This window comes from Chamaea fasciata, unplaced genomic scaffold, assembly GCF_029207755.1.
Source record: "Chamaea fasciata isolate MVZ Bird 193981 ecotype frontalis unplaced genomic scaffold, bChaFas1.0.hap1 SCAF_12, whole genome shotgun sequence".
In the NCBI taxonomy this organism is placed as follows: domain Eukaryota; kingdom Metazoa; phylum Chordata; class Aves; order Passeriformes; family Sylviidae; genus Chamaea; species Chamaea fasciata.
The window spans coordinates 6,202,964-6,263,911 of NW_027094097.1; the positions used below are offsets into that span (position 1 = coordinate 6,202,964).

The 60,948-nt window shown below is 35.1% G+C and overlaps 1 protein-coding gene across 1 annotated transcript; it reads right to left on the reverse strand.

Annotated features, from left to right (window-relative positions):
* Positions 1 to 13,863: 13,863 nt before the first annotated feature.
* Positions 13,864 to 59,970, reverse strand: RPGRIP1L (RPGRIP1 like). The gene is given in 21 exon segments (XM_066194879.1): positions 13,864 to 13,964; positions 17,399 to 17,458; positions 17,461 to 17,534; positions 22,122 to 22,197; positions 26,885 to 27,063; positions 28,285 to 28,289; positions 35,632 to 35,747; positions 36,850 to 37,024; positions 37,106 to 37,182; positions 39,899 to 40,038; positions 42,194 to 42,200; positions 43,816 to 43,884; positions 45,058 to 45,114; positions 45,117 to 45,199; positions 47,876 to 47,983; positions 49,750 to 49,844; positions 53,657 to 53,874; positions 53,877 to 53,956; positions 56,515 to 56,659; positions 57,444 to 57,530; positions 59,967 to 59,970. Coding segments are annotated over 21 exon segments (1,956 nt in total).
* Positions 59,971 to 60,948: the final 978 nt, after the last annotated feature.

Genomic DNA, 60,948 nt, shown 5'->3' on the forward strand with positions numbered 1-60,948 from the left:
TAACATCCATATGCAGGCCTTGCATCTGCCACACACATCCATGCATTAACTCCAGGGCCTCTATTGTTCTGGACAATATACATTTATGTGTTAAAGAATTTACTTCATCAAAATGTGCCTTAAATACACTGGTTTCATCTATTCAGGAGCATTTGATTTCTTCTGGAAAGCTAAATTTAAATAAATTTAATTTCATAATAGAACAAGATATGATCTGTGAACAGCATATTTTTTTACCATTTAAGGGAGAAGAACCTTTCTCAAGCAGCTGATAGGTGTCAATATTCCATCTAAAAAGTACATCCTGAGCATATGGACCTACAGTTATATCTCTCAGACACCAGGTAAAGAAATACCATAGGATTAATCTCATCTGAATTCAAGGATGGCCCATTTAGAATAACTTTCTTTTGGAGATGTCATCTTATAAAAGATTGCAGTGTAATATGTGGCTGCAGTTTAGTGGTAAAGGCCTTTCCTCCACAAATATTTTGTTTCACAATTTTATTTTACTCTCCACTCTTACTCTGTCTGTGGCTTTATTTTTCACCCCTCAGCAGGCCAACAAAGCCCTTTTTTTGCTCAGCCTGTATCTGTATCTTTTTGCAATCTTCCAAAGTCAATAAGCAAGCTAAATGAAGGCAAAATTCAAGGCTCTGAAACAATCTTTGTTCCAATACAGGAAGATTTGGCAAGAAAAGGACCCTTCCTATGGAAGCTCCTTAGAAGACAAGTCACAGCCAAACATTCTAAGTGGTGTCTGAAGGATTTGAGATTTTTATGCCCAGTCAATATTTGCTATCTATTGGAGCAGCTAAAAGAAAAGAAATAAACTTTCATTTTCTTGCTTCAGCTCTCCGTATTTGGTCATGAACTCTCTAGAGAGGCCTGGCTTACCTTGCACATGGGCCAGCTGGTCTCTGAGGGCAACCCCACATGCGTGACAGAGCCTAGGACAGAATATGAATGTTACCTTTATAATCTAAGGACACCCAATTGCCATTTGAGCATAGCTCACAGCTACTGAGCACTAGAAAAACTGTAGGAGTTGGCAGATTTAACTCTAAAAAACGCAACAACAAGAACAACAAAGACATCCCCAAACAACCCCAAAAAGTTTGTGTGTACAACTTCATTAAGAAATTGAATTCACTCAGAGTGAGCAAGCATCAGATTTTAGACCCCTGGACACAGAATAGATGATTTCATGTGGTTTTTTGTATCAAAACACACTTCTTTTAGACAATTGACAAACTCAGGTCAAAAAATATCCTAAAACTAGATTTTCAAAAAAATTGAGGCAAAGAGCATCTTAAACAAGCAAAAATTTGAAAATACAAAAAGTATTTTAAAGTGGTGCACTTGGTCTTGCTTTTGAAGTGAAGTGCACAATATGAACACAACATGACATATTCCTCGTCAAAGCAATGCAAGTTTTGATTGCATGAGCATTACTTCAAGTCCTAAGTCTCTTCAATGTAACTAAGAAACTTTATAGGAAGAAGCAGGGGAAATTCCAATCAAGCATTATTCTAATCATCCACACCCGGTGTGCTGTAATAGGTAAAGAGTGAGGAAGCTGTTAGAGGCCAAATGTTTACAATCTTATTAATAACAGGTCATTCAATATATCCAGCTAATTAATACAGCTGCCTCATCTATTTTGCATTCTCTCCAACACTAACAACATCCCAAAGTCAATAAGTTCAAAAACAATAACAGAAGCAGCAAACAGGGACACATGTAATGTTTGAAGATTTCCTGAATTCACCAGGAAACTTGAATTCCTTTTAGATCAAGATGAGATTCACTATTGTCCTATAACTTAAGACTAGTAGTTCCTACATCAAGCATTTATCTCCACAGAGAGAAACAATAACTACTAATACTATTCGCTCATTGTTCTAAAAATGAATTATTGACAGGAATACTATCTCAGTACAAATGCTGATGCTATTTCAGGTTGATAAATGAAGATAATTGCTGCCCCTTTATTTTACCTCCAAAGCACCAGTGTAAAGGTGAGGAATCATCTGATTTAATGTAGAAGATAATGAAATAGTAGAACAACAGATGAGTAATCAAAACTGACAGGTTTTGTATGTGTTTGAAGTAAAGGATTTTTTTTTTTTTTTCCCAGTAGAAATGCTGTTTGAATTGTTTCCCCTTATTTCATTTTAAATTTCAAAACAACATTCTTTTCTAAGTAGACAATAGGAACCAAAGCAAGAAACTGCATTAAATAAATCTCTAAAAATCTAACAGGCTTCAGGCTATGCTGTACTTTTTCTTTCACATATTTCCATGTAAAATCAGATGTTAACTCTCTGAGTGAACCCATGTGCAAACTCTTTATTCATCAGATTAATGGCTGTGGAGCAACAGGCAACTGAACACATTTGCACACACATAAGGTATTCATGACTTTCCAGAAAACTTCACATTATTGCAACTACTTTTCAGTTAAATATGTTGCATCTAGTGAAGAAGAAAATAAATTGCAACAAGGCTTAATGAGAAACTATGGTAAATGTATTGACACTATTAGAAATTTGTTTCTTTGAACAGGACCTTGTTATTACGCTGATAGATGGATTTTTGTCTTTCCATACATTCGAAAAAGAAAAGAAAAACCAGCCTTTTCTCTGAGACACTTCAGATTGCCCAGTGCAATATCTCTCTCTGTTGTTGGTTTTATTCTGATCCAAGGCACAATCCATAGAAGAATTTAGTCAGCCTCTGTAGTATAGCAGCTAAGGTACGTGTTCAGGACAGAAATACAGAAGTCAATTTTCTATTTCACATTGACATTATACAGCATATTAGTAAATGCCTCTAAATTTAGACAACTTATCATCTCAAATACACAGAGCAATGTACAATACTAATGGTAAGGTTCCACTTTGAGCAGCAGGAACGCGGTACATAAACACAGGATAAAACATGCTGGTGTCACAAGGAGAGCAATGAACTCAATAACACTTGATGCAAAGGTGACAATATAAAAGCAAAATTAAAGAGTGACTCAACATTTGCCCATGTAATGAAAGTGAACCAAAATAGAAAGGGTCAAGAAGCAAACCCTGGGAAATTCGGAAAAAAACTCCTCTTCAAATATCTGGTCAACCTCCCCTTAAGTTTCTAGGATTAAAGTACTTATTTTTATTGTTCTTTCTCTGAGAAAGACATCTGCAGTACTGCAGGATGCTTGTTTTTTAGGTTGATCAATCTACATTCTTTCAGAAATACTGAATCAGATCTGTTACTTGGTGTGACCCTGTTTGTGGATCCTTATAAATATGATTGTTACGTTGTTCTTTTTGTTTTAAAATTTAACACAGAAAAAATTAGAGTCTGTTGGGATACAGGGAAACCTTGCTAAACTGAACATTTTGGGGCCGCACTAGTTTGGATGAGAGGAAGTTCCAACTTGTGCAACAGTGGTTGCTTGTTCAAGTATGTATTTTTGCATATAAAAACTTCAAAGCATACGCAGTAAACATGAAATTCTTGAAATTATAACAGTGGCTAAAGAACAGCGAGAGTGGCAAGTCTGAAAACCACTGAGTGATAATTTGATTACTGGGTTACAGAACAGTTAAGTCCCACTGTGACCCCAAACTGAAAACTGTGTACAGTTCATGACCTATGGATTGCAAGGAATTCAAGAACAAAGAACCTGAGCTTTTAGAATACATGACCTGTATCGTGCTTCAGCATTCCTAATGTCAGTTGCTAATTTCTTTTTGCTCTTTTTCCAGTTTAAAAGTCTCTGCTGTACTGCTGTCCCAAGCAGGACTATGCAGAATGCAGTATATGCCATTGAAAAGCTCTTTTGAGCAATGAAGTAAGAAGCATAACAACCAGGACAAGGCTTAATTTCATGTTCTGATATGATGAAGTCACTAAGAGTGCCTAAATAACAACAGCAGGGAAAGAATATGTAACACATCCTCGTAACATTCTCTCACCCTATACCCTTTTTCAGCTAGGGGCATTTCTGAGCTACAAGTGCCTTCTAATACTTCTAAGCATTTAGTAAGCCTCCATGGATTTCTGTTCCTTAAGCTTCTCCTGTTGTCCCCTGTAGGCATACAAAGCTTAACATTTAGTGCAACATCCAAGCAGAAGCTGCCTCCTGCTTGACATCTCCCTGACAGCACCAATAAATCCTCCAAAAGAGAAACGGGTTTTCTACAGAAGTTACAGGAGCAACAGGTACTGGGACTGAGAGAAAAGAGTGTGTGCCTCAAAAATAGACCATTAACTCTGCAATCTCAGTCCTTGCACGGTTGTGTTGCCACTTTGCCATTGACAGATCCTCAACTCTCACCAAGTGCCTCGAGGAAGGTTTTTTTTTTCCTGTTTCTCTGTTCAAAGTAATTTCAATGTGCTACACGGTTTGTAAAATGCTTTAAGGATTCCTTGATGAAAATGGCAATCCAAAGATTGTATTTGAAAAAAAACCCCTGTATTTCAGTATCCAACAAAAATGTTATCTAAAACTTACTCACAATGTAAAAAAAAAAGTTAATAATATCAATGTGATACCAGTCATCATCTGCTGCAAAGTTATGTTTGGCATTTGTTACTGAATCAGTTAAGATCTGTACATGCAAGTTGTTCTGCCAGACATAATTCGAAAGCATAAACATTGGCAATTTTGTTACCACTGTAGCTGTTTTCAAGTACCATTTGTGCAGTGTAAGTAGGGGCACATTGTAACTGGGATAATGCTTTACAAACTTCCCAGAGGTTTGGCTATTGTGACTAATTTCTTCTCAGTCCTTAAATTATTTATGTGTGTAAGGATTTTGACCTGCTAATTTGCACTGCTGACAAATTTTCAGAAAGTCTGCATAGATAGTGAAACTGTACTAACTACTACTATTTAAGGGAATTTGCAGTATCCAGGAAAGATTTTTTTAAAACCTTAAAAGTTTGTATATTTGTTTCTTAATGTCCACAACTATTTGAACAGAAAATATTTCTCAGATTAACCATGTGCAGTCCGTACATTATGGAAGGATATTCTAATTACTGCATAATTGAAATAAGAGCTCACAAAGGGGGACTCTTCAGCAACTAAATAGACCCTGAAATTTTATATTTTAAACAAATTTGCTTTAAAGGTGCATAATACTATTAAGGACAGAGATTCCCTCAAAAATACAAATGAAACACCAATAATTATCTCAATAAATGTTTGTTAGCAAATGCTAGGACCAGGCTTTTACTAGAGCAGTCTTTCAGTGCATTTTCTTCCTGTAATATCTGATCTTCTATGCACCCTATGTCCATATGAAATTCTAAAATTTAGAACTAAAACATGTTCTTTAAAGAAACAGTAGGGAAATTAACCTCAAAAGTTGTGAATAACAATTCTGTATGCAAATGTCACATCAGACAGTAGGGGGCAACTTTCATCCACAAGTGGTACTTTGTTCATTCTGATCTGTAATATCATGACACGAAGTGAGTACTTTCAGCACTTACCTAAGTTTACTGTGTGGTCTATATCAATTATTTAAAATGGAGGGTTTAATTTTGAATTCCCTTTTTTTTTTCTCCAGGCAGTGTGCTGAGGAAGTACCTGCTGTACATACTAGAAAAATGTTGCAAGATAAAAAAACAAACTACAGTCTCAAAGTCCTTGAGAAATGAAAGAGAAGGACAATTATATTCCTCTAGTTTGCTGTCAAAGGATTTCTGAGAGACCAATCTCAAAAAGATTTTTTTTCCACACTTACATTTTGATAAATAATTCTTCCCTGAATAAAAAAAAAATTAAAAGCAATAATTTAACACCATAAAACTCAGAACATGGAGTTCTGAGTATATTGAAGTTGACATTAACAGCAAAATATTTATTAGAGATTTTAGCATGCATAATGGGATTGTGTTTAACAATGAATTCATACGTAAGAATGAAGTGGTGTTCTATATTGTGTATCAAGTTGGAATCAGCTGAAAAATGAAAGTTTTGCCATATATTTCCTCTGACAGCACATGCTAAAATGAGGCATGCCAACAAAGCAAAAAAAGTCAGGCATAAAATAGTATTTTCCAAATGTGCCTCACTATATTATGCAAAAATAATTTTTAATTAAAATGCTATATAATTTATATCATTTAATATGCAACAAACTGATTTACCTTTCAAATTTACGTTTAATTTTTTAAATTATGAGATTGGTGAAAGTAAAGAAGTAGAATAGCACTGAAAATATTTTTATAGCAAACTTTGTCAAGTAGAGCAATAACACTTGTAATAAACCCCCAAAACCAGGGCTAGTCTTGTTGTGAGGTTCACACAATGAAGTGGTCAGACCTCAGGGGAGTTTTGACCAAATTTGGGTAGAACCATGATTTCAAGTGAAGGATGTCAAATAATGGGAACCAAATCAGACAAACCGTCATGCTCCATTTAAGCTTCAAGCTTGAGAGTAAAACACACTGGATGTCAAACTGCAGTAACAAAGTGAGAAAGTGACTGCAGACCTTCCTCCTGAAGTGGCCTGAGATCCTTCAGTAATTCAGACAGGTAACTAAATTCACGAGCCTTTGTTAGGGAGTCAGAATAATTCCTAATGAATGTCTTGTCTGGCTTTAAACCCAAAGAAAATGAACTATATATTTGCTTTGCTCAGTGATGCAGCTAACAATTATTTCTCTAAACATAACCCCACCTTAAAACATAAATCTCCCATTTCACTTAGTGCACTTAAACTATTTTACTTGATAGACAGAGCGTAACGTAAACAAGGCTTACAAGATGTGAATAACATCCACCCTCCAGCAGTTCCCAAAATGAACTTATATTTTCATGTTAATACTCAGAGACCATGTGTGTAACTTGTATCAACAGCACTACTTTACAAGAAAAATTAATCATAAAAAGCATAGTGAAAAAAAAAGCAGACCAGACATTTTACCACAAGAGATTACCTCATGATCCCATAATTTCTGATGCTTTACAAATTACTGGGTGGGGTTTTTTGGGTTTTGTTGTGTTTCTGGTTGGTTTGTTATTTTCTTTTTGCCCTTTTTTTTTGGTATTTTGTTGGGGATTTTTTGTCTTTTAACTAAGTCTGAGAAGCATCATGCCGTCTTAACGTGTTTTGACAGGACTGAATTCCAGGTGAAATCAAACAGCTGCTTTGCGGCACCCTCTTTGATTCCCCCTAATGTTTTTCTGTCTGTGTGACCTTTCATGAGCTGTGTGCCAGGATTCAACTTCAGTTCATTTGCACTTGTATCCAGAGTTTGATTTCACATGGACAGTGGATGATGTGGCTGAGGAGAGCCATCCTGGAAGGACAACCAAACAGACTGAGTTCAGTTGTGTCCTGCATCTTCCCTTTGTACAAAATAACCTCTATGTGACAGACCTGCTTGTAAATAGCAAGTATGCTTCCAAGGCAAAAACCCTACAGAATTCTAAGACAGGCAAATGAGAAAAGACAAAGTCTTATTCACACCATCCCCCCACACCCCTCCAGGATCCCCACCTGGGCCATCCCTCCCCTTTGCATCCAAACCCAGGCCTGTTACAGATGCTGAGGAGAAGCTCAGAGGCAAAACTCGCTTTGGATAGGACACCCACTTCTTTACAGTGTTAACTTCCCTCTCAATTTTCCTTGTTATTTCCTCGTCTTACTTTTTCTAGTTCCTTTTCTCCCAGGATATCTCCTATATAAATTCCTCATCCTCAGACTCACCTTTTCCCTCCCTTTCCGCACTGACATACAGCAACCCCAAGAAGGAGCCCATATCCCTTGCAGGCACTCGAGAATCATCAAATCCTTTGTAGCTATGAGTTACTCTCGGGTAGACATAGCTCTTAAATCTCTCAGGTGCCACCTCTGCTCTCTCCTCCACCAGGTGTTGCTGCAGCAGCCAGCCTGCACCCTGCTGGTCTGTGCTTACGGGGATTTTCCTCCTCAGCAGAAGTGGGAAACATTATGAAAAGATTTCCAGTCCTTTCTGCTTCCTCCCAAATGATGGGCACTGATGTGTCGGAATTAGCTTAAATACAGCAGAACAGTCACAAGTAGTTATGTTTCTTCCTTCATTAATTGTAAAACCTCATTTCTCACATGGCAAGCATAAAGATGGAGGGAAGCTTCTAGTAAATGCCCACATAATTTCAACTCTTATTTCAATAAAAGCCTTTCTCTCAGCAACATTACAGATGCTTTTATTTAGGACCTTTTCAAGGATTGTTTCTGTTAGGAGGAAACAATTCTGTTGGATTGTCAAGCCAATTTGTTGCCCTCTTAACTATAAATGAATTCTTAGAGCTTAATCTCTTTTCCCTACATCTTTCCGTGCTATTTTTTTTCTGTCACCACTGCAACTTGCCAAAGTTCAACAAAATTTACAATTAACCAAGTGCAAGAATTAAGGCTGTGGGTCCGATAGAATTTGGACTTCCCACTTAGTGCTGTACAAGTGAAACACAAAAAGTATTTTGATAGATAGCATCTAGAAGTTCTTGTCAACTTTTCCCAGAGCCCTTTTGTTGATTTTAAAACAAAACTCACCATTAGTAGAAAATCTGCCTCCCACTTCCCTGCTGTAGGGAGACTGTCCTTCAGAGAAGGATGAAAATGCAGAAACAGCCTTGGTCACACTTAGAGGCTTCATAACAGCCAAATTCTGTGCTCTACCTGAACAGGCCAGCTCAAAAAGAGAAGATACAGAGGACAGATTCACCAAAGCTCCAGCACTCAGTGCTCCCCACAACACATGCTGTTGTAGGATCCATCAACAGCTGTACAGGGCCTCTGTTATAGGCCCCTACCATGTCTGTCTGATGTTGTGGGTGGAAATATAATCCCACATAACTTTCACAAACGTCTGCAAAAAGCTCTGTTACTACAGACTTTGCGTCAATCACTGTAAATTCCATTCTAAAATAAATGACAAGTTACAAGGACTTGTTTGCCTTAACTACAGATAGGCCTTGCCAATATATATTGTTGCTGAGGTTATATCTACTGCGATACACAACTGGTTCTGTTTTATAAATAGATCCCTTTTGTGCATTTCATCTGAGATGTAAATTATACCACTGACAATACCAACTGGAAAGTTTCCTAATGGGTCTGACTTTGGTATTCTAAAATAACTGCTTATTACAGAGGAAAGGTTAAGGAATATTTTCAAAATGTGGAAAGATTTTCTGTAAAGATTTTCTGATGTTTTTTTAAGTTTGCTGCGTTCCCTTTATTGTTTGTGTACTTTCTGTTAGGAATCAAATGCTGATTGGTGTCTCCTCCTTTCATTTCTCTGGGAAAATTGCCCTGTATGGTAGAACATGTTCTGTTTTTCATTGTCATTGAAGTCAAAGACTATCAGCTACTGTAGCTATTTATACCTATGAGTAGGTAACTAAAATAATCACTGGTTGATAACAGTTCTTCAAGAAAAAGAAACTTCACTTTATTGGGCTTTTGCTATTGCTGTAGTAATAGAAAGACCTTATTTTTTCCAGTGGTTTTTCAGGAACACTTCAGTTCTTGCTGCTTGAATACGTAGGAGACAATTTTGCATCCAACAAGAATGACATTTTGTCTAACTAGGAAATGATTAATTTCCAAATCCACAAACAAATCATTGCTAGATCATGCTCAAGACATGTCTTGTACAGTTCCAGATATTGGACTACTTAAGTAAGATGTATTTTGACACCAAAAATGGTCAGATGTTGATGTTAGACCCCATTTCTCAGAGCTGTATCCAGCATGGCCTGCAAACCAGCTCACAAAAGGCCATAGAGCCAGAAATTGTTCCCTAAGCCCAGACTGGATACTCCTAACCCTGCAGGGAGGCTGGACTAGAGACCACCTGAGATCGCCCTAAGCTGAATGATCCTATCCTGACATAGTTTTGTGACAGAACTACTGATATCCATAACCATTTCTGTTCCAAGGTTTGTAATCGCTTGCTCCCACAGACAGAATATCCTCAGCTGGTACCTGATCATTTACACACAGCTCTTCTTGGAGATGAAATTTTGCTAGGACTGAGTTAGACTTTGATGCTGCCAGATTCTGAGAGCTTGAAGTATGATTCAGCAAGGACCTTAAAAATAAAAAAGCCTTTTAAAATGCTTCTAAAACCCACAGATGCATGATTCAAGTTCCTCAGAAGTTGCCTTGTCCCATTTTAAAAGATGGAAAAAGAATTAAAATTTTTCATAAATACCAAAAAGAAACAAAAAGCAAAAAAGCAGTACACGTGAGGCTTACTGTGCCAAAAGCAAATTTTTATCATGTGCATACTAACCTAAACTTATATTCTGCAATTAATTTCATACATTTCTTCCAATTCAGTGTCAGTTGCAGGACTGAGATCTAGTCCAATTGCTAAGAGCTGTAACATAAACAGTAATGTAGGTGAAGTCATATAAAAATATTTATTATTTTTTGGAATATCTCAAAAAACTGATAGATAAGTCTCTACAACACAAAAAGACCTGTCTGTAATTAAAACATGTAATACATCTCTGACTCTGAAATATGAAATACGGTTTGTAGCACAACTTTAAACCTGTATTTTAATTCATTTCTCAGTTACAACACAAAACAACAAAATTAAATTTAGCAGCTAGTATTTAGTCTTGATATGTTTGGAGACTTCTTGAACTATGATGATGTCTCACTGCCTTGAAATAAGGAAAAGAATTTAAAAACAATACTACTATTAACTTTAATATTGGTCTATGAAACAAGTAATAAATTTTGTCATGCTATATCTGCTCTTATATAATGAGATAAGTTTTGACTTACTCTACAGCAAGACTGGTTGACTTCACAGAGCTGTTACCTGGTTCATGATGTATTTACTTTTAGAACTTCCATTCCTAGGTTAAGGTTATAAAAGTTTAAAAGCAACATTTTAAACAGATAAAGTTTATTTGAGCTAAAAAAATTTCTATCTTGATCAACATTCCTGGGAACCTGGAGAACAGCAGTTATCATATCACACCAGAAGATACCAGAAAGCCATAAGCTGTAACAATAAATGGGAAAAGATATAATAACAAAACTGATCATTTGATACTGTCATTTCATCCTATGCAGAACCACTGTGGTGACCAAGTTACGGCATTGTAAAAATTCATCTGTTCCACAAAAATGAAAACTGAGTAACATTTTAAAGCTGGTAATAGCCAGCTTTAATATGGCTCCTTTGTACCTTAGCCTAGAGATTACATAGATGCAAGTTTTCTTCAAAGCTTTTCATTGCTAAAATCTAGACAAAATAGTACTAGGTTACATTTTCCACTTTCCCTGCACAATGTAGCATTTAGAATTAAGATTAAGAGCATTTTGGAAATACAGACTACTTAATGCAAGAACAAAACTTTCTGGTATGATCACATGTTTATGTTGCATAAGATAATACAATCCATCTGTTGGGAAAATCCTTGCTGAATATTATATGTGTTTTAGCAATAAACATGAATAGAAATCAGGATTATTTTTTTAAAATCCAAAACTGAGTAACAGTGAGCCTTATGAAGAAATATGTCTAGGAACCTGAGGCAAATTATACATGTTAATGTTGGAGTCACTAAGAACAGTTAACACAATGTAACCAAATGTTAACTGGAATATTTTGCAGTAACTTACTGAAGAGATCTGTGTTTAATGAATATACGAACGCTTGGTTTCTAAGTTTCCAACTTCAGATGGCGAAGATTAAGTGTTAAGGGTGTTACTGTAAATGTTTAAGTGAGATGAACATCACTGATTTTCTAATTTTACCACATGGTTTATTTCAGAAGAAAACAAGCACCAGTTAGCATAGTTCTCCTGCAAGTCAGTAAACAGTCACACACAAAAACTCAATACAATTCACTTCTTTGTTTATGTGCAGGGTATTTAGTTTGGTTTGCAAAGTATTAGAAGAATAATAAGAACCTCCTGACAGAATACCACAACTAAATTTCTAAAAAGCCACTCAGTTAATCTCAGTGTTGAATCTGGCTGTTTCAAATTATTGTAATGTATAATAACAGTCTTATTGACAATATAGATGCACAGAGCCAAAGAAAGCTAGAAATAGTGGCCAAAATGATGAACTAAGTGCCAGCCCAAATGACAACAAACATATGGCCATTAACTGAAGAATGGAGGGGTTTAGGAATGCAGCTGTCTGTGGTCTCCTAAAGTTCCAGAGGAATGAAACGCTGTGAGGACTGGCAAAGTCTGGATGAGAAGTACTACTGAAGATGGTAGGTCCTAAAATGGAGTCAACCAGCAGACCATGTTGGAATTCAGAGATTTCTGTGGTCAGAATATATTCATTCCATTGGCCTCATAATGTACATCAACAAATTAATATTGTATGGATGTCATTTCAAAGCCTACTGAAGACGAAGAGCCATTACTGAAGCCATTAGAGCACAGATGGTTCAAACTATATGCAGATATTCATACTTGCATTTCTGCATTATAGCAGGGGTTTTTTTTCTGTTGAACTGTAATGAATTGTCTCATAATCTATTCCATCTTCTTGCCATTAGCAGGCTTTGAATGTTCACAAATAGGAGCAAAGAACTCATTTTCCAGAGCTTTAATCACACAAAGAGGGAATGCCTAATTCTCTAAATGAAATGGTCTGTGATCACTGAAGCAGAGATTTAATATATCACGGCAAATTAGGTAGATTTTAATAAATTACTTATCTCTCTGAATACTTTACATATGCTTATGAAGAAACATAGCCTGTTTGCAAACAGTGGAAATCCACAGTCTATAAAATCCTTTGAAGAAAATGACAAATAAAAAAGTAAATTAAAAAATGAAATGTATTATATCCTCGTTCTCAAGAGACAATCCTTTTGCAGCATTGATTCACAGCTCCATTAAAAATATCAATTAAATCCTTCACTGAGATTGGTTAAAAGCTGTTAAATTAACTTTCCACACTAGACAGTAGTTATTCAGATACAACAATTTATTGTATATGTTTGATGTAAGTTCTAAAAGTGACAAAACCCAAATGAAAACAGTTGCCCATCCCTAAAGCCCAAGGTAGGTGAAGCAAAATCTGATACTCCATGGCTTCTTTTTGTGCTTTGACAGATGTTGGCTGCAAGTAAATCATCTACTGTACAGAAAGTGATTGCGCCTGCCCTCCCCCTACTTCAAATTATGGTAACTATAAACAGCTGATTATGTTAGTAGAGGGGTAAAAGTTATTTAAAAAAAGGTTGCAGTAATTTAATAAGTCCTGCAACTAGCCTAATTTTTTATATTTAATTGATAGGAACTGCATGCATCAAAGAAAACACATACTGAGATTTAATGTGCATAAAATGGATATTAGCATTTTAAAGAGGCAGATTAACACATTAATCCAAGTAATTTTCATATATTGCTTTTAATAAAATCTTCACAGTATAAAATTCTTAATGAGGCTAATCACAGGCATTCCATTTAGCGGGGTGATTAGGGATAACATAAAAGTATTTTTAATCAGTTTTCTAGGGCTTATGGTTTTTTTATTAAAAATTAAAATTTTGACTTGCATTTTTATTACTGTTTTATGTAGGAAAAAATCTTAAAAATGCAAATAAAGCACATCGTTCAATCATGTAGGTATTAATTATTTACAAGGCGTTGTCCATTGTGGAGATATTCTTAGCCTTAGGGGGGAAATATAAAAACAAACAGACTGAAAAGTATACAAAACTTTACAACTACAAATCAAGCGTCCTTTTCATATAAATTATACATTAAATATACTGTAGGAATTACAAAGATCTCATCTTTGATGCACTATCAAGCATGTATTTACACTGGGAGAAGGATCTTCTGTAGGCAAGCTTTCTTTCATGCCTCGTAGTCATCTTTGCATTCCCCTCTCGACTGAGGGCAGCGCATGGAGGGCTTCCACTGTTCCTTTGAGCTTTCCAATTACTGCACCAGCGTCTTGTGAATCAGAAACTAGAAAGGAAACATTACAAAACAGCATTAGCAATTTCATTTTAAGGTTTCACTTTTGTTCCAATAATCTTCCGTAGCATTTGGACAGATTAAAAGGCTCCTGGTGTATGTTTAAAAAAAAAAAAAAAAAAGAAAAAGAAGAAAGAGAGAGGTAAATAAATAATAAAGAAATTTTACTTTTCAGGTACTCAGCCTACTGGAAACTGAGCACTCTGAGCACTAGAATGTACATCAATGAAAGTATCAGGGCTGGAATTGACTCTGAAATAAAGAAAATTATTAGTATAATAATTGCCTATATAAATTAGTAATTTTCACAATGTGTAAATAAAGGTGTTCCAAGCTCTACTGGAAACATATATGCATAGTCAGAAACAATTTTAAGTAAAAAATACACCAATTAATGCATTTTCTATACTGTGTGTATGATGGCTCCAAGTCAGCCTGGACAATTACTAGTATTTAAATGGCAAGTTGTTCTTTCCAGTTTGTGCAATGCAAAATTATTTAAATTCCAAGCTTCTGTGTGTTGTAAAATAATGAAGTATGAGCAAAGCTGATAATTTCCCTAGACTAAACTAAGTACCTTCATTTTTGTGTATGTGGGTTTTAAAGTAGTATTTAAAATTTCTATGTTACAGAAATTAGCTGACATGATTTAAAATTGCACTCTTTTACAATATCTAAGTAAGCCCAGAGGGCCAGAATCTCTGCTGCTGTGATTAAAACATGCTGCTAAGTCAAAAATGAGGCTCTTTCCCACTCCTGCACAAAAAGCAGTGAGGCTGCCTAACATGACTCTAGAAGGAATTTGAATAAAAACAAATAATCTTGACAGCATATATTTTCAAAGCAAATTACACAGCTGACAAATAGCAAGGTTATGTATTTACTCTATTAATTAGGATAAGTACTCTGGGACATGCAATGGTGCATCATGTTGCAACTTCTTGGCTGCTGGGACAGCTCAGAAGAGGTTTAGAGAAGGGAAACACGGGATAAACCTTCCATCACTCACCCTGTTGAAAGACCTATTACAGGACAGACTGGATGCTATTCTTAGAGACCCAAAGCATTTTGTACACATATTCTTAAACAAATCACTCAGTGAAATGTCAGCTTCCAAAGACAGTATTGTTTTTACTGTAAGAACAGCAGGATAACTGTAATTAATGATATCAGAACATTAACTCTATTTTATCAGTTTTCAGATTTTCGTATTATCTCTGAGACTTATTGTTAGATGTCTTGACTATACAGTCTCTTTTTCATCCATCCTCTTGCTTAGTCATGCACTTAGTTGTTTCAAATTTCAAATTTCATGGAGGCCACTTCCACACAACCAGCAATGAAAGGAACAAGATATTAGATCCCTGCTTGCAGTCCTCAAATAGAGTGAATGAAGCTCATGGTATCTGAGAATAACTACATCTTCATGTGGTAGTGTCCTATGAATTTTTCTGGGTCTAAGTTTATTCTTTTTCCCTCAAACCAATATCCATCTCAGAGAATGTGTACATATTACTCAGGAATTCTATTTATCATGCCATTACATTTAATTGAAGTCAATGTCCAGATCTTGAAAACAGATCCTTTTCCAATAAATTTGTCCAAGAAAATACAGCTACATGCTCTTCTGCCATGATCTAACATATATTAATGTGAAATTCATTTCAACTCTCTGAAATTTCTAAGTTTTCATAAAATATGCAGTGTTATATGTTATGGATGCAACAGAAAAACATAACTACATTGCATCTGCAGGGAAGGGCAGAAGTGTGAATAAGTAAAAGAATAAAAGTGTTTATGTCTATTACTATCACTTTAATAGATACAATGCACATAAAGTAGAAATTAATTCAAATCTCTTATGATTAGGGGAAGAAATGCTCCTCAATATTGAAGCAGCTGTCACTGCATAATAATGATTAGCTTTAGACAGAACAATAACTAGTAACAAAAACCAGTCCTTCCTATCATAATAATTCTCTCAGATGATGATATTTACGAGTTTTGTGAAAGGTGATTTTCAAGAGTAAAAAATTATATTTGTATCACTAATAAGTTTTAGCAAATAGGAATTATGACAATTCGAATTATGGCCTTAAAATACAGAACAAAAACAATCTTCCAGTGAGAGGCTACAACATATCTTTTTGGAGGAGATGTGCTTTTGTACAACTACTACAACTACTTGGAGAAAAATTATCGGTGCAGAAAAGCTTGAGTGTTCAGCCATGAGCAGAAGTGCATCAAATCTGTGTATTATTTTTCCAGGGTATGGTGATTTGATTCTTTGCATTTTCCTTATCATGTTCCTGGAACTTTGAGTATTTATACTCTTCTTTGAGTATTTTAGCTACTGCACGGATGCACATCATGCATGATAATGGAAATGGTGAGAAAGCCTATTTCTTTCCCTCAACACTCAGCTCCCCATAGCTCAAGATATAGTAATTACCCCCAACAGCAGAAATAGCAAACTGGCCTGGCATTCCAGCAGGACTAACTGGAATTCCCGTTATGCAAAGCGCACCTTGTGTGCACTCTGTCCAGGCTTGGAGCTGGTTCATGCACCCACAGAGGGACTGCTTTATCTCAAAAATACTCTCAGCTTCTTCCCTGAGCTTCACCACAACAGGAAAGAGGATTGAAAGGAAGGAGGAGAAAAATGCACCATTGGTAACCATGACCCTGCTACCAGAGGCAACAGGAAACTAAGCAAGGAGAATATTTTCTTCACTGATTGTGAGAGGACTGAGTAACCTCGTGTCTTCTTATGAGCATTATAAAAACACTCTCCAATGGCCCAGGAAAGGGAAGATTCCACAGCTCCTACTCACCTCACCGGGCTTTGGTGAGTCACAGTGAAGGGCTGGACACAGGCTTTTTCAGAAGGCCGCTCATACTAAACTGACCCCTAACCAACCCCCTCAGTATTTCACACTGTCCCGGATACACTTTCATATGGAAAAGCTGGAGCTACTCTGGGGGTTATATAAGATAACTTTAAATAAGATACAGACATCAGCAATACAGAATTACTGACATAAATTTTAATTAAATATATATATATATACATACATACATATATATATTTTTACAGTCCTATTAAAATGAAGTATGTTGTACAAAATAGAGAATTACAGGAAGCAGACATGTCCCTAAATTTCTCAGGTTTTACAAACTAATTACTACGAGCTGGGGATGCTGTTTGGTTTTGGTTTTTTTAAACATATTTTAAGGAATGACAGTAATAGTTTCTGCAGACTTTTGCAAACAAACGTGGAAGCCGTTAGTTAATATTAAAGAATTTCTTCTTGACACAATGTCAAACAATTACTTTCACAATAAACCTTGCAGAGAAAAGTAGAAATTCAACAAATCATTTTTAAGCTACAAAAGTTCACGAGAAAGTGGCCTCTAAAACTCACCATCAATGTCTTGTTCAATGGTATTTCTTTGCTTGTGGAATATCTTTTTCAAACAGATTCAGCAAAATCAGTATCTTCACATTCAAGTTCCTGCCCATCTTCTGGGCTATCACTGAGCACTGTAAATTTTAGAGTAAACACACAAAAAATAATTGCATTCAAAAAGGATTAAAAACCACCATAAAAAAAAACAGAAAAAAGGCAATACTGCATTCTATTTTTTATTCTTCCACTGCATAAACAAGAACTCTTTATCAATTAAATTCAACATTTTCCATGACAAGAATAGTCCAAGACCCTCTCTTTTAAATCTTCCCTTCTTTATATTATTTAGCTGTACTAGCAGGACAAAGAAGTTGTAGCCATAGATCCACAGGCTTACAGAAATGTTTCATTTTTTTCCCCCCTCCCACCACCCTATGGTACAATTCTTGTTTATATGGCTACACAAACAACTACACCAAATATATGCTTTTCTTCTGTGAACTGAAATTACACCCATTGCCTCCAAGTATGGCTTTCCTTTCAAACACATAATTCCAATATTGTGTTGGAGCTGGCTTGAGTTAGTGGCTTGTGCTGGGGCCAAAAACACCAAGACTGACAAAATGACAGGAATTTAGAGCTAACATTCGGTATGTCTTGGCCTCATTGTACAAACTGTGAATGTTTGTGAGCTTTACAACCCAAAAATGTTACAATAGGCACAATTTCAAATGGGTAACATCAAGTATGTTACATCTAAGGCTACAGGAAAGGGTATCTTTCACAAAACATGAATGCATGAATAAAGCTATGGATAGCATTACTCTCCAATATTTCTCTCTGGGATCCCAGACTTTCTCTCTAGCTGATTTCCCCATTTCTTTTCTGGTAATACCAAGTATAAGTACAGACTTCTTTGCAGGAATTCCAAACTTACTGAATTGGAAGAAATTTTAACATCCTGTTAAAAAGCACCATGAGAAGATAATTGCTAGGCAGTGCAGGAAATAATAAAGAACTAAATGAAACTTGTTTGTCAAAAGAAAAGGGAAAAAACAGTGAATGCTTTAAGCTTAAAAGATGTTTTACAATGAAAGCCTGAATGATTATTTATTTCTGTTTTTAGAGCAACACTCAAAGGCATTATCACCAGCAGGTAATTTAGAGCAACTGGACAGAAGTTCTTATACAGGCAAATTTGATCCTTTTTTTTTAAAATTTATTCCAGAGATCAGAGTTTTTATGTAGCAAGTAGAAAACTTTGCACAAATTCACTGCTTTAATGTGAAGCTTAGACTGGTCTATTCTATAACATGGAGGCACAGATTTTGTTACTTTGGGAAACAATGACTTCATGTACTCTGTTCCTTGGAATAACAATCATTTCCCACCAAGAAATGATGCACCTGTCAGGATCAGCCTGGAAACCTCTTGCATAAAGCTGTTCACTCTTGTTATCACAGCAGGGTGTCTGTTAGAAGAATGGATTCCTCCATTCTTCACATATGTCTCTCCTGACACTTGTCAGAAGAGCACACACTCTACCTCCAGGTCTCAGCACTTCCACTATGGTCTGGCATGAGGAATGTGGGAAGTTTCACTACACAACTGAAATTTCTACACTCTTAAAATACTGAAAACAGTGGAAGAATAATAATAAAAAAACCCTATGGCACAGTTACAAAAAGTTAAATGGATGGTCAGAAATGTGTCCTGTTAACTGATGTAGAAACTTGAGCATATAAGTAAATAATGATGGGGTTTGGACGCTGAAATAATAATCCTGTATCCTTTTTTCTGTATGCTGTAATTCAATATATTTTTATTCCAAAGTTTTACAAATATTAGCAAGTATACCTTCCTAAAATTAATAAGGAATTTGAATCCCCATTATACAGAAAAAGAAACAAAACAAGAAGGCTGCCCATGTCACACAATACAGATATAAGAAAAGCAAATCCTCTGACAAAATCTCCATATTAATGACAGAGACAATGACAGTCTGAAAACATAAAGAAAATATGCTTGTCAAAAGAAGAGAACCATCTTTGTGGTTTGCAACAATTACTAACCCAAAAAGGATTTCAAACAGTCTTTCGAGACTGTTCTCCTACTACCTAGTGCTCATGTATTTTACATTTTATATCATTCTATTTAACAGCATATTTTTCTTGATTTTTTGATACTGATTATTTTTGCATTGTCTGCAACGAAAGCCATTAATTCAAATGCAGAACCAAAATCAACATTTCCAATAAACTTTTAAAATTATTCCATATCAATAAACGAAATTGAAAGAAGAAAAAAATTTACTTTATTTTGAAATCTTATATTCATGAACAGTGAATTCCACTCCAAACAAATTTTACATTGGATATTAAGAAAAAATTATTCACTACAAAAGTTGTCAAGCCCTGGAATAGGCTGCTCAGGGAACTCGTGGAGTCACTATCCCTGGAGGTACTTAAAAGTACAGTGCTGGATTAACAGTTGAACTTGATGACCTGAAAGTTCTTCTCCAACCTAAACAGGACTCTAAAAATTACATCTTTTCCATATAAATTCCACGCCAACTGACATTTATTTATTTTTCAGGATAAGCTAAACCGGTATAAAGCTGTGAAATGCATTTTTCAGGGCCAAATTGGTTCAGTTTCAACTACAGAATTAGCCAATAGTTGCAACTTTGGCTTAGCAATAATTTTATGTATTATAATAGTATATCTTTTTCAAGAACCATTCTTTAAAGTGATTCTTCTTTTAGAAGACAAAAATAGCATGTGATTTATCCATCTATTTATGTTCTAATATGGATCCAATCATTATGAGTATCATTTCCAGCAACATTCATTGTGACAGGAAAAAAATAAATTAATACACTATTTAATACACATAATACACTGCCTATGCTGCTATAATTTGGCCTAGCACAAACACTAATAAAGTGACAGGCTAAACCATCTGCAGGCAATTTTCAATGATATTTATATCCTTGATAATTTGGTTTCCTGAGCTTTAAAGCATTAGTTTAGTTCAGTTCCTGTTTCAGCTGAAAAAGCTCTGATACTAGTTTGTAAGGCTTGTGATAGAAAACATGTGTTGAAGATATAACTAGGCCAGGTTTAAAATGCACAGAGTTGGAAACTTTCAGTGTATGGGCACAACCTTTCCATAAATTCTGTTTCTTGGTGGTCCTCTTGCTAGGATCAAGTGGGGAACTGGACTACTGATGAACTTCCTGTCTTCCTATTTAGTCAATGCAGAACTGAAATTTCAACATGAGCCGAGCCAGACACATCAGAGACTGCAGAAAACAACCCACCTACAAACAGAGAGGACAGTACCATGGTAGCAACACGGAGAAGACGAATGCTTCTATTCAGAGAAAAAGCTCACTGCTGTAATCTTACCTTACTTTCACCTTAGGCTTGTAAAATAATTTTTAAAAATATCCAAGTATTTATAGGAGAAATCACAGCAAACCGACTAGTTATTTTCCATTGCTGATTTATCTGTTGGGAAAAAAAAAAAAAAAAAGGAGTATTTTATCCTCAGTATTGTCAAATTTTAGTAGAACATTATCCACTTTCCTATTCTATATGGTAGAGTAAATAATCTGCTTGCTTATTAAGTTAAGTATTTTTCAGTTTTTTTGTTTTGTTTTTTTTTAAATCTCCAAACCTAGTTTGGGTATTGTTTGGGTATGATATTTCTGTCCCAAGAAGTAATCATTTCATGGTGTTCCCTGCTCCATTCCAGCAAAACCTGTTTTCTGGACAAGACATGAAACTCAGGTCAAGAATTGAAATTAAGAGAGATCAGTCCTCCTTATTGTGGAGTGAATCAGTGATTTGTGAATAAATACATGTTTAAAAGATTTACAAGTAACTTCAACACTTCAAATACAATCAGCAGGTATCCTACTCTTCCACAAATCAAATGAATCTTTAAATTAGTGATTATTCCATTTTAATGATTGACCTTCAAGAGAAAATGTAATCAAAGGATGTCATTCATTCTGTATAAATAATGTAATACAATCACAATCAAAAAATGAATAAAAACAAATTTATTATTATTATGAAATTGGAAAAGAATAATTTATACTCTTTCTCATATGCATTCACATAATGGCTGCTTATCTATCTATATATCTATCTATCTATCTATCTATCTATCCATCCATCCATCCATCCATCCATCCATCCATCCATCCATCCATTCATTTCTGGAAATTCTAGGGCCAAGGAACAATTTCTACAGCTCTTAGGCTCTTAGAAGTATTCTGAATTCAGAAAGCAACAAATGTACTACACTATACTGGGCAGATATGTGCTTTTCAAATTCATTAGTGATAGAATACTTGTGATAGGTTCTCTCTTTCGTGGAACAAATTTGTTAAAAACCAACCAACCAACCAACCAACCAACCAACCAACCAACCAACCAACCAACCAACCAATCAACCTCCCAAACCAAACCCCAAACCACAGCACTAAACTAGTATTAGGTGAGGTTGCAGTATTCCATACCACATGAACCTACGCTGGGAAGAAAGAAGAGCAATTGTCCCATCAGAAAGCAGTTATCATTATTAGCTGAAACAATTTTTTTTTCTAGTTTGTTAGTTAGGTATTAACTCCTCAGTCAAACCTCCTCAGAAGAGACAAACACCACGGGGAACCACAAGCATTATTTACTAAGACGTATAACAGTTTTCCAGCACTAACATGTACCCGTCAGTGTACAGATCTGGCTTTAGAACAGACCTGAGACCTCCTTCTGCACTATTATCTGCCTTAACCACATTTATCACTGCAAAGCAAATCAGAATTACTATTAGTATCAAATATTTTTCACCTTTTAGAAGAGCATGAGGAAAAGAACAAAGAAAAATAAACATTTGTTTTTTTCTAAGGAAAAGCAACAATGCTAGAATCAAATTTGAAAGGTCATGTGACCAAGTGGTGTGTCACTGGCAGGTTTATGTGCACACTGTCAAAAAAGATACAAGCAGCATCTAAGCATGCCACATAGCTGTCACTTTCTGTTAATGGCAATAGCACTCATGATTTTAAAAGCCAGTGGTCTTTATTGCTCTGTATTTGAAGTGATTTACTGCATTTTCTTCCACTGAGGAAGCCAGTGATAATGATAATGTATGGCAGAGAGCTTGTCCTTTTTGACAGCCTCAGTAATTTAATCCTCCTTTCCTGCCACAATATTTCAAGAAGAGAAACCTCTAGACCAATGGACTGGAGAAAATCCACAGCCTGGGGAGTGTGAGTGAGTGCTCTGAAAGCTTTCCATTGTTTTAATTTAAAAGACAAACACAAGGATCAGCTTTTAATTTTTGTACTATTAATATGACCTAGAGTGAAAGTTAGCCTTGGTTTGGAAAACATACTAGAAGAATGAGAAACAGGGTTTTCAGAAATTCTTTAAGAAGTTTTTGGGCATCTTATACTAGAGAAAGTAGCTGCTTGCCTGCAAATGGTATCAGTCTGCAAATATCAGCAAGCTACTGTGAAAGATTATACAAATTGAAAAGGTGTTACAGGAATTTTTAAAAAATGCAATAAAGAAATGAAACTGAAAAGGTCTTGCTAGGACAGAACTAGAATGAATATATCCCCTAAGAATCAAACATAGCCCTTCAGAAGAGTTTTCATTTGTTTTTGAGGGGAGAAGGTGGAGCTAGAAATTTGTCTGACAGTAAACTCCAACATTTTTAATATTCACTTTCTTCTAGTTACTCTGCTATGGAGCTGAGAGTATTGGAATACAGCAATATGAGGAGATAAGAAAGCCTAAATTCCTTGTAGAGGGATTTATTGAAGGACACCTCTCTGTTAGTCCTAGGAAGCCCATTTCCCAGCGCTATTGATTTCTCAGTTTTCTCCAAAGCTGTTCCCCAGCTCTGACATGGGCAGCAGAACTTCTGTTGGGAATGGGTTACTATCACACAACAGCCAGTCCAGTTGCTGAGTTGCTGAGTCTTTCAATCAAAACAATCTGCAATTTGCCACCTTTTTCTCTGCCAACAGAAAGCAAAGCACTGGCATTCTGTCTCTGAATCCTTAGTTTCCACTCACCATTTCTTACTTTCTTAGGTTAAAAGAAGCTGTTATTGTCATCTGCTGTTCTTTTGGACATGTGGATGACTTTCCACATGTGCTACTCTCATGACCAAGTGCTCCTGAGGCCACCACAGGAAGTGATGGGGAGGCAGCAGGGAGACAGATGGACAGCCAGAGAACTTCAAAGGAAATGCCACATCAACAGATTCCTCCCTTTCCCATAAGCATCCCAAATGGAATTTCCTAAGTTTATTAATGCTGTATCTAAAACAATTTTAAATGCAAATTATTAACAAACTAAAGAGCTCAAATTCATTTCAGTCAATGGAAAAATTCAGACTAGTAAGTAAAACATTTGGCACAAGAACTTCATTCAAGTCTGGGGAAAATGATTAACCAGAGTGAAAAGATATTTTTAGATCCTGATGAATAACATGCTTTCATAGCACCCCTTAGTACTGCCTGAACTTAGAAGCACTGACATTGCTGCAAGGCATGGAACATCTCATATTTCTATCCAATTAATTGCAAAAATAATTCAAAATTAACTTGTGACACATTGCCTCTAAAATTATAATTTTAAAGTTAGTTCTAAAGAAGCATCAAAAGCTGGAGATTACAATGACTCTGGAACCTTGTTAGAAATCTCTGCAATTCAAAATATTGCTGTTCTGCTACAGTTCAATTTTTTCATAGTTCACATTCTAACAAAAGTAAACAACTACGTAATGAAGCAGATTTTCATCAAATGAAGGAAAAAATGCTCCACAGTCTTGAGCTTATTGTAGAAAAGGAATAAACACACAGAATTATAACAATGTTTCCTGATGCAAAGCCTTAACATTTGAGGAATCCACTTTTAGAATAGGGATCTGCAGAAGTTTATTTTTAATAAAAAGTACATCCCATCTTTCCCACACCTCTCCTCTCTACTTCCACTTGTACTTCAAGTTGTTCAAATAGTCACATTTACCTAAGAGAGAAAGGTTTTTGAGAAAAGAAAGCTTCCTAATTAAATTTCATATAAAACCTTTGCCAGCTTTCATAAATCTTTCTTCTATTTCTGCTGTCTGTTCTCTAGAACCACTGTATAATTTGGCAAGTTTCACTGTTCTTTGAATCCATGGGCCTGCAGTGTTTGGAAGCATTCTCAGATATTCTAATAACTCTTTTCAGTGGTAGCAAACACAACAACTCAGTCACTATGATCATCAGGAGCTACAACACATCATGAGCAATCAAGATGTTTGCACCATAATCCTGCACTGTCTAAACTTCCCCATCCAAGTTTCTATTCCAAGACTCTGGAAGAAAGAAAATGATCTTCTAACCATTCTTAGTAGAAAAAGTCATAGTTGAAAAAACCCAATTAATGCCAAGTTACATGCTTGAACCACCTGTGAAAATGGAAACTCATGGGATCTCGTATGTCTAGATCACTGCAACTCTACTATACTGTTTTTCAACAAGGTTCTGTTAATCCTCTGTATCTTACATGCCAAACAATGACAATGAAGAATGTCCAAAAGGTATGGGAAAAACTTCAAATGTTTTTTAAGCAATGAATCTCATGAAGCCTCCTGTAGCAGTTAAGATGTTTTTAAAACAGCCAATCTGTTCCAGTTATAGAGAATATAAAATGCTTTATTTATTTTAAGAATTAGTGATTTTTTTAGATTACTTATGGACTTACTCCGATTTTCTCCATGCAAAAGTCTAAAAGACTATTAGTTTCCTTCTAAGCTCAAAGTAAATTTCTTTCTACCCATGCAAATCTCATTTTTATTAAAGAAAATATTCAATTAACCTCAAACATTCAGCATACTCAAATCTAATTAGACATGAATAAGAGATGCAGCAAAGCTATAGTAAACACACATGCAGATTTCATTACTATTATCTTACTGGCTTCTCAACTGGTATTATCAAAAAGCAGACTCATTAGGTTTTCCCCCTACATGCAAAGCTAATCTTGAGTAGAAATTAGACACCCAATTACCTAAGCAAACCTCTACAAATAACAACCACATCGGTGTAATGCTGCAGAATGCAGTCCTGAAGCAATTAAGACCAAACCCCACCTTTTAATATTGATTTGTTGGGATATTTTGAAGTTCAAACAGTCTTATAATCCATACTCAAGCACTAAATAGAAAAATCAAAGTTGCAAAGCCAGGCTACGATAAACAGAAATAATAAAAACACAGCACTACTACATTGGAAAGCTTTATGAATTACGGTCTCTCCAAAGCATGATGCTATTTTCAAATATCATAGCTTGGAATGTATTGAAGTTTCAAAGCTACCTTAAAACTCTGAAATTTTATTTTGTATTCATTGTATCTTTCCTGTATTTTTAGTTAAACTTTGCAGAGAAAACACCTAAAATACAACTATGCTTAGACCATAACTAGCATACTCAGGAATCAGAATATTGTGTAAGATTTTTATACCTTCTGAATGCTTGTTATATTCAAAGCAATGAGAATTCAAAAAGCAGGAGAAATGAAAAGCTTTAAGAAGCTTTTATTGGCTTATGGTATTATTTCAACAAGTTTTGAAAAAGATATTTCATTTATGTCTGTCTAACTAGGACATCTGGAGAAGTGCCTAGAGAAGCTAACAAGATGAAATTGTCCAGCTCATAAAAAGAGTTCTTATTTATGCAATGTCTTATTTAGCATATGATGCCAGAAATCCCCTTTGTCTGAATGGAAAGAAGCCTCAGTGAATTCAGGACTTTGCAGAACTACTGTTTTTTGGTGGGTTTCTTTTTCTTTTTCTTTCCCAAGGCCTTACAAAGATCAATGTCCTTCTCGGAGTCGCAAAAGTTAACAATTACTCTCAGGTGTTCATTCATTAGAATCCAGCATTTGTAACATGCAGGATTATGTATTCTGAAGTAAACAGCAATTTATTAGTATTAAATACTGTTGAGTATATTCCCATTTTAAAAAAAAAACTCCTATTAAAGGTACACTGAGTATTCACAAGTGATTTTCAAGTCTGTTACATATTTTCTGTAAATGTAATTCAGTTGTACATGATTGGATAGAATGTTTTCCTTTCACTATATCATGTATCAATAGAAAAATTAGTTCGTCGTGCTCTTTCGAAAAAAATATTATGTAAAGCCGGGTTTTAAAATAAATGCACTACCAGCATATTTAAATATATTGCAGTTTCAATTTCTTACATAAGCCTACTTTTGTATTTTAGTTTATACTTAATAATTGCATCCCTATCTCAGTTCTTAAAAACCATCATTAGTATTTCCCAAAATAGTTGGAAGAATGACAGATACAACCAGTACAGAGATAAATGCAAATATAATGTATTAGAAATAGGCTTTGTTACAGGCATTTTCATAAGACGGAATTTTAGGAAAGGAACACACCTGCTCAGGGATAGGTCCCACTCACCAGTGCTATAGTTACAGTCACTCCTCTGACCATCTGTTGGGTTTGGGAGTGACAGTGGAGTGACCTCTGCAGGGAAATTGTTTCATCTGCATTCTATACTCAGCTGCTATATTGTTTCATCTGATGTAATTCATGACTTAGTAAAACCAAGTGTTGTAATTTTAATCCAGATTTTTCAACTTCCTATATAAAAACAGAACACAAACCAAACAAATTATTTTGTGTTTCTTGAAGTGTTAACACAAACCAAACATACATGTGAACCATTGGGTAGTTTGTAGAATTAACATTGATGGATTGATTTGACAGACACAGTGAGAACTGAAACCTCATGGTTTGCAGTTAAGAATATTGTTTGCAACAGATATTGATTGACACTTGACGCTTAAAATATTTTTGCAATAATCATAGTCCACTGGAGAAGATTAGGTTAAGATAATCTTTATGTACTAATGCTATCTGAACCACTAATTTCAGTTGTCATTATTTTTAGCTACACAGCAAAGTGATCCCGTAACTGCTGGAAACAGTTTCAGTAATATTAGGTACCGAAGTTTTCCAAATGGGAGAGAATTGTTAATGCTACTGTAGACTATAGACTATACCACACTCAATAAAAATCCACCAAGTCACAGAGTTGTTAGGCATGTTAAGTACAACTGCACTGATATGGAATTCAACTTCATATACTGAACTTGAGTAGTTAAATCAAACATACCTTTAAGAGTTAAATTTAATAATATCATAAAATTAAATACATTTGTTCTTCATCAGACCTTTTCTTATTCTCTTTTCAGTAAAATTGCATCTTTCTTTTCCTTTTAAAATTCTCTCACACTATTCAGCAAGGTCTATAGTACTGTGTACAGATACATTGTAATAAGGTTTCTGTAAGGGTGAATGTCAGACTCAACAGAAAGTCACAAGTACTTCCCTAAATAATTTGAAGAAAGAAAAGCCACTCTGGTTTCCAAAGTGGAGTATGTAGGTGAGCATTCAAAGACAACATTCTTCAAAGAGCAAACACAACACGCTGGAGTACAGAAATGTCAAAAAAAATTTCTTTTTACTTCTTTCATTTCTTTCAAGCTCATATCTTTATTAAAAGTATTTCCTCTACATGGAAATATTTTGACAATTTTTGATTTTAAACTTAAATCACTTGAAGTATTAATCATATGCAGAAGATTAGCTTTCTAGATTCAGCGTTCGAATGGCAAGTCAATATTGTAATTTATTATGGAGATAGCTTACATTTCCCCAAGCAAATTATATGATTAATCAAACTGAAAAGCAGGTGTATCCTATTGTAAAAATATCCATCATATAGAACAATTTCCATTGCTGTCAAGTCCTTTCAATATTTGATGAAGTAATTTTACCCCCTCCTTTCAAAAGACATTTCCTTTTATTATGTATCCTAAGACACTTTAACTAAAAACCCAAATCTGAATATTTCAATAAGGTTGTTTTATTATTCAGTAGATTCATGGAAATTTTACTAGGATGACAGAAAAAATTCCACACCATTCTGTCTCCACTAATACAGGTACACGGCTTCAGCTGGCAATATTACTGGGATTAGCATAGAATGATGAAATATTTAAAAGGAATTTTTTTTTCTAAAATCTAATAAATCAAATGACTGCCAAATGTCATTAAAGTGATGGTCTCTGACTTGAATATGCTTTTCATATTCAAATTTGAAAAGAAAGAGATGAAAGCCTGGAAAGGTTACTCAGTTTCAACTAATAACCTCAAGCACTCTACATTCACATGCATAAAAAATGAAATTGGCTCTATTGTCTAATTTTACTTCAGAAACAACTCTTTTCTTCTTGCACTGAACAGATGTATTAGCATCTGTATTTAAAGGGATATGCTGAGTGGTTTTGTTCGCCCCAAAGTATTTAGCAGCTATGTCAGACTAGTTTGTACACAGACAGTAGCTTATGAATCAAGTCCAAATACAATATCCTGTATTATAAAGTGTTCCTTTTACATATCTTAAAATTTGTTTGACATATTTAACACTTGTAATTGCATACAGTAGGCAAAGAATATTACACTTTTTCAAGGCTAGTGGGGTAAATCCAGGTATTCTGCTTTCTAACTTAAACCGAAGCAAATAACTGAGTCATACTATTAGAAAATTATAAGAAAAAAATTATCTTGCAGCTTAACAATCAAGATTACTTTGAGTCTCAGTTTTATTAATATTAAATGTGAATACAACATATACAAAGCAGAACACAAGCTGATTAAGAAAGATATTTACAAATAAAATTTACAGAATTGCTTAAGAACAGCACTACCTATCATGTCGTATTTCAACATTAATACAAAACCAATCATTTTATGTAGCCACGCTGAAAATATATTATAGGAATTCATTTTTAAACAACCATTTATATTTCTATGATGCAGAGTGAAGTATGTTATTTAAATCTATTCCTAAGCTGGTTTCTTTAAGCCTTGTCTTATTTATTAGGTACTGTTCAAGTGAGCAATGGATAGTTTGTCAATTACTGCTCACAAATAATTCTGTTTAATGGGAATAAAATTAGTCTTTACATTTATTATTTAAAACAAAATATAATACAAAATTTCACCGAACACAGACAATGGGCAGATATTAAAGAATATTAAATGCTTTCAAAAATGTCTCAGGGAAACTGGTTCAGTGCTTTCACTTCAGGTGAGGAAAACAAAACATGGGTAAGATACTTAGTCTATGTCAAAATGCTTTCTCTGCCATTTAATACTGACTCTTTGTAATTAATGATACCCAGAGATTTGGAAGAATCACTGGACTCCCTCAAAAAGCTTTAGCATTAGGGAAATACTAAATGCATTGGACATTACATCTGAATTTGAAATCTCAACTTTTCTCACCTTTGATTTTTGAGATAAAAACCCCTTGGTTACATCTGTAGTTAGTCTTGACTGCCATCTTCAAGCAGCTGTATATTCCATATTTTGATTTTTTTGGTCACAATAAAAGACTAACATTTTGATATGAAAAACAGAATTCCAATTGTCTCAAATGCTCAACAACAGTATCCCACAGAAGTAAGTGCTTTGAAAAATAAGTTTCTGCTTTCTGCACAGAACACCTGAGTTGAAAATACCTTGCTTATAGGACCAACGTTCCTATTTTTTACATCCACAGTTTTAACTAATATATTGCCTTGAAAAACTCAAAATAAAGGAAACTTCCAAACAGCAAGATCAACTTGAATCCTGTATCCACCAATGTTCAAAAATATGTATGCTTTACTCCTTAGCATTTTATATGTTTATTTCCAGAGTCCACTTATCCACTTCTATTTCAAGCAGAGTATGTAAGATAAACTATAGGCTATTCTCTAACAATCACAAGTAATCATCCATTTGCTATCAATATTTCAATCACTATGAATATTGATTAACAAATATATTATTGAATGAGAAATAATCCCCCCCCTCCTCTAGCCAAGTGCTGAATTCCTGTAATCATCTTATCAACAATGTCAGAACAGAGCCACAAAGGATGCTATTACAGGAACACCAATGTAATTCACGTGTACATAGACACAAACATTACTCATTAAGTAATTATGATTAACAGGGCAACACAGAATCATATACACATAAATATTGCAAAAAATTATTCTAGTCCTGTATGCAGTGACTTTTCATGTGAGGAATAATCACATATAATCTTCCCCCAGCATCACTGTTTTGTCATGAGCCAGGAGAAGAATGTGATGGCTCAACGTAAGCACCATGACAAGGTTTGATGCAACCCCTTCAGCTCTCATAGAATTAAGAACACATTGAACAAAAAGATCTATTTGTGACAGTGAAGGGAACTCTGGTTGCTGCCATTTTACCTAGTGCAGAGTCCACATGCATAATTTTTCAGACCAGCGTAAATTCACCTTTAATATCCTGAAAGGCATGAATTACTTGCTTCAGCTTGAGCCAATTCAATGAAGAGGTACTGGCCCTCTGTGCAAATCTCTGATGTACCAGCCATGAACTCTTTTTTCTTTCCCAAATGAAAATTTCTAATTCAGTATAGAGCACGAAACATTTTAGAAAATAGAAGGTTCTTGAGGGAAATGTAGCTTTCCCACCACAACCATGACAACTATACACCTGATCATGAAGTCACATTTGCACTTCGCTCATAACAGAACTTTTGATGGCTCACATGGTGCTTGTTTTCTCCCCACCTTGCCTCACACCCTTTCTGAAGAAAAACCATAAAATTGTTCAATGTTTCTCCTCAAGTGGAATTGGTTGTAAAGATTTGGTTTTGTATCTTGCATGTGGCACTGCCTGAACTAACAGATTTTAAAGATAAACTGTTTCTAGGGATGAATAAACACAAAAAATACAAATATATCTGTACTTGTTTGATTGGTGAGATACAAGTTTGCATAATTCTGAATTTTATTTTCTTCCCAAGAAGCCTGGAGAACTACATAAGCAATATTGTTCCTGTCCTGAACAAAGGTACATATACTCCTGCAGACTGTCTCAAAGAGATAACTTCACTTTTTTTTAATGTTTAACCACTCATCTTTGATTGATCCATTAGAAAAAATAAAAACCAAACACCACCTCTATCAAATCTCAATGCCAGTTAGCTACACATCTGCCAACCAGTCACACAATTAAGAAATTCAAAGGTTGTGTAAATTTACAACTCCTTTCATTTCAAAGGGAAGATATCTGCACATTTTTGGTACACTGAAGTTACAAAAATAAGATGAAATAAGTAGCAGTATTACGTAAAAACCTAGCCCAAGACAAATATAATAGGATTTCTGCCTTTGTATATACAGCTATGGATGTATTTTTCTATATGGAGATCACAGACTCATGTCTTGATTTAAGAAATAAATTAAATTTCAAATTTTTTTATTTGAAAGTTAATCTGTTTAGAAAAAAAGGACCTCAGTATGGGACAAAAGCAGAAGTATCAGTATAGCATGTTCACTTGTTAGGAGTGCATCTGTGGTAAAAAACTGTATCAAATTGCACATTTTTAATGTGGTTGTGTTTCTTATTTAGAATTTTAATAGTTAGTATTTGATGCTGTGCCCTGTCCTTGTCATTACAGAACAGTGTGAGAAGAATACAAATCTTCGAAGATGAATAGAACTTGATTCTTATAATATGCATATTGTGAAAAAATGATGCTTGATGATATTTATCAAAACTAATCAAACTCAGTTTCAAATCCCATCCTTTTCTTATAGACCTCCAGTTAGAAAAATACATTCCATTTGTAAAGTCACCATAACTTACTTCCACGTCCATAAGGTCTGATAAATAAGTCTCTCCAGTAAGCAGCTGAGGAGCTTTCTATTCATAACCTCAAAAAATTACCAGCTGGGTTGAGAATGACTCCTGCTGAAGCTTTTCCTGTAGGCTTACACATTCAGCCTAAAATTTGGCCTTCTACCTAATTTCATATTCTGACTAATTAGTTTTGTTACCCAAAAAAATAATGGGTAATGACTTAAGATTCTGTAGTTTTCAATCATTTTCAAAGCTGGTATATTATTTGGTATTATTTGTCCCTTTCCTTTCATTTTTTCTATCACAAAGAAGGACTTGCAGTACATGCTTTCAATTACAGCTCCAAGGTATATTTGACAAGGGGTAGATAGAAGTTTTAAATCCATCATTTCAGCATACTGTCTACTCAAACTTCTGTCATCTCACATTTTAACAGTTGCAAAACACAGCTTAGGTATTTCCTGGATTTTTAAACTTTCCTTTACTTTGGTTTCTGGATTATTGTGAACCCCACAGCAAACAACCACCTTAAAGATGGATAATGGCAAATGGTCCTTTTAAATCTTAGACCAATCAGTAGTCTTTGAAAGTAGTGACTACAAAGTTTAAGAAGTTACTTTTATCATACTCTGAAAAGATGGTTCTGTTTCATAGATTGTATTTCTTTTTTTATTAAATATGTTGGTGCAGCACTTTTACCTCCTCAGTTTCTTACAGAAGAAAAGCACAAAGCAAGAGAGGTTAGTTCTAGACAGGACTAGGAGAGTACAAAGGATTAGTATTTCTGGCACAGTAGAATTGAGCCAACTCAGTAACTCAGGGTAATACTAAACCCCTAAAATTTAATTCTCTAAATTCAGATTAGATATTCACAAAACAAGCCAGGTTGAGAAAAAAAAATTGAACACTCAAAAATCTCCCTGAATGTCCAAAGACATTCAAGTCTTGCAGAAAATAAGCGTAAAGAGAAATCATATCAGCCAAAATTTAAAGCTGCAATACAATATCCAAATACTTGCCTTTTTCTAATGAATACAGCTGGCACATAGGCAGAAACACACTGTTCAAGCAATTGTACCAAAAAAATCCATAATAAAAATAATAGCCTTTATTGCTTTGCTATGCATAAGCTTGAAGCTTTACAACTTCTCACCTTAGCACATGCACGTGCCCTTCACCAGGAGAACCATGAGCAATTGGCATTGCTTTTTTACTGTTTAAGAAACTTCCATGTCAAAATTAGTTACAACTTGAGATCTTAACTTACAGGTACACGTAATGGCTGCTATCAGTAAACTGCTATTTTAGAGCAAGATAATGCCCTTATGGTATCTGCAAGAAAAAAGAAAAAACTGGAACCACTACCAAACACATTGCGTTTGCCAGTAATTGTCTCACGGCACATCTTAAGACAACTTGGAAGTTGACAGCAGTAAATTTTATTGTGAAAACTGAATGCTATATAATTTCCTGTAAGGATCTGGTGTAGATGTGGGAGTGCAAAGGAGGAGGGGATGGAAGAGAAAAGACTTTCTTAATTTATTTTTTTTTTAATATAAAGACCATGCCAAAGAAAATGCAAATTCCCAGTTTTGATGTCTATTTTGAGGATCTGAAACAAGGCTTTTAATCAATGTATTATACATCAAATTGATAATGTTAACTTCTGATTATTCAAATGTATGAAATATTCATAGAGAACTGTCCAAACTTTTACATTTCTCAGACTTCTTTTCTCTATTAATTATCATGCCTGGAAGCTTTTTAGTAAAAGCAGCAGCCATCAGCCTGACTGAACCTGACAAGCTAGCAAGGCCCAATTACACTGGCACTCTGTGGCACTTTGATGTACTGGAAACGAAAAGAGATAGGGGCAAATTGTATAGCACATTATGTTAATGACTTGATTTAATCCAGCCACTAAACTTTATGTAGCCTGTTAAAAAAGATGCTAACACTAATTATGCCACTTTGGAAAGGAAAGAAGGGGACAAGCATTTCATACCGACAAAGTGAAGCTCATAAATGTTGTAAATGAAATGAAACAAAATGAAGTAATCTATGATTAATCATACATCATAGACAAGAAGAAAAGAGAAAGAAGCAAGTGGTACAGTTAAGTACTGGAAAATCTGTTAGATACCCTTTATGATCAACATATCTAAGAAATAACCATGAACTGTCTAATTTGCAACATGCAAAAAAACCTCAGTATGATCTTAAATGGCTTAAACAGTTTGGCATACAACTCAGATTTAGGGGATAATTAGCATAACGATCTCTAAAAATCACAAGTTTTATTTACAGTGTTTGATTACCAGCAGGATATTTATCTCAAAAGATAAAAGGCAGTGATTTTTAATCTTAAAAAAATACAACTTCAGTAACAATTTTGACATGCTGTATTGTATAATTAACCCAAGAATTTATATCAACCAATGCATATTTTTAAAATCCAATCTTTATCAAATACACTGTTGTCTTAATAGTTCAGAGGTTTTATTGTTTTATCTACCCTTCATGAACATGCATTTTTGTTACCATAGGAACAGATCAATGGAGAAAGGTAGAAATTGGTGAACCTGAAATGAATCTACACACAAAGTTCTTGCAAAAGTACTCTTAAATGCTCTTAAATAATTGCGATAAAAAAAATACATGATGACTAGAAAATTACAGAACAAGTGTATTATATTTTGACTTAATAGAGATGAGTAACAGTAATTACAGGAGAAAATTTTTTAACATTATAACATTATTAACATTTTAACATTATACATATAAACAGTGCAATTCCCTCTTCCAAATTACCTTCTATATCTTTCTGAAGAATATATGAGTGATAGCATTTCTAAACCTCTTCTATAGCTTAAAAAAAGAACAGCTTTATTTCTCACACAAAGAACTGCTGTTGCTTTGTAGGATGATTCACAGCCTTGAAAAGAGCATTTAAAAAACAATCAAGCTACCTCTAGGATATCACATTGCAGAACATTAAAAACCGTGAAGTCTGATAGGATCTACCAGTACAGCCCTGGTCCTTAAAAAGAAAGCTAAGACAGATCAGAAAAGTATTAACTGTTAGAAGTACCGTCATCAGTTTTAAGTACTAGTTTTATATTTTTAACATTGTTCAATCAAGGCTAGATCAAAAAGTATGAATTTTTTTTTTTTTTTTTTTACAGAATTATCCTACTTGAAATACTGTTTAAGGTAAATTTTCCTAATTTGTATTAATGTTGTCTTATATATGTCCTCATGGTAATTGATTGCTGGTTTTAAGAATAAGTAAAGAGAACATGATTAGTGCACTTGCCCACAAATAATAGAAAACGAAGTACACTGAAGTGATTTGATACTGTACATATATATCTTTACTGAAAGCTGATGTTAGATCCAGCAAAGCTACTCTTAGAGGGCATTAGGTTTAAAATATCTTTTTTTAGTCTGGCCAAATAATTGCCACAAACATTGTGACTCAGTCGTTTATTAATCGTGAATAATGGACTTGAAATAATACAGTCATTGCTGTCAGTTTTTATTGCTTCAAGAGCATCATCACCTTGATCTGAAAAAACATTAGAAGAATCACTGTGGTTAAACCCTGTTATTGCGGTCCATCTGAGTTTTGCTGAGGAACCTGACAGCAATATAGGTGCTTTACTAACAAATGAAGAGTAAGTGTCAGGCAAATCTTCTCTTCCTTTTAGAAGATTAACTCTGCAAATCAATGACCATTAGAGTCATCTAAACTGTATTTTTTTCCTGGTCTGTAAAAAAAAAAAAAAAAAAAAAGTAGTGTTTCCCAGATGAAAGTTGAAGACTGGAATGATATAAGCCCTGTCATGAATTGAGGTTAGCTTTATACAGGAGTAGGGCCTGAATTTGTGGATTTCCTGTGACTATGCATACATAAAGAATAATGTATCCTTTTTTTTTAAATAGAAAAGTAGTTCTGTATGCAGGTAGATTATTTCAGAGTATTCTGGGTTTTTTTCTTTCTCTGAAGCAAATTACTTACAAACACAACAGGGATTCAACACCATGTTTTTCCAATTTTTCCAATGTATTCTTACGCAGAACCTGCAAACAAATGAACATGAAATTTCAGCATTCTGTTCCTGCTTTTACTGTAGACTTGGTATCATGGACTTGGTCTATTTCAATGATAAACAGTTTAAGCTCAGAGGTGGAACAGGATGACCTGCCTTTTATAATCTTTAAATAAATCTGCCTCAAACAACTTTAAGTCAGGAATATGATAAGACATACTACCCCTCTGTCTGAAAGGATTTCCAATAGCAGCATTGGCTGTTATCTGCAGACAAAAGGAGCATATTCATTAAAATAGTCTTTAGAACAGCATAGTTCTAAGGAAGAATATAAAGACATTTAAAATAGAAGCCAGGTTTCCTTTAATATTTTATGAATCTAGGTCAGATACCAGATTTTTGCATTCAATTACAATACAGTTTCCATTTGGGAAGAAAATAACACCACCGTATCCACTACCCAGCTTCAGCTATAAAGTACACCAGAATATAATTTCTGTCATGGAGCTTCTCATAACGAGGCAGCTCCCACTGCTAGTAAGAAATGTATAAGAAAATGGAAAGAGACACAGATCTATTAACAAACTACAGCTACTTATTCATAAAAATGAATTCTACCTTCTGGTTCCAATTCCTCAGTTATTTCTCTCTCATTTCCAGAAGTAATTGATGTTTGGTCAGCTAACTGCTCCTCTGACAGATGTGAGAGCTTTTCTGTCTCCTGTTAAATTTCTTCAGCCATCTCCACCTTATCATCTGTTAGCCTTTCTTGCTTCACCTTATATCCCATATGCTACATAAGAAGATACACTTACAGTCTTTATAACATCCTTTGAATTGTAAAACTTACTGAAGTTCAGAACTTGAAGAGTTATGGCCCATATTCATTATGCAAAGCCTTTAAACAATGGTATTGCTTATGCAGCACAGGAAACAATGAGAAGTTGTCAACTGCAGTAACAAATAATTGATTCAGTAAAAAGAAATTCTCTAACGATGTATATTTGTGAAAACATAACTATTATAATCATTTGGTACCTGTCAACATATATACAGCCTCTTAGATTTCCAGATTCATTTATATTTCAGCTCTTTCAGTTCTACAAGACTCAGTTAAAAAAAAGGAAACAAAACTAAAAAAACCCACTCCACTACTGTCTTATTCAGTTAGCAATTTTACAACTAAATTATACAATATTTTCTGTTTCAAAAGCAAACTAATATCATATAAAAAAGAATCAGCCTTGTCACACAGTACAAACATTCTGTAAGGTAAAATACCTTTAGTACACAACTTACTCTGAGGTAATCTTACTCCCTTGGCTCCCTCTGAGTTCAGTTACATGCAACAACACCTCCTCAATGGATACAACATTGCAAGGTTATGTCCAGGATGGAAACTTAGTGACGACTTAGTGAAGTCAACCATGTTAAACCCTACAGAATTGAGGCCCCCTGCGCTCTCCTGAAGCACAGCAGCAATGCCAGCGCCTCGCTCTGCATGGGGAACCCCCCCCAGGACTCACACACCCCAAAATCTGCCACACTCAAAGGACCATCACAGACAGCAAGGCCTGGGCAGATCCCCATCCACACATTTCCAGAATCTTCCAGGTCCAAATGCTGCTTGTTGGGAAACACAAAGAGATTTGATGTGGCTTATTCCCTGAACCCATGGTAGGTACCTCTTAGGCTGACAGGTACCTGTACACACATAGAAATAGGTGCACACATCACATTTCCTGTGTATAGGAATTGATTATGGTATCAATGTTATTATTTCATATCCACAGCCAAGTCATTGTTATATTGTAGTTAACCCTATGGAATTGCTTGGTAAATGTTAAAATACTCAGTGATTAAGTGCTGCTAAACTCTTTTGCACCCTTATCTTTGCATCTGTATCTTGGCACACTTATTCCCCTTTGCATTCCTGACTTTAGTATAAATAATTCCAAATTGCTTCTAATTTGATCTTCCTTTGTATGTTTTAATCTGTGTAGTAAGTGAGCCTTGCCAACAAACTCTGTAAGGACATGTTTTCACTAAATCATATGAAACCCTGCTTTTGCCAAAACCTTTGACAGTGTTTCTTCAAGTGGCCAAACCACTTGTTCACAGTACCTATTTAGGTATATGCTGAAGCCACTCCATTTATTCATTAATTCCCTCTGCTATGTATTGGTATTTTTTAGAGGGAAGGCAAAACAAACTCCATCCAAACAAGAGCAAAATGTGCAGAGCCAGAAACTGGACTTTCATGAGTGCCTTCCAACTCAATGTGTTCTACAATTCTGTGATTCTGTGAGATGATCCCCCTATGATCCCTTCCAACCTGAAGCACTCTGTGATTCTGTGAATACTTCTGCAGTAGTAATGATAAAAAGTTGCAATCAAATCCCAGATACACAGGGCTTGAAGGGAATTAGAACATCTACACAAGCTGCAGCAACTTAATAGCAATTGAAAGTGTAGTACCCTGCCAATACAGTTGAGTACAAAAAGCTATGAAGCGCCAATCTGGGGAAGGCAAAGATTGCCACATAATTATGCCTATAGGAAGGAGAGAAGATGGAGGATGTTGCCTCATTTTCCACATTCAGCTTAACTAAATAATAGTACAGCCCATGATATTTTCATGCTCTGAATATCATTTTAAATTTAGCATTATATAATGCTAGTCAGTAACAACTGACAATATGTTGCAACTTCATGTTCATGTTGCTTAAGGTATCTTTATTTATTTTAGTATCACTTAAGGACAATTTTACAAACACTTGCTGTGGTCAAAGAAAATGTTTAAATGTTCAATTTAGTATAACATGTCTGCATCTAAAAAAAGCTACACAGAATCTTAATGGTAAGCACATGATGAACTGAAGCCATAGCCATAAGAAGATTTATTCACAACAGGTTGGTCCACTTCATTCCATTAGATCATTCACAGAAATACACTATTTTAAATATACACATTTGAAGAATCAAGTCTAAAATTTTTTAGGTTACTTCCTGTCTGTGCTCCTCTTCTGTAAATTTTATATATTGCCACAGAATATAACACAGTGTTGAGATACAAAAAAGAGATTGCAAAGTCTTATATATTCACTGAAAAGTTGTCCTACAGCATGGGAAAAACACATATGAAATAATCTCTTCAGTAGATTAGAAGAAAAATGTATTATTGTAAAGGTACACAGCTGTAAATAAAAATCAGTGTGTACTAAAAATATTAAAACTTTCTGAATTAATGAAGTTGAAAGACAATTAAACATGGCCAAGGGCCCGTATAGGCTTCACGTAACTTTGTACAGTAAATAGAATAGTGGCTTACAATTTGAGGGAGACTGTCTGATGGGCCTCTTTTCCATAAGAGCTTTCAGTGCAGAGGAGAGAAGAAACACTGAATAAAGAGTAAATATTAACCCAACAGAAGAAGAATAAACGCAGATGAAAAAATATGAGCATCATTCAGCATATAATCTGTATTTGGTCAATTTTTGTACTTAATAGCTAGTCATAACCTTAGCATATTGTACAAATGTTCACTTAAAAGGCAGCTTTGAAATCACCAGCAATAGAAACTACACTTTTCTGGGCAATATTCCTGAACTTCAACATAGGTATGACCTCACATCTTGAGAAAATATTATATTTTTTCAGAAAATACCTCTTTCTACTTTGATCTTGTCAAGGATTGCATATTTGTCTGCTAAATCAGATTTGATAGCCATCTCTAGTTTAGCAATTTGCAGTTTCATTTGCTGTTCCTTTGATTTCCATTGCTGTTCATGGGTCATACAGAAGACACTGTAATAAAACATATGGCATGTGAAAAACTTTTAGAAATCAGCTTCAACAGAAAATAATAAAGAAAAAAGCTTTTAATGGCACAGAGACCACTGTCATCATGTCTTAGGAATTAAGTAAACACATGCTGGTCTGCTGCTGTTGAAACCAAGGCGCCTTTCTCAGGCTGCGGTTAAAAAACATGAAAGAGTTTGTGGGATGAGCAAAGGAACTGGCCTTAATTTAGAGCTCCAAAGTCAAAAAGTTGGCAGCATGCAACATTTGTGGGGCTAGAAAAGGAATTCAGATGCATATCCCAGAGTAATCCACAACTCCAAACCTCAGCAACTGACAACTAACAAAACCATTCTTTCCGCATACAAAACCTCTTAATGTAGAGAACTGGGATCATCCACCTGATTCCTTTTAAATCTGTGAAACATGCAGAGCATAAAGTCAGTTGCCTGTTCAAAGGAAAATGCTGACCACAAAGTGACAACAGTTTTCTCATACTGTAAAACAACAATTCTGATACTGATTAAGAAGCACATTTAAAGTAATCTTTCTCCTACCTTAAGAAATAAAAACCAGAGGTGGGCCAAGAAATTAGAATAACTTTTTTGCCTGTAACACATTATTTACTTGTAAACTACCAATCTATGTGCAATAAGGATTGCGTGGGCACAGAACCAGAACTGCTGAAACCACAACAAAAAGTGTTACTCAGATTAAAACTAAATTAAGTACATTATATAATTTACAGTGTAATTCTCAGTAGGCAGAAAGACAAAGCTATGCAATGAGTTTTCATTTACATTAGACGGTGAGCGATATAGTCTTCATATTACTATATTTGCATTCTTATTTACTGGAAAAATGTCAATCTTCACCAAACACAAACCAGTTTATTCACTTCTGTACTCAGTGAAAAATCAGTAATTGTAGGGTTTTGTCAACAAAAGAAGTCAGTTCCTGAACTCTTTGGTGAAGTCCATTGGCTAAAAAATTTTATATTTTACCTACGTCTATCTATTAAAAATCTTCTGATATCTATTTATTTATCCACCTATGTCTTCAAGAGATTTATGTAACATGCCTTGACCACAAAACAAGAGGAGAAAGAAATGCTGCAGAAGGGACAGCCCACACAGGTTAATGGACTCTACATGCTAACTGAGAGTTCTGAGTACCTGTGAGTGCATTTATACCTCATATATTTGAAAAATGACTTTAAGATCAAAGAAATAAAATATTATAGTTGTAAACCCCAAAGTATATAGGGTTTATATCCCTGATATGTATTTTTCATTAAAAAGTTCTATATCCCTGTATTTTGCCTTTTTCTTATACTACATCCAACCCATGTACACAGTTCTCTAGGCACAGATCATTTTATAGTATGACCGTTTTCACAGCATGCATCAACTTAAGCAAAGCTTCTAAGTCCTGCAGTAATACATGCATCACTCTCCTGTAATTTTGAAGGTAATATGCAGGCAATAAGATGCACTGAACCCACAACCATTCCACAGTATTGCAAAGGTACAGAAAAGACTTTGTGCTCTAGTTGCTTAGAGTTTGATTGGCTTCCATAAGGAAAGCATAACTCTCTTCGAAACAAAAGAAGTTTGTTTGTTTGTCAGTTTTTATACTCCTGAAAATGTTTTCAATTTTGAATGACCACAACACCCAGTTGTATGTGTTTAGGTACAATTACTTCACATGAAGATGCAGCCCAGTATTAGTTCAGTTTTCTAGAAGACTGTGCTGGCAGAAAAATCATTAAGGATTATTATGGTTGGCCCTCCGGAATTGAGATGTTTAAATGAAGAACATTTTAGAAGACCAGTTTTATCTGAACCTATACAATGCTAATGTTTATGTCAGTTTGAATTGAGTCCACGTGTGTTGCTTTCTTCTTTTGAATTTTAAGATTACATTTACTTGAATTCATGTGGAATTTCTTTCATATTTACTGTATTTCACTGGAGTTGGAGCCATCTGTGTAACTATAATGGTCAACCACATCTGGCACTATTTCCTTTGGAGGGAGTTTAAGCATTGCTAGATTTGCATTACAAGGTCATATGAAAACAATTCCTCCCAACCTTTTAGACAAACGAATTGTTTTCTTGGATTCTGACTGAATAATAAGAGTCAACTGACAAATTCATACTTGTTCCCTGCAAAGGTTTCAGATCCACTTCTGCAGTCTTGGCTTTGGCAAAAATCCCATCAATGTCAAATAAATTTCCCAAAAATAACTTTAGCAAAGAATGGGTTTATGCACCTTTGCCTCCATTAAAAAAAAAATATTTAAAAAAATATTATTAATTAAGTGGCACCTGCGGACACTGGCCTAACTACTGCTGGCACAGGTAAGCTCTAGTAAAATTGCTTTGTTCAAACAGGCAACCAAAAAAGCTGGCCATTAAATGGTGGTTATATAATCCTTCTCTTTCTAATTTATTGAAACCTATACAGCAACATGAAATGCTGAAAGAGAGCATATGAAATGAGAGCATATGAAAAGACAGATCATTTTAGTAAAAGAAACACCATAGTATAGGTTACTGTGCTATAATGGAAGCTTATTTTCAATTTCTCGTGTAAAATATCTTTTTAAGTCATTCCATTATGTTTTCAAGTAGAAAATTTCAAGACAAGATTGTTAATTTCATTTATTAGTAAGAATTATTTCTCTGAATAAATGACAGAGAATAAACAAAACATCATCAGAAATATTTATGACATGATCAAATTTTGGATCCTCCAGCAATTAACTTAAATGAGAGACAAGTGACCAACTTCTCCATATGAAACTCTAAATATTGTGATTTTACAACTATTGCACCTCCTAAGTAAGAAAAAAAAGTTTTAAACCATTTGTTCTCACAGGTTTTTACTACAAAAATTTTTAAGTTCACTGTAGACCATATAAAAAGTGTATCAAACATTTTAAGAATAATATGAACAAAATTTGATATCACTTACATTATGCTTAGTCAATGGTATTCTTTTGATAGACATCACACTGACAAGCCAAACGAATTTTAAGAGAAGAAATAATCTGGATACAAGAAAAGACTTCAAGGTCTACTTTCTGCAATTATTAGCTGTAGGACATGCATCTGATTTTCCAACCTCTTCAGTGTAAAAGACAACACAGGTAGACAGTAACGGAAAAGTTTATTTGAAGGTCATGTTTTCCTTGACTCTAATTACTTCTTTTCTGTAACAGAGAATTTCTGAATCATATCTTAACAATGTGTTTTCATTTTCTTTTTGAGCACTGCTGATAAAATTTATAGATCTTATTATGTATAGGAACCTTTGTAAAAACTCATTTGAACCTATACAAAAATTGCAAGCAGAATCAGGGAAGGGCTATTAAACAACCAAACCACCCCTCAAAAATGAACACTGGAGAAGCTGTCAAATAGCAGACTTTATGTAAGTTCATTGAGACATGCTCAAATAAGAGCTTTTAGAATTTATGCTCAAAATAAAGTCACTCCTACCTACTTTTAATTACATTTTTCATGAAGTAATTTACTATTTCATGAGAATTAGAAGAAATATGGAAGCTAGTCTATTCCAACAGAGCTGATGAAATACAGCAGAGCAGCTGAAGAGTTTCTATATACACAGTCATGATGAACACCAGCATGAACATAGTTACAAGTGTGTAAAAGCACCGAATATTTACACACATACTACAGCACACAGTATATTAAGATCTACTAGAAAAGGACCAGAATCAAATTTTCTGTATCCAGAAACCCTAACTTACCTCACGCAGCTTATCACAGTTTTTCTTCAACAGTTCATTCTCTTTTTCTGGATTGTTTACTCTTTCCTGTAATTAAAATGAAGAGAGAAGTTTCAAGGAATGCATAGCACAAAAGGAAATGACAATGACTGTGCAAACAGAAATAGCAAATAATTTTTAGGCAGTGTCAGGCTATTATTTGTTCTTTTAATACAACTGTCTCTTAGAAGATTTATAAGAAGGTAAATTCACACGGATTTACATTAGGCCCAATGTCTTTTACATGCTGTTTAGATGAAGCTGAGAGTAGTACGTTGCTGTTGATCAACAGCATCTAATCACATTCTGTCTTATGCAGAACAATATAAAAACCTGGAGCATCATATTTTTGGATTCCCTTTTAGTAAGTGAGTATCACTATTATCTAGGGCATGGCTTTTGCATAGAAAATATTTTTATTGACCTTATAGAAAAAACACACATTTGCTTCCAAAGTACCCACTACGGCAGGGTATGTCTTAAAGACATGAGATACTTAAACCAAGAATATTTACTCCCCATGCATTACAACACTTTAAAGGTTTGGTGAAAACACCTATGAGGTAAACTTGGTCATGTAAAATACATTTACATGAACCAAGCAAAAAGCAGGTGGTAAAACTAAATATAAATTTCTACAAAATGCAACAGAAAAATCAAGTAAGTTTTCACTCTTTTCCTCATGCATTGAAGAAAATGGGGGAGAAATGATTTGATGTTTAGCCCTGTATCTGGACAACTTGTAAGTGATGAGTGAAGTCCCTCAGTCACTAGACAAAGAAACAGAAGTGACTGATTTGAACTGCTGAGTAAGATGTAACACTATAATTAAATCAGGTTCAAAGAATTCTAGAAACTAGCAATACATGATCAATAAACCAAGTATTATGATTTTTTTTCTATTAATAAACTACTTGTTTAGTATCAGAATTGACACAATATCTTATGCTTTAACTTCAAATATTGTCCAAACACCAGAGTTTGGACAATGTGGCACAGGGATCAGGTGTGGTTCACAATTCTATGAAATACAAACAGCATTTCGGTCAGAAGTTTTCCTTTTGAATAGGATAAAAATATATACAGTACCAGGTCAGTCTTCTAGGTATGTTTGAAAGGTCTATTCACATCCCTCCATTGAAACGTATCCCAACATTTCTATTTCCCCTTATCTGTATCCACCGCCTAAAGTAAAAGATTCATTCTAGCTTTTGCCCACAACCTCACCTCCTCTGTCCCTCTGTTTGAAATAGTTACTGATTGCAATTTGTCTTGAAGATGGAACCATTAAACTGCCCCTCTTTAAGCTGTTCATTCCGTTCATCACATTTTGCTAACAAAGCATCATGGTTGGTCTTTAAGCTCTTTAGGCTCTATGAAAAGGAATGAATATCCAGAAAAAAATAAAATAAATATCACTTAGTAGAATATTACAACATAGCATATTCCAACAGTGGGCTCCCCTGGCAGTATTTAGTGCATGTATTCTCAATGTGGTCAACAGGAGACACTCTTGATCCAAGAAACTGAACGCATGGCTGGGGGAAGGTGGCACTCTTGGTGCTCTCATGAACATTAAACCATCAGTTCAGCCATGATGAAAACAACCAAGAAATACATCTGTTCAGCAATTAAAAGATTTTGCTGTGGTTATGGTGGTTAGACATGCTGACCAAAAAACACTGCAGCAGCAAGCAAAAATGAATGTTGACCACAGTTATGGTAATTACAGAGCCTGCCACAGCTCTGTTAACCCTTAATTGTAGATATATAATTGTTTCATAATCCTCATACACTCAGTTCTATTTTCCTACTAGTAGTACTTTAAAAGGGGACTTTTCGATTTCTTTTACATTTTCATTTATTTCAATGAATGACATTAAGGCACATTTAACCAATTTTAATATTAAATGAAGAATGCCGATAGAACCTCTATTTTCAGAATATTAGTTAATACCATAGTGGCTATGTTCCACAAATGTTTTAATAAAGCTTCATTCGTTAAGAATTTCAATGTAAATCATATTCAAAGTATGACTTGAAACAACAGAGCACAGAAGCCAATCTTCTGTTTCATAAAATGAGTGTATGAAAATTTATGCCGAATACATATGTGTGTATAGGTAGTGTTTAATGATTGCAGACAGAATAAAGTTAGCTTCAGTTTCTTCAATATACTATTTCCTCCAAAGTAGTTGAAGAGAGAGGCTGAATCTGAACCCTGTACAAACTGCTTCTGTTCACTTGTGTCTGAATATACAAAAAACAAATAAAACCCCATTGAATACTAATCACCAACTTCATATTCAACCGTTCATATCTCACTTCTAAGTTAGAAAATATAACAGAAAATAAAAAATATTAGCAGTTAGTCTTAGTTCACCAAGTTAATAAAGTGCATTGTTCATCAACAATCTTTCTTCAGTGCTCTTCTTGTTCTGCCCTGTACCTGTGAACTCTATTGCAAAAGCTTCAATGAATTACACCTTAGAAATAATTTTTTACAGTCTTCGTATCTCTCCATAGTTTATTTTTTTCTTATCAAAATCACAATCCTTAAAGTCTCTAACCTTTCCAACTGTGCAAGTGAACTCATTTTTTCTTGACCATCTCTTAGCTTCAATTTTTCACCTGAAGTTCTATTCCACTTTAACACACAATATAGGAAGATAAACAAACTGACTAACTAGCCACTTTGGCAAAGCCAAGGCAAAGACAAAAATACTGAAACATGCTGTGTTATATGTGCATGTTATGTGCCATCTAAACTAGAAATTCTGGATTTCAGTTATTTACATTTAGTAAACACGTCTCAAACACCTGAATTACTTGAAATGGGAATACCATTGGATCCATTCTCTTATAACGAAAAAGAGCTACAGAAAACACTCATCGTCCAAAATGCATCTTTCACTGTGAATATTAGAAACAATGTCTTCAAATACCAGTTTGAGTCTACACACGTGTTTCCATTCAGCTGCTGCCAAGAAAGAGACAAAAGCACTCCATGTTTGTTGTAAATTACCAGAAAGTAGCACATGATTTAAAATGGAAGAGTTTACTTATCACTTTCTATTTAAGAACCCAAAAACCCATGTGAAACCTGTCTCCCCTGGAGTTTACATAGCTCACCCTGTGAAAAACTAGATTTGAGCTGCTAACAGAAAAGCTGCTTTTGCAGAAAGGATATAAGTATTGCACCAACAAGGGGAAGAAGGCAAAGCACAGCAATAGGAAGAAATGAAACAACATGGGGAAAAAAGGAATGGAACAAAAATGTAATGGCACAAGTGCAATTTGGAATGCTAAAGAGTAAGAGCAGTAGGAGTTTACAGGGATTGCTGGTGCTTGCAGCTCGTAAGGCAAGGATATTTTACAGAGTTCTACTGCAGTTAGGACTCCCCTTCTTACAGGAACTCTCCCATTTCCAAGCTGCCAATCATACAACCTCTATACGCACATGCAGCTCTCCAAATACATATGGGAAGAAGCAGGCAGGAGCTCTATAACTAAAACCTACAGAGAGTCTACCATGCAACTGAACATTCTGGTGATATTTTCATAAAACTGTTCTTTTGATAAAGAAAATTATTATTCACAGTAGCTGTCTAAAATAATTTCCAAGAAAATAAGAACACAAGTTAAAACTGAGTCTGAGAAGAAAACAGTCAAACCTCCCTAAATTTATCAAAGACTGATAAAGTGAGGAGGTCTGTCTGGTATCTCTTTTTTGGTTAATCAGTATATTTAAGTCAATATTTAAATCATCAGGAGTCTCTCTCAGTAGCCAGACAACTTGGTTAATTCTTCACAGTCTGCCTGGGATGACTTTGCAGACAAAAGCACTAAGACCTCCTAGACTCTTCTGAAAAAAACCCAAATTTAAGACTAAAAATCCTTCCTCCATTTAGAGCAGCTTGAGAGAAGTGTAATATGTGGCTCATTTTCATGTATGCAGTATTGACACAAAATCAAGAACGTATATTTTTTTTCCATTTACACTGGCTTATGTGATGAGTAGAGAAATGTACTGACCAAATTCCAAACATCTCTTGAAATTGGAGAAATTTTCCTTCCATTGCTGAAAGAGCACTGCTTTTCTCAACCAGTTGTTTACAGATCTTGATAATTTCCACACTGTCCCAAATGTTTAGTCTTCAAATTAAAAAGAAATGAGCTTAGAAATACAAAATTAATAATTATATTAGTTTTGTTTAGAAAAGTTGAACTCTTTTTACAAATCAGCTTTCTACAACAGCTTTTTCAATTCCAAAAATTTGGGAGGTTTAGTGTGTAATGCCCAAATTAATTTCTTCTTCTATAATTCACATTACAGAATATAAGTAAATAAGCATGATGATACAGCAGCTTTAAACAATGCATCAACATCTTTGATTATTGTATAAAATAAGACATGACAGAAAAACCTTCCATCCCATACTTAAAGAGATTATTTGTTCTCCACTCACTTTTCCACCATCTGAAGTATTTGGTGCCAGCAGAATACCATTTTATGGAATTCCCTCTCATAGTTTAAACATATCAAATTCTGCTAATAAAAGGGTCTTAGCAACTTGAAACACCTGAAAGCTTGTACTCAAACATGCTGCAGGTGTATCTTAACTACATGAAAATGATTTATTATTTATGTAGATATTCTTACAATTCTAAGATTACAATTACAAGATTTGAGGATAGTTTGTATTAATATAAATTATTATAAATCCAAATAAATCCTTCACATTTTAAAAGGTATTTTCTCTTCCAATATTTATCAATTTTAGACATATTGGACACACTGTCACAATGCCACGCTGGAGCAAGAGAATGGACTACAAAGCTTACACATCTGTAAACCAGCTGAATACATGAAATATTTTCCTTTTATTCTTCAAAATATCAAATGCTATAGTGTTTTGGCATTGCCCGGTGAATTGTCCTTACACAAAAGATAAACAGTGTCACAAATTGGAGATCTTCCCCAAGAAACAGGCCTAACTCAAGGCTAATACTATCATGTGTCTAAAACATGTTATCTACACAAACTAAAGTTGTGGTGAGTATAGACAGCAGCACTGTCTCATGCTAGCTATTTAAAAGCTAATGTAGTGGCACGTTTTTATTAATCTTGTTCCACACATCAAACAAAAGGGTCTGATGCCTTCAAAGGCCCTTTCTTTTCCTTTCTTTTTTAAGCAGGGGCTTTTTTTTTCTTTTTAAGTAGAAAAGGGAGCAGATGATAGTGAAATTTATGATGTACAGATGTAAACTCCATAGCTTCTGACAGTCAATATTAACTATTTTTTCAACAGTGAGTGAAACAGCATTTGATTTAAACAGGTTTTAGATACTAATATTATGGATCAAATTATTCAAATTTGGAAGTGAAAAATTACTTTCTATTTGGATGATTTCAAATTTTGCAACTGTAAGAGCTAGAGAAAACATGTGCAATTAATCGCTCATTACTGCATTACATTGATCACAATTTATTTATTTAATTAAAATATGCCTAAGAAATGTCCATAGCGTCCAGGTATATGAAAAAGAGCTTGCTGATGAACAATGAGATCTTTTCAGGTTTTGTGGGCAAGGCACAGTTAATTGAGGAAGACTCTGGTGGGAAGGATCATTTTTCTAGAAAAGAAGTCACAAACCAGTAGAATAGAAAATGAAGATCTACACAGGCTTCTCCCTCCCACGTAGGTATATTCTGCTCCCTGAGCATCTGCCCAGGTATTCTGATATTACTTAAAAGTAGGGGTTATATACAGATTTAATAGAAATTAACTAGTATTTAACAACACTGTCTTTAGTGCCCAAAAAGTTAAAAAAACCCCAAACTGCCACAGAACAGAAGTCAGAAAAAGAAAAGGAACTAATATCCCTTTCGAGGCAATACTATGAATTAATGGGCAAACTGATCTAGCTCTATGCCTTCTACCACAACTGCAGAAATAAGGAACATGAACTCCATCCTTCCTTTAAACCTCATCTTCATGCTGGCTTTGAAACTCTGAAATGGAAAACGAAATTAGGAGAAAGTGACTCTTAAAAAAACTAAGAATTATCTTCAGGGTTAATGTCTGAAGTACACCAAAGAGACAATCTCTTTTCCAGACCTCTTATCATTTGGATTAAAAGCATATAGAGTGGAGTCCCAGTAACAGGCTGGGGACCAGCTGTGTGGGAATGGGGCACTGATAGCAACTTACACCAGAAGGAAATGATTAAAGAAAGGATCTTGACCTCCACTGTACAAATTTATGCCAGTAAATCCCAGATGGCTAAGCTAATAAAACTGAGGTCTAATTAAACCACATCCCTTGCATCTTGTCTTTGCTTCCATATGAGCAGGACATGGATACAATACTGAGACCACTCTTAAGGAGTCCTGACTATTGTGTTAACTGGATTAGTGGCTCAAAAACTTTACCCATTCATATTCAAAACTGGAAAACCAAGCAAGTAAAATACCTATCATCACCAAACTTCTCAGGGTCACTTGCCCTCTGTCTGGCAGAATAAGCAAAAGGCTTTTCAGCCAATTGTTCTCAAACACAAATACATCAATGGTGAAGACACAGAGTTCCAAGCAGAGAAGAACAGAACGTGAATGTTTAGTACTATCTAATAGATCAACATACATCTAATTGATGTATGTAGATCTATTAGTTGATGTTTTATTTGTGCAATAAAACAATGCACACAGGCTGTTCTAGATAACAGTTACAAGACTCCCAAGAAAGCAAGCTCATGAAAGTCTCTTAAATATAATGTTCATGTATCCCTTTAAATTCTGGCTCTGCTCATCAGCATAAAAAATACACGACTTCGAAAACACAAGGATTAAGAGTCTGCCATAAAGTATTCTGGTGGCAAAATTATAGAACACACACTATTCTACATATGCACTGGTGGACATTTTTGAATTTATTTCCTAGTATTTTCAGTCAGACCCAGCAACCCTCAAATACTAACGTATCTTCTATCAGGTTTCAAACTATAAATAAAGGAAATATTTTCAGAACTTAACTCATGGATAGTAACTTAGGCCAATTATAATGGTTTAGATACAAGTAATTTGATAAACATAAAAAAGGATCTGTACTGCTTTTTAGAGCCTGGACGTATTTAAAGATTTTTTTAGTGGAATTTGAAGAGCATCTTTACTTTCAAACTCCTTAAAAGTTTTCACATAAATATGGTAGTTGATGCAGAATTTGGATGTTATCTTTGATTTCTGTCTGCTGTACTTGAAAAAGAGTGTTTACACAAAAATAAAGCATAGAAGTTCTTCAAAACAGATTACTTTCAAATAATGAAAAAAATATTTTAAATATTTTCTGAATTCACTGTAGGCACAGACTGAGAAATTATTTATGATAACAACTTCTTTAACCTATTTAAAGTATATAAAGGAAATTCTGAATAGGGGAGACTTATGACTCTGTGAATAATTTAATAGCAAACATTATGATGTATTATTTATGTAGCACCACTGATGCACAAAAGAATGCTCACACATAATAACGGGGTCCCTCCCTTTAGAGGCAGTTAAAGAACTGACGACATATTTCTCATCCAAGGAGAACTTCCATTGAAATCAAACGAGGAAGGACTGCAGGATCATGCCATACTAGATCCTTAGGTAAGAACTGAAGGTAAGAGTCTGAAACTGAAAGAGTCAAAAAGGGGAAAATACATGCAAAGCTGTAGAATTTTGCATGTACTGTTTTGCAAAAGCAAAAAAGAGAAAGAAAGAAAAAAAGATTTAACTAATAGAGGATTTATTATGAAAACATTCTGCATGTAGGTTCACCTGACTGCTGCACTGCACAGCTACCCCAAATTTGCTACTCAACCCTTATACAAGGCCAATTGTTTTCTACTATTTCTAGAATCCAAATTATTCATAGGTAGTAATGAAGATTAATTTGCTTGCTATGAATTTATACCTAAAATTTTGCAAGAATTATATTGAAGATCTTTGGGATCAATTTGCTATGGTATTTTTAATGCAGATACAGTACGGTATATTTATTCTTTGTGGATTTTTTTGTCTCTTCATACCCTAGAGACAGCCAAGCTCTCCTGAATTTTTCCAGGCATTTTATTTTTGGATAAGTGTCCTGCATGTTTTCTGACCTGCACTAAAAATGATTTGAGATTCAGACTCAAGGTTTGACAGAAATATAAGAGTTCAGTTCTTTAAAAAAAGCAGGCACATATCCAACACCAGTCTGTTGGGTTTATCATCATTGATCAAAAGAGCATATACAAAAAAACCCATGAAATAGTCTATGCTTAACAAATATTATAGAAAGTATTCACTGACCTTATTGAAGACAATACTACTGTGTTCAAGTTCTGAGTATTGGTTACTAGATTTCTAGCAAGTCTTCACCTTAGGAAAATGTGTTCAAGAAATTGCATATTCAGAGTACTCAAATTACCAGAATCCCCTGTGGTTTGGACAAGGCCTCAGAAAACAGACACACACACTAGAAAATTCCTGAACATTGTTATCCGAGCTGGACCTTATGTGGACAACTTTTCCTTTCTTGCTCTTTAATTACTCATGTTTACTTCAGTTTAAGAATCTCTGCCTTAATCAATATGGTCCCAATCCTAGTTCTGCACAGGACATCTTAGATCTGGATCTGTTATTAAACCAAGATAAGTCCTCCCACTCTGTCATATCAACATTTGATCTGTACTCCCAGAACCAAATTCCCCCCTTCTATCTGGTAGCACTGGGCCTGAATAAATTTATTATATTTCCACCCCATTTTTGCATTGTTACAATAAAAACCAAAAAAACTGATTTTGGGAATAAAACTGCCCAATTAATGATATGAAGTATAAAAACATAGGTGTACGAAAATCATCAAAACTTGCACTACATATAAATTAGAGAGGCAAATTGGTAGACACAAAGACTTTTTTTTATCTGCCTAAACACATGAGAATTGTTGTTGTTCTCATACATCTGAATCAATGTAATAAAAATGAAAGCTGGTGTGAGGGTGTAACTGGCCACCAGTCTGATCCATAGCTTCTGGAAGTTAAGGAGACAATTCTGGTGACTCAGGTTTGAATCAAGGTTGTAGCTGTTGATGCCTTTTTTAAACACATTATCAGTTCAGTGTATAGGTTAACAAGTACAACTACTTCTACAAATGTCCCTATAGAAATATGAAAGTGTTAAAGTGTGATTTCCAAATGAAACTACAGTAAGTAAAGGACTGAGAGGGAAGACTGCCTTAAGCAGTCTGTCTCGACAGTAAAAAACACCATTATAGATGGCTGCATTTTAGTATTTGCTTTTCCAAGTCCACACGTGTGATAGATTTTTCAAGTCTGCAGTGCTGTGCACACATGTACCAAGAGACTAGAACAAACCTTGAAATTAAAAAGGGAAAAATACGTGCAAACAAACTACAGATGTGAACCTCTGTTATAACATGAAAACACTAAACTTTTTCATATACTACTTTTATAACTCTTTAACATGTAGAGAAGTTATACTAAGGAAGTCCAATGATTTTAACTATTAGAAAACTTGCCTGATAGCTACTGTCTTCTCAAATCTGTACGTTTGTTTAACCCCAACTACTGTGGATTCTCATCATATGGACTTCAAAGGCAAGCAAGTTATCATGACTGCTTTGAGTAAATCCAAGAACAAAGGGAAAGAACAATCTTTCTGCCTACAGGTACTATTATTGTCCACTGATCAAAAAAAAAAGGGGTATGGACTTGCTACAGTGAAGCAATTATTAGGGATACTGATACAAACCATTGTTTTTAACAAATGCAAATTACACCTTTCCCTGTGTGCTCTGGCATACCAGCAGCCTCGCTCACTTTTCTGAGACCACTGCTGATAAAAGATTGAACACAGCTCTACGGACAAGGTCTATGGCCTGGATTCTGGAGCTGCTGGTCAGCTGAAAGGAGTTTGCTGGGGAGGCTCTCACTTTGTTTCTCAAGCTCATGAACTTTTTCTCGTCAGTGCTCAATCTTTCCTTCCAGCTCCAGGCCTGACCCAGCCACTTGGGGCCGCCACCAACCTGTTCAGACTCTTTTTTATCATTAACAAGCTGTATTAACTTGGTGGTCATTCTGGGGAAAATAATAAAAAGATGAAAAAGAATGTGAAAAGTCAGCATAAAAAGCATTCTGTTGAAAGGAACATAATCACTGTGAAGACTTCAGCATAGAACCTGAATAATAAATTTCAGGTTTTGATATAACTATTACTGCCTGTGAAGAACTCTTTGAAGATAATTGAAACCACTGTGCAGCAATCTGCTTTATAGCACTGACAAATAACAGTTTCCTAAGGCTTATCATTTAAGGTTAGTAAAGGGAGGACACATATTTACTCCATATGGTGCTTGAATGTAATTTTTAACGCATGACCTTATATAGGAACCTCTGCATGCTGTTAAGTAAAGTTACAGATTTGGGATGTGGTGGGGCAAACTATAAAAGCTACAATTCCACGAAACATTCAACTAGAGAAAGAATGCTAATAATATGCAATATTCCAATTATATACATTTTCTAGTATTTTGGGATTTAAATATATACTTCAGGTCTAAAGTGGCAAAAATATATAGGTGGAGATATTTAAGAAGATACTCCGGAAAAAGAGACTTAACAATTCTCATTACCATACTCAATTTTATGCTTGACAAATATTTCCAGTGTGCTTTGGAGAAGGAACAGTTAGCTGCAGAATATAATTAGAGACAGAGTGTATGGTTGTCATCTGTCTTTAGAAGGATACAAATTTTGCTTTTGGTATCTCAAGTGTTGTACCTTTGATTTCCCTTAGTTCTGATAAACATTGGTAAGCTAGAGCAAAAGGCAGAGAGGGCACATGGGGGTGATGTAACATGCACGAACAGAAAACACACCCAGAAGTGAATGCAAAAAACTTGGCATATAAAGAAAGAAAAGGTGGCTTTGATGAGAGAGACAAGTTCAAGACTTCACAAAGTCAGTTGCACATCTTCGAGACCTGTATCTAGTTTACAGGAAATCTATTTTTGAAGGCCCAGAAAGAAAACTGAAAATAAGGACACACTTCATTTGATTAAAGGGGCTTGTTTTATTTTTTGTATACTTGTGGACAGAAGCTTTTACTTAAAAGAACAAAAGTGAAACAAAAAAATCCCTAATAACTTCAGGATGTCACAGAATGTTACTTGCCTGTAAGCAGGTTTTTTGTTTACGTGGTGTTTTTTCAATGCTCTTTTACTGCAAATTCATTCCAAACTTCTGGTTAAAAGCGTTTTGGCAAGGAATGATGGAAAAGAAATTTAACTTGAAGGGTTAAGCTTTTTCTGCAGCAAACACTTTTTTCTTTTATTTTCTGTGCCATAAAGTATTAACTCAGGTATTTCAATTTGGACATTCTGTGTCATGCTACCAAAGTGGAGGACGAGTGCATTTGGTAAGGCATCTAACAGAAATACAGGAAATGCCCTTTGGAATAAGCAAACAATTCACGTGTTCCACCATCTTGGATTTGACAACAGCCTGACAGAAAAGATGGAAGTTATGTCATGCTGGACAATTTGTCCTGACTCACTGAATACTGAGTCAAAAGGAACAAATGCTTTGGACTTAAAATTTATGAAATAGTCCCATCTACAGAAGCAATATTTTTGTAGTGGTTTGAAAGCAAAACAAATGAGAGGCTTCAAGTCAGAGATACAATTTAATAGGAAAAAAGGAAAGAAAGTAAAATAAAATAGATGCAATAATACAAAAGACCACTGACAGAGTCAGAATACAACCTGAGCGGAGTGATGGAAGCAGTCCAGATGAGGTGGTGTTCCTGAAGCAGTGATCCTGTAGAAAGGTCTGGTAGCTCGGGTCCTCTGGGAATCCAGTGGGTAAGCACCCCTCTGGTGTTCAGAGTCTCAGCTTATATCCAGGCTGGAATTCTTGGTTCCTCCCTCTGGGCGGAGCATCTCACAATGTGATGGTGAGTCATGTGATAAGGCCTGATGGGCCCATTAACAGGAGGTAGTCCAGGAGGGGGATATCAGTGAGTCGTGTGGCAAAGGTGCTGATGGGCCCATTGACAGAAGATAAGCCAGAGTGGAGGAGGCAGGGAGCACTGCCTCACCTGGTTTCAACAGTTCATGAAGAAGGTGACAGAATATACTTCAACCCAGGACAATTTTCAGTACAGTGTGACAGAGAGTCACGGTGCTTTTGGATTAATTCTCTCTCCTGCAATGCAGTAATACCATGAACAGTTCTGCTGAGCCCACACTGGCTTGCCAGCACAGCACTAAGTTTAATAATAGGGGTGGAATCTCACTGTATAGACAATTTTGATTCTAGAATTAAATACCTGATGAATCATTAGGCTTCTACAGCCTCTTCTACAGTTCCCAGAACACCCTGACAGCTCTGAACCCAAGGCACCAGATGCAAAGTCACAGACAATGCTGTAGCTCTGTCCATGGAGATCTAATACAGCCCACCACAAAGACATACATACACTGGCGTAACCAGAAATTTAAAAAAATTAATTCCAAAGAGGGATTTTTGCTATTGCTTTAAAAGTGCTCTGTGAGAAACCAGCATTTTTAATTTGCTGATGTTTCAAAGGGCAAAAATATTACTGTAAGCTAAATTACAAGTATTAACCCTCATACCTTTTAGTTTTCTCCTCTTGCTCATTTGCAAGCTGCTTGAGTAAGATGTGATCATCATGGACATGAAGAAATCTGTCCTCCAGTTCTTCTGGACTGATTTGTTACCTAGCTTGTTGAGCCTTTATATTCTGTGCAGTTGATGATTCTACCCAAAACCAAGACAACTTTAAATTACCTTCAATACATTCAACAACATGTAGATCAAAGTCAAAACTCATTTTGAAATACTGAATCCCCCCCAGCTTTTCATGTAATTTTATATTTTACAGTTGTATGAGTCTGTTAATTGTTTCGGATTTATTGTCATTTCAATCACTTCCTTCTTCCTTCCTCTTACAGATTCCTTTTTTTAAAAATCTATTAAAATTATACAGCAACCTGTTTACATACTAGACAACACAAAGGCAACAGTTAACCAAGTAACCAGGTTCTGCCAAAGATACTATCTAAAAATAAGCATTACCAAAGGGATTCCTTCTAGTCTGTTCCAAAGTTATTATCTTTATCTTGAAGCTTGAAAATATTAACTCATAATTCCGTAAATTTACTCAGATACAAGACTAAGCCCAGTTGTTCCATTCTAATAGCAGCTGAGTAACACAGCAGAATTGCATAATACTTTTGGTTCCCATTTTGTGAAATGGATCTGGCCTTGTCCTCAATTCAGCAAAAGTCCTCCTTTCTTCTGGAAGGATGAATGTTACAGCACAATGACATTTCCAGTTTTTAGCATCTCACAGCAACTCCCCTCCTATAACAAGCAACTTGAACACAGAACAGGTCACAGCATCTTTCACAATTTAACCCAGATTTTGAATGGTATTTGAACTTAATTTTGTGAGTGGCAACATCAGAAACATTTTTAGAAAGAAACTAAAGAAGCCACTGATCAAAGTCTATAGCTGTAATAAATAGCAGCTGGTACAAACCTTGTAAGCCTTCAATTCCAGCTGGAGTTAGACCTGTATGTCTCACAGGCAGGTCCCCCACAGTTACATCAGCTGCAACCGGCACGGCTTATCTAGGGATAACAAAATTCAAATGAAATTCCTCTTCATCTGTTATTTAAAGTGAGACTAGAATGAACAATATACCATATAAAACGAAGGCAGAAGTTATGGCAGATTCACTGAAATGACAGACTTCTGAATACTCCTGTCTCAACTAGATTGCTCAGAGGACAATCTCAACTCTCAAGTTCTCAAGTTTAATTTCATGCCATTTTTAATCCATTCACAGAATACACTCACCTTTGCTGTGCAATAGCTCCAATTCTATTTAATATATGTACAATTAGCTTTCTGAAGTTCTAGTTCTGCTGTTTTCAGGAATCTGTGGGCTAAGGTTATATTTCCAACCTTATATGGATGGATGTGGGAAGGGGACCTGCGGGTTTTTTGATTAGTTAGGGGTTTTTTAATTGTTTGTTCATTTTAAGAGAGGTTAAAGCTTAAGGCATTGACTGGTAGATGAGCAATGCCATTTCCCACCTTTTGAATGGAACCCTTTGAAACAGGTGCTGGGGGTTATGAAGTCATCCCAGTGTTGTCTGGCATTCTCTTAGTCTTCTTTCAATCATTGTCACATAAGAAATTACTTCTTAAGACAGAGAATATCCTATGAATGATTCTCATAAATCTAAACATGATTCTATCTTGCGGCAACAGAAAGCTTAACTACCTGACAAAGTGAGATTAGGAAAGCATTAATGTGAAAAAGTACTACATTTGTTTGGGTGTAATATGTGAACATACTTGTTAACAACTGCTGTTTCTTTCTTGTCTTCTGGTGCAGAAAATTACATGTTGGTCACAGAGTCAAGTAATGCTGAAATAACAGGAAAAGGAGAGATGTGAAGTCCTTTCAACAGACTTAGCCCCAAAACCACTGTTACACCCTTCAGGTGATATAAATCCTTAGTCAATCCAAAACCATCTAGGAAAGCATTGGGAAACTAATAGTGATGCTACTAGAGACGTGCATCAGAGGGCAGAAGTGGCATGGTACCATCAACAGACACTCCACGAAATATCTGTTAATTCAATCATAATCAAAAGTGCTGCCTAAGCTCTTTCTTCCATCATAAATCAGTCTCCTTATGGCTTTGTTCTAAAGAAACAAAAGGGATTAATGGAAATTTAGTTTCCAACAAGTCAGTCTTGCTTTTAATCTTTTGGCTTTTTCATCACTAAAATTTATGATAAAATATTATTTCCAGACTTCACTGTTTATGAATAAACAGGAACACATTTTTATTCCATGTGGAACAAATGTTTCCTTATCATGACCATTGAAGTGAACTGATGTACAGTTGTAGACTTGCAATATGGTTGCAGTTTCAGTATTGCCAGTGACAGAGACTACTCTGTGATGTTGATGTCCACACCACTCAGCCGATGGCACAACTGGCAGCCAATGACAAATACACATCCACTGGAATCAGCCCCTCAGCATTCTCTGCTCTTTTTGCATTGCTCTTACAAAATCCTCAAAAATTTTTTGTAATTTCTTAAATTAGCTCTATCTGCAGTCATTGGCTTCACTCAGGTCTAGGTTCACTGTTGTGGTTACTGTTTTATGTCCCTGTACCAGAATGGCTACAGCAACTGAGATCAAAGGGACACTGAAACATTTCACCTCCGGAGGATCATCTAACTTTGGTTCACGATGGTAGCAAGAAGATGCTACCATTATACATCTTTTTAGAATGTGGTTGTCCTTGCTTTCACAAATCAAAAATGACAGAGGCTTTTTTTGGGCAAGTTTCAAGAGACATCAAGAGCTAAACAAGAATTTTATCAGCACGACTCCACAAGGTTTTTGACCTATCAAAATCAGGCTTCAAAAACTCCAGAACAGTAACAGACACAGACAAACATTACTGGTTTTCACTATTTGCTAAAGAAACTTTACTGTGGATATCTACCTGTTAGTTTCAGTATGAGAGAAATCTACTCATTTAAAACAGAGAGAAAATGACACATGCTTGTCACTCAAACTGTCACTCAAATAAACAAACAACTCTTGTCAGTAGTAATCCATTACTGGCTGCAGCAAAACCACAGTAATACTAGAGCTGTAAGCAAACTAACAAAGCAGAGACGCACACAAAGCCAGTTTTTACTGGCAACATGACACAACTTGCAGTGACAAAATAAAGCAACTTCAAATCTAAAGTGTCCTGGAAACTTAGAAGGTGAAATTTTCAAAAGGAAGAGGAAGAATTGTTTCATTTCCATTACAAAATGTCAGAAAGTAAGCATTCAGCTATTTTTTCTGTCCTGGGCCATAGAAAAAGAAAATGAAAAAAACAACCATATTAATTGGTTTTATCAGATACAGTGGTTTTAGACAGAAATAGTATAAACATGCCTCCTGGTTTTAAGGAGGCCAAATATAACTAGAGATTTAGCATTTGGTTTGGCAACTTATTAGCCTGATTAGTAACATACCCATGTCTTTAATAATCACTAATAACCACCAGTTATGCTGCTGCTTTGAGAGAGGACACTTCAAACATCAAAGCATGTGTTACATATGTTACAGCTCCTCTTTGAATATTATCTCAGTGTCAATCACAAACACTTAAACGAAATTACTTTTCCTTGCAGTCCGGTTCCAGCGTTATTTCTAAAAGCATATGAGATTTCTCCACGGCATTCTGTATTGCTTTTGAAAGCATTTCCAAAGTGATTACATCTGACAAAACTACAGCAACACTGTTGCAGTAGTTACGGTACTTAAAAGGGCAGCATTTCCTAAAAGAAAGCAAAACAAGGTGAGAGAGATATAAACGTGCCACCCTCAACCTCAAAAACTTAAACCAGGCTTTATTTCCAAGAAAGGATACCCTACAATCACTTCAGCACAGATTGTTCCTCAGAACTAGAGAAAAGAACTTCATGTACAAAGAGAGGAATATCCCCCATATCTCTGGGATTAACTTCCAGTTACGTATAAACAAGAATTTTCAATATAGTTGCTAAAGTTAAAGAAACTGTAACTCTCTTATACACTCTACTACTTACAAAAGTGGTTCTTTCACAACCTGTATCTGAAAATTTACTACAAAAAACTGCACACGACCTTGCACTGTTATACATGGCTGGCAGTAATAAAATTAATATTTATCAAAGCTCATGCTTTAGGTCCAGATTCTTATATAACTCAATGATGTGTACTTTTGTACCAAGACCATTCAGAGGTAGCAAAACTGAGTGGGGATTACTTAATTTTTTAGAAGTTCTCAGCCAATGGGGCAAGAAGTGACATCCAGTGAGGAGGTTTCTAGTGAAGTCATAAAAATTACAACTTATTTGTTTCAACATGGATTTTGAATTTGAGTGTCAGACATGGCCAAGACGATCCTTTTGTTACAAAATCCTACTCCAACCCCTGGTAGAGGGAATTTAAAAAAGGAGGTGGGAGGGACCA